Source organism: Malania oleifera, chromosome 10, assembly GCF_029873635.1.
Source record: "Malania oleifera isolate guangnan ecotype guangnan chromosome 10, ASM2987363v1, whole genome shotgun sequence".
NCBI lineage: Eukaryota > Viridiplantae > Streptophyta > Magnoliopsida > Santalales > Ximeniaceae > Malania > Malania oleifera.
The window spans coordinates 39,612,596-39,684,684 of record NC_080426.1 but is presented as its reverse complement, the minus strand read 5'-3'; the positions used below and the strand labels follow the sequence as shown (position 1 = coordinate 39,684,684).

Sequence of the window (72,089 nt, the reverse complement as noted above, 5' to 3'; positions counted from 1 at the left end):
GCAATGCAGAATGACCATACTGTTTTAATTATTTATCCTACATTATAGCTCCAAAAAATCTACATAAAATTTTTCTGGAGATAATGATGAGTCTAGCTTTATATGAAATAATATTATAATTTTTGGACTTATGTGGAGTAAAATATAGAATTAAATTCACAAATAGTACAAAATTATAGTCTGATTTTTTTTTTCTTAAGAGATAGGGTGCACTTTGACAAAAACATCTATTTTAGCTCTAGATATATAAAATTCAAATTGAATGTACTTGAAAATATTTATGAGTTAATTTTTAAATATAAAAAACTTTGTCACATTTGGTTCTTTCAATGAAAATATAGTCATTTTACTATATGGTACTCAAGTTGGTACATTCGCTTTCTAGTTAAGTAATAGCATACTTAGTCCTAAATACCAAAAATGATTTCCATATATAAATATAAAATAAAATAACTATCACACAATAAATATAAAAGAAAATAATTATCACATAATGATTCATGGAGCACAAATTTATATAACACATGCACAAAATAACTATCAGATAATAATTATTGGAGTACAAATTCATATTACACATGCACTAATTTTTATATGTTTTTCATTATTAAAACCAACATGAAACCTAGTGGACTAACATTATGAATCTCCTTTCGTTTTAAGTCCTTTAATTTATGAGCCATCGACTTGATTTCCACTGCTACTTGATATGGTCCTTCCCAATTTGACTTGAGCTTGTTATGTCCTAGTTTTTTTGGGTTTGTGCCTTCCTTAGGACCAAATCTTTGGGCTTGAAGAATCGAGCCATCACTTAAGAGTTACAATACTTAGCCACTTTTTGCTAGTAGGTCACCATCTTGATTTGGGCCAAGTCTTGTTTTTCCTCTATCAAATCTAACTCTGTTCTCAATTCTTCATCATTTTCTTCTACATTGAAATATTGCCTTTGCCATGAAGGGATTTTTATTTCTACTACAATAATTGCTTCTGATCCAAAGGCTAGTAGAAAAGAGGTTTCTCCAATGGTTGTTTTATCTGCAGTGCGATATGCCTGAAGTATTGAAGGAGGCTCCTTTTTCCACCTACCCTTTGTAGACTTGAGACGCATCTTAAGTCAATGCAAGATTGTGCAGCTCATGTTTTCCACCTGCCCAATGCTCTAAGGGTATGTTATTGATGCAAAACACATGGTTATGCCTAAATCAAAGTAGAAAGTTTTGAAGTGATGGTTATCGAATTGCTTCCTATGATCCGCCACAATGTGTGGTATCCCATACTAGCTTATGACCAAGGACTAGAGAAATTTAGTGTATTTCTCTTTGTGATATGGGATAGTGCCTCAACTTCGACCCATTTAGTGATTTGATCTATAGTAAACATTAAAAATTTTCTTAACCTCATGACTTGAGGTAAAGGTAGAGGGCCTAATATATCAATCCCCCATTGAGCAAATAAACATAGGCTAGCCAATGGAGAGAGACCACTAGCTGGTAAATACGGTATGTTGGCACACCTCTAGCATTTTTCACATCACTTTACTAAATCCAAAGCATATATTCTCATGGTGGGTCAATAATACCCCTATTGTATAGCCTTATGACCAAGCGCCTTTCCTCCTAGGTGGTTCTCACACATTCCTTCATGAATCTATTTCAAGATATACTCTGCTTCACTTTTATCCAAACAATGTAGGTATGATGTCAACGCCAAATTGTTTCCAAGGTAAGGGTGTGCATAATTCGGTGAAAATCGAATTAATTGAAATAACTAACCAAATTTGGTCAGTTCGCTTCGGTTAATTTTTAATTTGGTTCGGTTTGGTTTTATAATTTGGTTAATTCGATTATTTATTTTTCAGTCCGATTATGGAGAAAGTGGATTTCGGTTAACCGATTTAACCAAATTATGTAATTAATTAATAATTAAATATAAATTATATAATTTAGGGTTTCCACTTTCCTTCCCCGTTTGCACACAGTTCGCACTTCACACTGCACTTCTCAGTTCCCAGTATGCACTTCCACAGAGCACAGATTGCTTTTGGCCTTTGGGAATTAGGGTTCCCAACTTCGCACTACTCCACTCAGCACCATTCCAGACTTAAAAGTTGAGACTCCTTCGGCTTCCAATGCTTCCAAAGATTGCATTTTGGTATTAGGGTTTCCAAGCTAGCAATGACTCCCTAGAATCCCAACCATCCAGCGACGAGCGATGAAGCCAACGAGCGACCAATGCCCAGCCGTCCATCACTATATCAACTCTTCGACAATCGAGAATTCAAGCCTCCATAATCCAAGCCCTCCACGACTCTACCCTCCAGAGACCAACCATCACTAGCTCCACCCTCGTTGTTGTCGTCGCCTGAGCACCTCTTAGACTCAAAGTCTCATGTAGTCGGGTTTTTAAAAGTCATTAGATTTGAGATTTATGCAATTTATGCATTATGTACAATTAATATTTGTTGCATATGAATAACCTATGAACTGGTAGTTGTGGTTTGTGAATCTTGTGCTAATATTTTGTTTCTAGTTGCTTTAATATTTGTCATCCTGGATTCCTGGTTTGATGATGACATTAAATTCATATCTGAGTGAGGAATTATTTATTTGATGCTACCATTCTCTGCTCAAACACATCACACATGAATCCCCTGTGCATGGTCTTATCTGCATGTTTGTTTGTGTCAAGCTATCAACTATTTTGCAAAAATGGTGTTATAGAAACAGAGTTATTTTCCAAGAACAGCTTTCTAGCATTCAGTATTGAGTTGCAAAAACATAAAAATCTCTTTCCAAGTACATTGATCAATATGACATAAATTTGAAATTGTGAAGAATTGTCTTTTTCATAGATGATAAAATTCATTAACACAACTGATAAAAAAAAACTATTCAATGATCAAAATGGATTACAGGATTATGCAGAAAATTGAATACTAAAGCATTAACTACTACCATACATTTCTAACTTGGATTGTTATAGCTGAAAAGATTGATACTTCCATGCAAGGTGCAATTACACACACACACACACACACACACACACACACACACACACACACACAGAGGTTGCGCACAGGTCAGGCTTATTCTATGTATTAGAGAGATAATACAAAGATAAATTACATCAACATATAAACCTAAACCTAATATTTATGAACAAAGACTAAAATGCCCTTAGTGAAATATATTATCTAACATCCCCCCTCAAACTCACGATGGCGCACCAAGAAGCATCGAGAGTTTGCCAAATAGAAACTAGAAACGACTAATAGTGTGGGACTTTGTGAAGAAGTCAACCAACTGCATGGTAGAGGAAATGAATGGGAGAGAGATGGTACCAAGGCGAATGCGATGACGTGTGAGATGAGAATCAATTTCAATATGCTTAGTGTGATCATGAAAGATAGAGTTATGAACAATCTGAATAGCACTGGTGTTGTCCTAATACATAGGAGTGGGTTCAGTAAGTAAAACACCCATGTCAGCAAGTAAACAATGCAACCAAACTTTTTCAGCAGTAGTTGAAACCATGGCACGATACTCAGCCTCAGTAGAAGAATGAGAAACTATAGATTGCTTCTTCTTTTTATAGGAGATGAGAGAGTCACCAAGAAAAACACAAAAATCAGTTGTGGACTTGCGGTGTATAGGATCTCCAGCCCAATCATCATCATAATAAGAACGAAGTTATAAAGTAGATGCAAAAGGGAGTTATATACTCTGATAAAATGTCCAGCTGATATAGCGTAAGATATGGAGAATGTAGCCCAATGGATTGTAGTGGGGAGGAGACAAACTGACTAATAATATAAACTACATATGTAATATCAGGTCGAGTGATGGAGAGATAAACCAAACTTTCAACAATAGTATAGTTTAAAGTTGGATCCGCCAATGGAACCCCATTAACAGAAGAATAATGAGCATTGAGTTCAAGAGGAGTGGCGACAATTCGAGTATTAGTAAGACAGGCTTATTGAATGAAATCTGCTGCATATTTAGACTGAGAGAGAAGATAACCTTTAGGAGAATAGGCTACCTCAATGCCAAGAAAGTATCACAGGGATCTCAAATCTTTCATTTCAAAGTAGTGGTGAAGCTCTGATTTCAACTATGCAATCCAATCTGTATCACTTCTAGTTAAAATCATATTGTCTACACAAAGGAGAATAATACACCCAACAGAAGTAGAACAAGTAAACAAGGCAAAATCATGATCACTTGAGCGGAAGCCAAAAGAACAAAGCGCGTCAGAGAACTTCTCAAACAAAGCCCTGGGAGCCTGTTTAAGACCATACAAAGCTTTTCTCAGTCTACAAACCTCCCCTGGATGATGAGGAACACAAGGAAGTGGAGACATATAAACTTTCTCTTTGAGATCCCTATTTAGGAAGGCATTCTTGACATCTAACTGTGAGAGGTTCCATTGTTTAATAGAAGCTACTGCAATCAAAGTACGTACATATGTCATCTTAGGAATTGGTGCAAATGTCTCCTCATAATCAAAACCAACTTTTTGAGTAAACCCTTTTGCAACCAACTAGGCTTTATATCTTTAAACACAACCATCAGACTTAGTTTTGATCTTATAGATCCAGCGACATCCCACTATCGTTTTACCAGGAGGAAGAAGTACCAACTCCCATGTGCTGGTCTTATCCAAAGCAGCAAGTTCTTCATTCATAGCATGTTGCAAAAGAAAGTCAAGAGCAGCCTCCTTATGGGAAGTAGGCTCACAATGGGAATGAAAAGAAACTAAAAAAGTAGCAAAACTAGAAGAATAACAAGAATTAGACATAAGAACATATGTATGAAGATGAGAAAGGGGTTTATGAAGTCGCGTTGGATAACGAGAAGATGCAGGGTCCACATGATCAGAAGATGAAGAGGAGTCTGCTAAGGAGGATGGGGAGTTTGTACCTGTAGAAGAAAGTGAAGGACAAGTAGAACAAATGGGAGCAATTGGAGAAGACTATGAATTAATATCACAAGTAAATGGATCAATATTTACAATGTCAGACTCATTTAAGATGATAGAACCTATTGGAATAGAGAATAAAGGAATGTGTTCAAGAAAAGTAACATGACGAGAGACATAAAGCTTTTGTGTTTCTAGATCATAACAATGATATCCTTTTTGTCCATCACCATAACCAAGAAACACACACATAGAGGATCGTGAAGACAACTTAGAATGTTCATTATGAGGACAAAGGACAAAGCATGTGCAACCAAATACTCTCAAATGAAAATACTTTGGAGCATTTCCATACAATTTCTCATAAGGAGAGACACCCAAATTAAGAGCAGTAGGAATTCTGTTAATCAAATATGTTGCAGTAAGAACTGCTTCTCCCCATAAAACTTTGGGAACATTACCAAAAAGGACAAGGGATCGAGTTGTCTCAACAATGTGCCTATGTTTTCTTTCAGTCACACCATTTTTCTCAGGAGTGTCCGTGCATGATGATTGATGTATGGTGCCATCAGAGGTGAGTTGGGTGGAAAGCTCAGTAGAACTATATTCTCCCCCCAAATCACACCTGAAACACTTAATGACAGTTGAATGTTGAGTTTGAACCAAAGCACGAAACATTTTATAGACACTAATGAAATCAGAACATTTCTTTATAAGATATATCCAAGTAAAACGAGTGTAATCATCAATGAAAGAAACATAATAACGGGACCCTCCCTTTGAGACAGTAGGAGCTGGTCCCCAAACATCATAATGAATTAGATCAAAGGGTGTAAGAGACACTGATGTACTTTTATTAAAGGGCAAAGCAGAGAATTTTGCAAGTTTACACCCACTACAATTAGAAATAACATGAGAAGATAAATTTCCTAATACTCCTGTGGAAGCCAAAAATCTCAGTCGAGAACTAGAAACATGTCCAAGGCATGAATGTCATAAATAAAAACTAGAAGAATTTGAACTCAAACAAAAAGAAGATAAATCAACACTAGAATCAGCAAATTATTTTACCCGAAGCTCTTCTAACATGTACAATCCCCCCTTCCTACGGTCTGTCCCAATCAGCTTCTTGGAATGTGGACCCTACACAAAACATGAAGATGGAGTAAAGTAAACACAGTATCCAAAATTACATAGTTGGCTAATAAAAATCAGATTCAATGAAATTTAAGGAATACAGTAAACATCAGAGAAACACAAATAAGATGAAATGATGGAACCAATACCTACCAATGGCGCTAGGGTACCATTGGTAGCCAAAATAGATGAAAGAGTCAAGGTAGATGTTATTAATGTAAACATAAAGATGTCATTTGAAATATGATGAGTAGCACTAGAATCAAATATCCAAGTGGACGGAGATATACTTGAGGTAGATGAGGAGGACAATCTATGGAGGGAGAGACAAATAAGGCATTAGGATTTGATGTAGAAATAAGTTGTTGACTTTTTGAGTTTGATCTCTGTTTTGATTATGACAAACCAAAGTGTTTCATCTATGTGCCAAGTGTATGAACAGGTTCATTTTTCTAAGCACAGATGACAGATGAGAAATGGAAGTAATAAATGTATTTAAAGCTCACACCAACCGGTGTATTCCATGGGAAACAAGCAGCAGAAGACTTGAAGATTTTATTCATTTTTCAAGTTGTAATAGTAATTAGGTTTCCATGTGCATGCATATCATATGATTAAATTGAAGCCCACAAAATGACATTAGATTGGCCTTAGGAACCACGATATTTTCATGAAAAACCTTTTTATTCAAATTTAAACTTATATTGAAAGGTCTAAAATAGTTTTGAAGTTAAAAGAAGACAAAAACCAAATTTTATGAAGGGGTCGGTCGACTGCCAGAGATGAGCAATTCTCTTGATCAATTCATTCTTATCTTAAAATATATTCAACATAACAATTGTGGCATTTTCCCCACATTTATTTTGATACCAAGAACGCCCCATTTGGAGCTTTCTAGAAAAAGTTATCGCCAAAACATTGAAAGGTGTATGTAGTAGAAAAATTCCCTTCATGTTTCTTCCGTCTCATTGATGGGCATTTTTCTCAATACATAACTTCTTATCTTAAAAAGTGTTCAACATGAAAAGTGTGGGATTTTTTCTTAGATTTCCGTTGATACTAACAATGTCTACATTGAACTTATATAAAAAAAAGTTATGGCCAAAACATTGAAGGGTATCCGTGTAGAAAACCTGAGGCCGGTCGACCGAGGCTTCACTCCAGCTGACTGAAGCTCGCGAATTTCAAGCCCCAGTCGACCGAGCTTCACCTCAATCGACCGACCCTCTTGGGAAAGGGTCCCAAAGGTCGAAAACGACTATTTTTCAAAATAAAATAATATTTTAAGGTCTCAACGACCATATAACGGCTATATCTCCTTTTGGCCTATAAATACAAGCCTATTTGACTTGAAAAATGTTAGAGAATCACATTAAAATTAGTTTTAATCCTTATTTTATTCTCTCCCATTTCCATACCCCATTTGTTCTTTAAATTCTCATTTTTCTCCTACTTTTCTTGTGACGACCTGCTTAATTTCCACATCATTTTTTTTTCCTTATAATTTAATTAAATCAATATCACAAAACTCAACAGATCATAATCCCCCTGGACCCGTGGGTACCAGGGATACATCATAAACACATTACAGAAGCCTATGCAGTAGGAAACATAAATCATAAACACCTCATTATGCCATACATCACAATACCAGAGTTTCTACGATCACTGTATATATATACTCAATACGCAACCCAAAAGATGTCTTAGGGCCATTTCCACAAAATACATCTGACTCTATCAAAACACTTACCCTTCTGGAAGGACGGACCAACCGTACTAGATCAGTGGGGCTTTACCCGCTCTCCTATCAAGGGCTCCTAAAATGTTTATAAAATTCGGGTTGAGACACCTCTCAATAAGGGAAATAAACTAATACTAGTGTGTGGCAACATGAGTATTCCGTGCTATATATATACCATACAGAACATATTCAGTAAACTGTTATGTCAAATCTAGGAAAACATATATATCATCAAAACATGGCAAGACATGCTGCATTTTCATAAACATATATCATCTCATATAATAATAATACAAAATAATCCTGGTAGGTTAGCTAACTGTTGTCATATATTACCCCCACATGACTGGGTTGTGTGGCTTGAAGGCGGGACCTGACAATGGTTGGCTGACCACTGCCAAGTCAAAAGTACAGTTTATAAGTCTGATGGGTCTTCCAGACCTGGTCCGTACACTAGGGGCGCTCACACTCTTCTTAAAAACCACATTGACCATCCAATCTCACACCACTCCGTATAGTGGCGTTAACGCAAATATCATGATTGTGATGACCATGGACACATAGCAACGGTACCGTGCAAGTGCTAGCCTAAACCAATTCAACCAGGTTCTAATATCATATAACATATATTGAAATTGTGATACCTGGATATTTCATATCATTAATTATCAAATCAATCATATCATTTTGCATATTTACGTATATCATGAAAATCATCGGCCCGTACGCCGGTATTTCATATTTTACCATAGTTTAGCCTATACGCCAGCAAATCATATCCATAGCACAACCCGTACACTGGCAAATCATTTTCATAGCTCGGCCCGTACGCCAGCAAATCATACACATAGCACAACCCGTACGCTGGCAAATCATTTCGATAGCTCGGCCAATACGCCGGCAAATCATACACATAGCACAGCTCGTACGCTGGCAAACATATATAAAAATTTCGGCCCGTAGGCCGGTTTTTCATTATAAAAATCCGTGTCATAGTCACATTCCCAAAAAACAGTATCTCATAACAATTTCTACTCATGCCACACTAAACAGGTTTTTCATATATTTAACATACCATCATTTTTAGCAGTATTTTTCAAATATAGATCATATATAAATATATTTATTTCCCTAAAATCAAATGCTATAATATTATATATACTTTCCATAAAAATACTAGTTTAGTTTATCCCCTTACCTGTGTCCTGAAAAGCCCCTAAATCAAACGCTTCTACACCCGCAGGGTTCCCCGCTCAACACTCTGAAAATAGAATTTTCCAGAACTAAAGTTCAGTATTTCTACATGTACTACGATTTCTACAACTGTCAAAAATCTAAATATTGAGTAGAAAGCTTTACCCTGGATTTGGGATGGTTTCCAACTCAGCCCCACCTATGATCCGCTCTAGTAGATTTGCAGAGAACTTTCCCAGGAGTGTCGTGGCGGCTTCAGATCCTCAAACCCGCAAAAATCTGGCCCAAAATCGAAGAGAGAAGGGTAGGGAACCGTATGAGGAGAGAGAGAGAGAGAGAGATTCTGCGTAGGAAAATAAGTGAAAAATCACATTTAACCCTATTTATCTTGCCGGATTCGTCGACGAGCCACGACACCTCGTCGACGATTCCTGTAGAAAGTTTGTCGATGAACTTCAATCCTCGTCGACGAATTTTAGGCTTCCAAAAATCCTCTCTCAGTATCTTCTCGTCGACAAGATGAGACTTCGTCGACGAGATCTTGAAAAACCCTCTTCAACGAAACCCCTGTGTTCTTCGACAAGGCCTAGAAAATTTCTCGGGATTATCCAATCCAAAATGAAACGTCGTCAACTGCCTCCTTCTGTTCCTGTTTCCATTTCCCTTTTCTTTTTATTATTTAAATACTATTATTGTCCAGCCCCGAACCCGGAAATGGGACCCAGGGGTGAAAATTATAACCTAACCTGTCCCTATATCATATAAATCATCACAAATACAGTACACTGGATAAGGGTCTGACCCCGTGGGGTTGCCAGGCACCCTAAACATATCCAATCATAATCATATATGCAGCAGAAAAAGTCATTCTATATCAACATATGCAGTACCATACCAGAGTCTATACAAGAGCTGAACATGGCTTTAACAAAACAGACAAACTGGGTGCCCAAATACAACTTAAAATGGCAAACCAATAAAACTACAGTCCTAGCACTTACCCAAGCGCTAACGTAGTACATCGGCCACTACACTCCCTACACCAGGACGCTAGTTCCGATTACTCGAAGGACCTGTAAAAATGTACGTACAGTAGGAGTGAGACACCTCTCAGTAAGGAAGAACACAGGTTATATTGATGTGTGCCATTTGAGTGTTATCATGATACAACATACACGCAGTTAAATGCATTCCAGTACTAATTTACACAGTGCATACAAGCACACATACGAAGGCCATTTATACCCAGCCTCGTCATAATACACACACATGATCAGTAACCCAGTGTCATCACACCCATCTGCCAGAAGTCGGTTCGGCATTGGCCCGTAGCCAACCCGTGAAGCACGGCGCCACCGGCACATGACTAGTCCTCGACTCTTATGGCATCGTACCAGCGCTAACTAGTGGATCCACACCCTTCGGCCTGATCTGCTGGAATAGGCTCACGCCCTCAGATATAGAGCCAGCCACTCTTGCCAACGTGGCTAGCGATACACACGCCCTCGGATATAGAGCTGGCCACTCTCAGTACCTGAAACAATTTCGGAACCGCGTTCCTACTAGTATTTCAACATATCACACACACATGCATGCTCATATAACCAAACAAACCACACTCATTTGGTAATCTAAATCATGGTTTTCCAAACAAATACAGTTTAAACAAAGTCAAGGCACGATCATCCCAATATCACAGTATAAATCACACATATACTCGGTTTTCAACAAAACCCGGGATTCAGCCCGTCGCTCCCTTTTTCCCAAAACTGTAATAATGAAAAACCCATAGTTTTCCCCGTTAGATCCCCCCAAATGAGTAGTCAAAACATACACAGGACTGTGGACCACAGTTCCACTGAGTCTGATTTCAAAAATAACCAATATAAACATAGTTCCCCTTACCTTAACCCCGTAAGCAAATCCTGAACTCCAAGGTCCCTAAACAGCGAATCGAGTTTCAAAACCTACAAATCATAGTACAGAATATACTCACAAGACTGATACCTACAAAACTACTGGATCAGAATTAAAAATCGAGCCTTACCTCGATTTTAAGCCAAAACCCAAAAATCTCCGAAACGAGATTCCGATCTGTAGAAGTTGTAGAGAATCCTTCCACGATCCTCATGGTAGCTTCCGTTTTTCGATTTCGTCAACGATCGGCAAAGAATTCAAGAGAGAAGGAGAGAGTATAGAGAGTTTAGAGAGAGAGAGAGAGAGAGAGAGAGAGAGAGAGAGAGAGAGAGGATTGAGTTTACTTAATGAAGAAGTAATAGAAATTTCCTTTTATAGTCCTTGACCCAAAAATTTCCAATTTTGCCCCTCTTAATATTTAAACCCATTTTTTCACATTTTGGGTTTTTACAATCTCCCCTCCTTACAAAAATTTTGTCCTCGAAATTTGCCATCTTTTATTCCCAGATTCATACATACAATCAAATACATTGACACAACTCAAGAGCGAACTGGCGATCATCACAACACAGACCCATCATACACATACTCTAAGACATAACTCAAGAGCGAACTGGCGATCATCACAGCACAGTCCCATCATGCACATACACATACATACCCTCACTTATAGCGGAGGAATATCGTGGTTACATATACAACAGTCTCAGGAGTTCACAATACGAAACTTCCCGACGACTAACCACCTATCCCAACCCACAATAGGATCATGTACAAGTGCTCAAAATAACTGTGGATACTTCCGGCGTATTTCCGTTTCCAGTTCCCAAGAAGCTTCCTCAACCTCGTGGTTTCACCGCAATACCTTTACTAACGCTATCTCTCTGGTACGAAACTTCTGAACTTTACGGTCCAGAACCTGAACAGGTATCTCCTTATACGCTAAAGTATCCCCAATTTCCAACTCATCATAACTAATCACATGTGAAGGATCCAACACTTACCTCCTCAACATGGAGACGTGAAACACATCATGGACCCTCAAAAGTGCTGGAGGTAATGCAACTCTATAGGCTACCGGACCCACTCGCTCAAGTACTTCGAATGGTCCGATATACCTCGGGCTCAGCTTGCCTTACCTGCCGAATCTCATCACTCCTTTCATCGGAGCAATACGCAGAAATACCTTACCTCCCACTTCAAACTCTAACTCACGGCGGCGAACATCTGCATAACTCTTCTGCCGACTTTGAGCTGATTTAATCCTCTCCCGGATCAAACCCACCTTCTCAGACGCCTGCTGCACAAGTTCAGGTCCTAATACCTGACGTTCACCAACCTCATCCCAACACAAAGGAGATCGACACCTCCGACCATACAAAGCCTCGAACGGTGCCATCTCGATACTAGATTGGAAGTCGTTGTTATAAGAAAACTCCACAAGTGGCATAAACTGTATCCAGCTACCACCGAAGTCTAACACACAAGCTCACAACATATCTTCCAATATCTGTATCGTCCTCTTCGACTGTCCATCAGTCTGGGGGTGGAACGCTGTACTGAAAGTAAGCTTCGTCCCCAATGCCTCCTACAGACTCATCCAGAATCGAGAAGTAAACCTCGGATCTCGATCAGACACAATGGACACCGGTACCCCGTGCATTCTCACAATCTCATGCACATACAAATCTGCTAGCCTACTCAAAGGATAGCTAACCTTCATCGGTATGAAATGAGCAGATTTCGTCAATCTATCTACGATCACCCAGATAGCATTTTGCTCGTGAAGCATTGGTGGCAATCCTGTCACAAAATCCATGGAAATATGCTCCCATTTCCACACTAGAATAGGCAAAGGTTGTAACAGCCCTGCAGGCCTCTGATGTTCAGCTTTCACCTGCTGATACGTCAGACACTGCTCCACGAACTGAGCAATCTGCCTCTTCATACCAGACCACCAAAAGGTCTCACGCAAGTCCCGATACATCTTCGTACTACCAGGATGTACCGTAAACATAGAACGATGCGCCTCCTCTAGAATCGTCCTTCTGATCTCATCATCGTTCAAAACACACAGTCTGGTCCCAAACCTCAGCACACCTCCCTCAGAGATGTTAAACTCTGTAGTTAGTCCCTGTTGTACCTTTTCCATAACCTCTGCCAACTTTGCATCACTAGCCTGTGCAACTTTTATACGCTCAAACAAAATCGGTTGGACCACCAAACCAGCAAGATAAGCCAGATGTTACCCACCACCAACTCTATACCTGAGCTCTCCAAATCCCATCTGATGTGACACTGAGTTACAACCGCAGATACAGTCGTAGGCCTTGACTTTCGACTCAACGCATTAGCTACCACATTAGCCTTCCCCGGGTGATAACTGATCATGCAATCATAGTCTTTAATCAATTCAAGCCACCGCCTCTGCCTCATATTCAACTCCTTTTGTGTGAAGAAATACCTGAGGCTCTTATGGTCAGTGAAGATCTCACACTGCACCCCGTACAAATAGTGTCGCCAAATCTTCAGTGCATACACAACAGCAGCCAACTCCAGATCATGCGTAGGGTAATTCTTCTCATACTCTTTTAGTTTCCGAGAAGCATACGCCACAACCTTACCCTGCTGCATAAGCACACATCCCAAGCCCTTTAGAGATGCGTCACTACAAATCACAAATCCACCATCCCCCGAAGGAATGGTCAATACTGGAGCAGTAACCAAAAAGTACTTCAACTCCTGAAAGCACTGCTCGCAATCACTGGTCCACTCAAATTGCTCTCCCTTCCTGTCAATCGTGTCAGAGGTCCAAAAAATTTAGAGAAACCCTCTACGAACCGACGATAATAACCCGCCAGTCCCAGAAAACTCTGAATTTCCTGCACATTCTTCGGCCTTACCTAGTCGACCACAGCTTCAATCTTGCTAGGATCAACTGATATACCATCCCCAGTAACCACATGGCCTAAGAATGCGATCTGACTCAACCAGAATTCACATTTCTTCAACTTAGCATACAACTTCTTCTCCCGCAGAATCTGTAGCACTAACCTCAAATGTTCCGCGTGCTCTTCTGTACTCCTCGAGTATGCCAGAATGTCATCAATGAATACCACTAGGAATCGATCTAGGTACTCATGGAAAACCCTGTTCATCAGATCCATGAACACCATCGGAGCATTCTTCAACCCAAAAGGCATGACTAAAAACTCGTAGTGGCCATATCTAGTTCGGAAAGCCGTCTTCGCTACATCCTTCGCTCTAACCCTCACCTGAATGTATCCTGACCGCAAATCGATCTTCAAAAAGACCCGCGTCCCCTGCAACTGGTCAAAGAGATCATCTATACGAGGTAAAGGATAACGATTCTTCACAGTTACCTTATTAATCTCACGGTAATCAATGCACATCCGCATCGACCCGTCATTCTTCTTCACAAACAGTATTGGAGCTCCCCAGGGCAAAACACTAGGTCGAATGAATCCCCTGTCCTGTAATTCTTGCAACTGCTCCTTCAACTCTTGAAGTTCTGCTGGAGCCATCCGGTATGGAGCTTAGAGATTGGTGCCTTACCAAGCAGCAACTCTATCGCAAACTCCACCTCACGATCTGGAGGTAAACCGAGTAAATCATCTAGAAACACATCCAGAAATTCGCTAACTACCCGAATATTCTCGAGTCTCAACTCATCTTGCGGCGGTTCCTCCACACAAGCTAAGTACCCCTGACATCCGTCCAAGAGTAGCCTCCTCGCCTGTAATGCTGACAAAATCTGTGGCGCTGAACGCACACATGATCCTACAAACTCATACTCCAGCTCCCCAAGAGGTCTGAAAACTAGTACCTTCCTACGACAGTCGATCACAGCATAACTGGAGAACAACCAATCCATCCCCAGAATGATATCAAACCCCAACATGTCGTATACTACAAGATTCGCCGGTAGTAGCTTTCCCTGAATTTCCACTGGGCAGTCTACCAACATCTTCCTACAAGAAGATACACTCCTAGATGGCGTAGTAACAGATAACACCTTATTCATATCTCAAGTCTCAACCCCACACCATCCTACAAAATTCACAGATACAAAGGAATAGGTTGCACACGAATCAAACAAAACAGAAGCTTTATTCAAAAGCAATAATAAGGTACCTGTCACCATGTTACCTGCATACTCAGCGTCCGCTGGAGTAAGAGAGTATACTCTAGCCAAAGCTGTATTCGTCTAAATGGTTCCCCGAGGTATCTGGTTGCTCCCTCGGTCCCCATTAACTGCAGGCATGTTTTGCCTCGGTGCTCAACAATCACGAGACCTGTGGCCTGGCTGGCCACAATTGTAGCAACTACCCCCAAATGGTCGGCACTCACCCTCGTGTCACCTGTTGCGTCTGGTACAACAACCATCAGTTTGGCTCCCCTGAGAAACCTGGCGCTCGGTATTCTGACGATAACCCGAGCCCTTGCTCCTCTTCTTCCACGATCCCTAACGAGATCCTGTCTGAGAACCAAAAGGTACTGTCCTCTTCCTCGATTCCTGATTCACTAGTCCTCTCGAATACCAGTCTCGATCACTGTGGCCTTATCCACCAATACCGAGAACTCGCGGATCTGAAGCATACTCACCAGTCTACGAATATCCTTCCTCAAACCCTTCTCGAACCTTCGAGTCTTCTCATACTCGCTCGAGATCATACATGGTGCAAAACGGGACAGCTCTATGTATCGAGCTGCATACCCCTGCACCGTCAAACTCCCCTGCGTCAGAGCAGAAAACTCATCTGCCTTCGCATCACGTACTAAAGCCGGGAAGTATCTGTCGAAGAACACCTCCTTGAAATGGCTCCATGTCATCTCCTCAGGACCAGCTCTCTGCCTCTCCAGGAGACTCACCGTAGTCCACCATCAACTCGCCTCCCCAGACAACTGGAAAGTAGCATAGAGGACTCGTTGCCTATCCGTGCAGTGCAGAACTCCTAGAATGCTCTCTGTCTTCTCCTCCAAAGAACGTCAGAGGATGCATGCTTGTGAACCTCTTAATGGTGCACCCCGCAGCAGTAGGAGAGCGCTCTTATCTCCTCACACTCCGCCCGATCTCCTGTAATACCTGCCTCGTCAAACCTTGAGGTACAGAAGGGGACTCATCACTCGAAGTCTCCTCGGAGCCACTTCCCTGATTATTATCCTTGGGCTCCATTCTATAACACAATAGGAATCTATCAGTATCCCTATAACACATATAGTTAACACAATGATCTACACTAATCATGTTAACTACTTCCTACTAGGTCTAGGTATGTTCTATCACACCGACACGAAAGTCATCAATGATCTGCCCTACTTTTACTGGAATCGTCATCCCACGAAAAACACGGAATACCATCGACAATTCCCAGTCTAGCAACCGAACAACCCTTAACCAACTCTACCCATATCCACATCCTACACTCCAGTATGTACTCATAACTAAGCCTAACCAAGTCTACAAGATCTAGTAACCTGGTTAGCTCTGATACCAAGCTGTCACGCCCCCAAACCGAAAATGGGACCCAGGGTGAAAATTGTAACCTAACCTATCCTTGTATCATATATATCATCACAAATACTATACACTGGATGAGGGTCCGACCCCGTGGGGTTCCTAGGCACCCTAAACACATCCAATTATAATTATATACGCAGCGGAAAAAGTCATTCTATATCAACATATGCAGTACCATACCAGAGTCTATACAAAAGCAGAATATGGCTCTAACAAAACAGACAAACTGGGTGCCCAAATACAACTCAAAATGGCAACCCAACAAAACTACAGTCCTAGCACTTACCCAAGCTCTAACGTAGTACACCGGCCACTACGCTCCCTACACCAGGACTCTAGTTCCGGTTACCAGAAGGACCTATAAAAATGTACGTACAGTAGGGGTGAGACACCTCTCAGTAAGGAAAAACACAGGTTATATCGGTGTGTGGCATTTGAGTGTTATCATGATACAACATACACGCAGTTAAATGCATTTCAATACTAATTTACACAGTGCATACACACACACATATGAAGGTCATTTATACGCAGCCCCGTCACAATACACACACATAATCAGTAACCCGGTGTCGTCACACCCATTGGCCTGAAGCCGGTCTGGCATTTCGGTGTTGGCCCGTAGCCAACCCGCGAAGCACAGCGCCACCGGTACATGGCTAGTCCTCGACTCCCATGGCATCGTACCGGCGCTAACTGGTGGATCCACACCCTTCGGCTTGATCTGCTGCAAAATAGACTCACGCCCTCGGATATAGAGCCGACCACTCTTGCCAACGTGGCTGGCGATACACACGCCCTCAGATAGAGAGCCAACCACTCTCAGTACCTGGAACAATTTTGGAACCGCGTTCCTACTAGCATTTCAACATATCACACACACATGCATGCTCATATAACCAAACAAACCACATTCATTTGGTAATCTAAATCATGGTTTTCCAAAAAAAAAACAGTTTAAACAAAGTCAAAGCACAGTCATCCCAATATCATAGTATAAATCACATATATACTCGGTTTTCAACGAAACTCGGGATTCAGCCCGTCGCCCCCTTTTTCCCAAAACTGTAATAATGAAAAATTCATAGTTTTCCCTGTTAGATCCCCCCAAATGAGTTGCCAAAACATACATAGGACCGTGGACCACAGTTCCACCGAGTCCGATTTAAAAAATAACCAATATAAACATAGTTCCCCTTACCTTAACCCCGTAAGCAAATCCCGAACTCCAAGGTCCCTAAACAGCTAACCGAGTTTCAAAACCTACAAATCATAGTACAAAATATACTCACAAGACTGATACCTACAAAACTACTGGATCAGAATTAAAAACTGAGCCTTACCTTGATTTTACCTCGAAATTCGAAAATCTCCGAAACGAGATTCCGATCTGTAGAAGTTGTAGAGAATCCTTCCACGATCCTCATGGTAGCTTCCGTTTTTTGATTCCGTCAACGATCGGAGAAGAATTCTAGAGAGTAGAGAGAGTTTAAAGAGAGAAAGAGAGATAGGATTGAGTTTACTTAATGCAGAAGTAATAGAAATTTCCTTTTATAGCCCTTGACCCAAAAATTTCCAATTTTGCCCCTCTTAATATTTAAACCCATTTTTTCACATTTTGGGTTTTTACAATCTCCCCTCCTTATAAAAATTTCGTCCTCGAAATTTGTCATCTCTTATTCCCAGATTCATACATACAATCAAATACATTGACACAACTCAAGAGCGAACTGGCGATCATCACAGCACAGTCCCATCATACACATACACCTAGACACAACTCAAGAGCGAACTGGCGATCATCACAGCACAGTCCCATCATACACATACACATACATACCCTCACTTATGGCGGAGGAATACAGTGGTTACATATACAACAGTCTCAGGAGTTCACAATACTCACACTCCCGACGACTAACCACCTATCCCAACCCACAGTAGGATCATGTACAAGTGCTCAAAATAACTGTGGATACTTCCGGCATATTTCCGTTTCCAGTTCCCAAGAAGCTTCCTCAATCTCGTGGTTTCACCGCAATACCACTAATGGTATCTCTCTGGAACGAAGCTTCTGAACTTTACGGTCCAGAACCTGAATAGGTATCTCCTCATACGCTAAAGTATCCCCAATTTTCAACTCATCATAACTAATCACATGTGAAGGATCCAACACGTACCTTCTCAACATGGAGACGTGAAACACATTATGGACCCTCGAAAGTGCTAGAGCTAATGCAACTCTGTAGGCTACCGGAGCCACTCGCTCAAGTACTTCGAATGGTCCGTTATACCTCGGGTTTAGCTTGCCTTACCTGCCGAATCTCATCACTCCTTTCATCGGAGCAATACGCAGAAATACCTTACCACCCACTTCAAACTCTACCCTGTGGGGTTCCCAGGCACCCTAAACACATCCAATCATAATCATATACGCAGCGGAAAAAGTCATTCTATATCAACATATGCAGTACCATACCAGAGTCTATACAAGAGCAGAACATGGCTCTAACAAAACAGACAAACTGGGTGCCCAAATACAACTCAAAATGGCAACCCAACAAAACTACAGTCCTAGCACTTACCCAAGCACTAACGTAGTACACCGGCCACTACGCTCCCTACACCAGAACGCTAATTCCGGTTACCCAAAGGACCTGTAAAAATGTACGTACAGTATGGGTGAGACACCTCTCAGTAAGGAAGAACACAGGTTATATCGGTGTGTGGCATTTGAGTGTTATCATGACACAACATACAAGCAGTTGAATGCAATCCAGTACTAATTTACACAGTGCACACACACACGCACACGACGGCCATTTATACGCAACCCCGTAACAATACACACACATGATTAGTAACCCGATGTCGTCACACCCATCGGCTCAAAGCCGGTCCAGCATTCCGGCATTGGCCCATAGCCAACCCGCGAAGCACGGTGCCACCGGCACATGGCTAGTCCTCGACTCCCATGGCATCGTACCGGCGCTAACTGGTGGATCCACACCCTTTGGCCTGATCTGCCGGAATAGGCTCACGCCCTCGGATATAGAGCCGACCACTCTTGCCAACGTGGCTGGCGATACACACGCCCTTGGATATAGAGCCGGCCACTCTCAGTACCTGGAACAATTTCGGAAGCGCGTTCCTACTAGCATTTCAACATATCACACACACATGCATGCTCATATAACCAAATAAACCACACTCATTTGGTAATCTAAATCATGCTTTTCCAAAAAAATACAGTTTAAACAAAGTCAAGGCACGGTCATCCCAATATCACAGTATAAATCACACATATACTCGGTTTTCAACGAAACTCGGGATTCAACCCGTCGCCCCCTTTTTTCCAAAACTGTAATAATGAAAAACTCATAGTTTTTCCCGTTAGATCCCCCCAAATGAGTAGCCAAAACATACACAGGACCGTGGACTACAGTTCCACCGAATCTGATTTAAAAAATAACCAATATAAACATAGTTCCCCTTACCTTAACCCCGTAAGAAAATCCCGAACTCCAAGGTCCCTAAACAGCGAACCGAGTTTCAAAACCTACAAATCATAGTACAGACTATACTCACAAGACTGATACCTACAAAACTACTGGATCAGAATTAAAAACCGAGCCTTACCTCGATTTTACGTCGAAACCCGAAAATCTCCGAAACGAGATTCCGATCCATAGAAGTTGTAGAGAATCCTTCCACGATCCTCGTGGTAACTTCCGTTTTTCGATTCCATCAACGAACGGCGAAGAATTCTAGAGAGAAGGAGAGAGTAGAGAGAGTTTAGAGAGAGAGAGAGATAGGATTGAGTTTACTTAATGAAGAAGTAATAGAAATTTCCTTTTATAGCCCTTGACCCAAAATTTTCCAATTTTTCCCCTCTTAATAATTAAACCCATTTTTTCACATTTTAGGTTTTTACAATTATTCTTCGGGTCGTTACACTTCTTTTATTTGAAAATCATTTTGGGAGAAAATACTCTTGGGGGTTTTTATGTGAAGAAGCTTGGGCATATATCATACATATATATATTGCCTCATGAACATCTTCTTTTATACTTTCAAAGGTAATATTTCTCCTACTCCTTCTTGAAGATCATTTTTGGGAAAAATATTTTTGGGGTTATATTTGGAGAGGCTTGAACTTATATCTTTTATATGTATTGCTTGAAGTCCTATTCTTTTATTGTTTTACAAAGATCAAATTTCTCCCTTACTCTTCTCTTGAAAAATTATTTTTGGAGAAATATATTTGTAATCCAAGTATGGCTTGAGCATATATCTTACATCCATATATACATTGCTTGTGAGCCTACTTGTACTTTTATGTATCAAAGGTCAAAATTCTCCTACACTTTTTATTTGAAAAATATTTTTGAAGAAAATTTTTAAGTAAATCCTTGAGAGCCTTGAGCAACATATTTATTTCATATATTCTTACTTGGAAGGTTTCTCTTATTTGAAGGTCAATCATATTGAGAAAGAAATCCCTAATTTTTCTTATTCTTTGATTTGGAAAATACATTTTAGAGAAAAATTTTGGGGTATTCAAGTAAGATTTGAGCATATTTATTGATAAATATTTACTTGAAAAGCTTCTTAAGAAAGGCTAGAGCATATATTCAAAGTCATATATTTTACTTGGTAGCCTTTTGATTTTAATTTAAAGGTCATTTGAAAATAAGAAATCATTTTCCATACTCTCACCGATTTATTTGAAAAATATTTCGAGAGGATTTTTTATAAACTCTACAGAGCTTCATTTTAACATTATATGAGAGTGCATATAGTATTTCAATGTGTACAACTCTACTTACTTGAGAAGCATTTATTTTGTATGAAAAATATTATTTGCACCGGTTTGACTCAGTCCAGTGATTGAGTTAGGGAGACTCCACCCAGTTTGGCTTAGACTGATAAATTGAGCTGGGGAGACTCTACCCCGTAAGGAGGAATCATTTTGGCTTAGTCTGGTAAATTGAGCTAGGGAGACTCTGCTTGATAAGGAGAAACGATTTGGCTTTTCCCATAAGTGAGCTTGGGAGACTCCGCCCTATAAGGAGAAGTGTAAGCGGCGTCGCTCCACCCGGTTAAGTGAGCACATAGTGGAATCCTTGGGTAGTTGGCCCAAGGTGGGGACGTAGGTGGAATTGGCCGAACCTCGACAATAAATATTATGTCTTCTCTCTCTCTCTCTCTCTCTCTCTCTCTCTCTCTCTCTCTCTCTTGTTTAAATTCTCGCACATTAATTTCCGTAATGTGTATGTTTATATTTATTGTTATAATTATTTGCCTACACATATTCAATTTAAATGAGATATGCTCCACACATATATATTTGTATTCATGACTTAAATCATTTAACATACACGCTTTATTTTAAATGGGATATGATGTGGTGAATCAACGATCTTAATTAGCCAAAAAGTTTTTAAAACCCAATTCACCCCCCTCTTGGAAATACACCATAACTGTCAGAAGCTTCTACAACTACTCTGCAATAAGAGAGAGTGTAGGCACGGTGGGAGACAATTCTTCTAATGATGCAGTGGTTGTGGTATGATAATGCCTAGGCTTCAAAGCCTATTGTTGACCCTTACTTAATAACAATGGACATTGAGCTTTCCAATGACCCTTTTGCTTGCAAAAATTACACTCATCAATGGCAGCTTTCTAACATCGATTTTGATCAGTTGAAGATTGTTTAGATGAGACAGCCAAAATAGTCTGAGTAGGAAATGGGAGAAGACCTTTACCGATATGTGATTTGAGACGCACTTCCCTTGCCATTAGTTCCCTAACAACTAAATCAACAGAGGGAAGAGGCTCCAATGAAGAATAAAACCACGAAGTGCCTCAAATTCATCTCGAAGTGCCATAAAAAACTAAACAAGCCGTTGTTTCTCTCTATAAGTGCAATTAGACTTATTCAAACTAAGATTTGTAGGTTCAGTTAATGCCAATTCATCCCAAAAACTAGTCATAAAAGTGTAAAATTGTTGAATATTTTGATCTCCTTGTCGTGCTGCTCTAATATCCATCTCTAACTGATATTGTTTAGTAAAATTAGATTGCATGTATAATTTTTCTAAATAATCCCAAACTTGCTTAGCTGTAGAAAATTTTGCTAGTTGCATACCAATGGACTGATCCATAGAATTATTAATTCAGATAATAATTTTGGAATTATTCACCTCCCAAATGATTAACAATTCTACATAATTCTTTTTAATTCTTGCTATCAAAGGGCATAGACACATTACCAGAAACATATCCCCATAAATTTTTTCCAATCAAAAAATTCTTCATAACATATGCGCAATATGAATAATTATTTCTATGCAATTTAGCACTAATGGCTTGGATAGAATCATCTCTTTCACCAACCATCTTCAAATGCAAATATTCAAAATCTCTAAACACTATTATCCAAAACAAATCTCAACACAATTTTCAAAATTGGATTTTATTCACCTGAACCAAGGAATGAACCAAGCTGAGCCAAATCTCTTCAGAAATCAAGGGCAAGGAACAGGAAAAATTGAGGGCAGCTAGAGAGCAATGGAGAAATCAAGGACAACCCATCGTGCTGAGATGCAATATTCGGACGTCAAGTCGTGAAGAGCTTTGTCAAGGTTGGCAACGAGAGAGAGAGCTACAGGGAATTGATATTGAGGACCATGAAGGGCTTTAGTAGGGAAGATGTGAGTTGCAGAGATGCAATATTCAGAGAGTGTAGGGACCATGACGATGACGACAACAATTGCGAGAGCTCCAAATGACCACGACGACGGCTTCAATGTGGGGAGGAAGGTTTGGACGACGACAACGTCTGCGAGAGCTCCGAACGACCACCTAGCATTGAATATTCACAAAGAATATCGGCTGCTCTGATACCATGAAAAGATTGATAGTTCCATGCAAGGTGCAATTACAGAGAGAGAGAGAGAGAGAGAGGGGTTGCGCACAGGCCAGCCTTATTCTGTATATCAGAGAGATAATACAAAGATAAATTACATCAACATATAAACCTAAACCTAATCTGTATGAACTAAGACTAAAATGCCCTTAGTAAAATATATTATCTAACAATAGCAATGACTCTTTATGCTACTACTAGTCAAATAGAATTATTATTAGTATTATTATTATTATTTTGCTCATTGATGATCCTACTTACACCAATCCTCGAAGACAAAGATGGCACTTATTTTTTCCATCCTTGCAGCTTTTGATCTTGAAAGGAGAGAAATGGAGGACTCCGGATTGTAGGCATAAACTCTAAATATCTTATTATCAAGAACATGTTAGCACCATGACTATGGAATCACTTTGCAGTGATATAGGCTTGTAAAACCATACCCGATTCACGATCCATAATATATAGCAAATCATTTACTTTTACAAATGCAGGAATGCAAGTGTATGCTGCTGAAAAAGACAATAGATTGGTCTTTAAGCTTACTTCCAAAACTTTTTTCCTAGAGATTGGTCTTCTCTCTCTCTCTCTCTCTCTCTCTCTCTCTCTCTCTCTCTCTCTCTCTCTCTCTCTCTCTCTAGAAATGATTTGCAGAGACATAGCACAATGCATAGGGTCGGGTTTCATTTGGATTTTCACCTTGATTAATAAATCAAGGTTTTTGTATGAATATTCATTCTTATTGAGGTAAACAATCTACTGTGAACTTAAAGGACTTAGTGCAGCTAAGTCAATTTGAATTTGAATTTGTTTTGACCCATTCGAGAGTTCTTATTTATGATTGCACTTTACTCTTTTTTGTCCATATATTAAAGGAAAAATGAGTAATGACTTGCTTATGGAGGTGGAGGTGTTGGAGGATGCAAAAACTACACAAGGGGCTCCCCAAGATCAACCTTCAAATCCAAGCATGACAAATGAGAGGGGTACTAAGCATCCCACTAAATCTAATTAAAAAACAAGGAAGAGAATGAGACCAAGATCTGAAGCGTGGGGTCACTTTACTATATTTGTGACCGAGTCCGGTAAAAATAAGGGTAAGTTTCATTATTGTCATATTGATTATTGTGCTAATCCTAAAATCACATGGTTAGATGTCCAAAAAATCTAAATTTTAAAGAAACAAAACAAACACAACTAAATTATCAACCAGGTTCAAAAAAATGTAAAGAGCTCAGAGGCAACTCTTACAAATTGGAAGTTTGACCAAGAAGCAATTCGAAAGGCATTATCTTATATGGTTATTGTTGATGAATTTCCATTTAAATTTGTAGAGAATATGGGGTTCAAACATCTTATGAAAGTTACATGCCCTCGTTTTCGAATTCCAGCAAGATGGACAATTTCTAGGGATTGTTATGACCTTTAGGTGGAAGAGAGGTTAAAGTTGAAATTTTTTTTGAAAATCTCCTCTCAAAGGGTTAGTTTCACAACTGATACATGGACTTACTTGCAAAAGGTGAATTATATGTGTTTGAATGTACACTTTATAGATGATGACTGGAAATTAAACAAAAAGATCATTAACTTTTGTCTAATTTCTAGTCATAGAAGTGAGGCAATAGGTAGGACCATTTAGAGATATTTTCTTGATTGGGGAGTTGACAATGTGTATACTCTGATAGTAGATAATGCAAGTCAAATGACGGTACAGTTGCCTACATAAAAAGAAAATTTTAAAATTGGAGAAAGGACAATCTAGAGAGTAAATTCATTCACATGAGATGCATTGCACATATAATTAACCTAGTTGTGCAAGATGGTTTGTAAGAAATGAGGGCTTCAGTTGCTCATGTTAGAGATGCAGTCAAATATGTTAGGCATTCACTATCTAGGTTGAAAAATTTCAAGCGTTGTGCGGAAATAAAAAATGTAGAATGCAAAAAGATGTTATGCCTAGATGTTAACACTCGATGGAATTCTACTTATATAATGCTAAACATAGCTCAAAGATATGAAATAACTTATGATAGGTTTAGGGATGAAGATCCTTTTTTTTATAACTAAGCTTGAGGTTAGGGATGGCACACCAAGTAGATTTGATTAGGAAAAAGTAAGAAAGTTTGTGATATTTTTGGCACACTTCTATGACCTCACTGCACGAGTTTCAGGTTCTTTGTATGTTACAAATAATACCTTTTTTTATTAAATTAGTGGGATTTATTGTCTTCTAAAAGAGTAGGAAAATAGTGATGACTTTGAGTTTAATGAGATTAAAGAAAAATACAACAAGTACTAGGGAAACATTGAGAAAATGAATATGTTGGTTTTTATTGCATCCGTTCTTGACCCTAGACATAAGTTGGAATTTGTGCAATATGCTCTTTCTACAATGTATGAAGGTGACAAAGGTTCATTGATGGGGAAAAAGGTTAAGGATTCCACATTTGAATTGTGTGCTAAGTATAAGAGATTGTCACAATTTAAAAATGAAGAAGCAAGCATAAGTGAAACTTCAAGCTCCACTAGTCAAGGAGACGCACAACAAAAGTTCTAAGTTTTGTATCAAAAGTTCAATACTCAAATTAGAGGTGGAGATAATAATTCAAACTTAGATAGGTATTTGGGGGAGGATTGTGAAAAGGAAATGGAGGGCTTTGATATTTTGGAGTGGTGTAAGTTAAATAATCCAAGGTTTCCCGTCCTTTTACATATGACTCATGACATCTTAGCAATGCTGTAACGACTCGGAAAATAATGGTATTTAAATAATAAAGAGAGAGGGAAATGGAAATAGAAATGGAAGGAGGCAGCAGGCTTCATCGACAAACATTGCACTTTGAAGATAATAACCCAAAAAAAATTTCCACAGGGCCTCATCGACGAACACAATGAGTTTGTCGACAAGCGCATAAGGGAAGTTTGTCGACGAGGTGACGTGTCTCGTTGATGAATCTGGTTCTATAAATAGTTAAAACCCAGATTTTAGACGAATTTTCAGCGCAGAAGAGTCCTTCTCTCTCTAAAAATGTCACTCCCTCCTTCTCTCTTTGAGTCCAGCCGTGTTTCACGCCGGATCGACGATCCAAAGCCACCATGACGCTCTTGGCGAAGTTTTCTACAAGTCTGCTGGAGCTGATCGTTGGTGGAGTTAGTTTGGATTTCGTCCCAATCTCAGTATAAGGCATTTTATTCGGTATTTGTCTTTCCCTCAGTTATAAGAAATACTATACACGAAGAAATACTGATGTTTTGTTCTGGGGGATGTGGTTTTCAGGGTGTTGAGTGGAGAACCCTACGGGTATAGGGCAAGAGTACAGTAAAGACTTTTCATAGATAAGGTAAGGGAAATATGCTATGTTATGAATTTTTATAATATTATCAGAAATTTTACACACATGTATATACCAGCTTATTACCCAGTTTTACAGAATATGAATTTTAAATGCTTGTGTGACCTGAGTAGATATTTATGTAATGAAGAACTTATATAATTTTTACAATATATCATACTATACTAATTACACAGATATAAATAGTATATCACAGATATTTATTCAGAATAGTATATTATAATTTTACTCAGATCAATATGTTATAGTTTTATACAAATCAGTATATCACAGATATTTATCTAGAATAGTATATTACAGTTTTACTCAGATCAGTATATATTACAGATTTATATAGAACAATATATATAGTGTTTATAGTATGTCATGTTTCCTATTACCATAACATACAGAGTATACAGACAGGGTATATAGATAGATATACAGAGATAACATCAAGATGCTACAGAAACAGTATACAGAGATTACAGTATTTACAGTACAGAAAGATAGCGTTATGGTAATTTTGGAAACATGATGAAAAGAGTAAAAGAGTATATATGTATATATATATATATATAGTATCAGATCCCTGAGGAAAGATTACATACTGATACAGATAAAGAATACAGAGCACGGTACCATTGTTAGATACAGATAGAGTGCAACAACATATCTCAAATAGTGTGTGGATACCGTCGACCATGCTCAGAGAGTATGCAGCTCCCCAGTTCGCTGGGTGGAGGGAGCCGGTTTGACGAGGTAGCAGTCAATCCTAAGCCTAGGAGTGGATGCAGTTTGGCCAAACTGAGGTAGTGTAGAGTATATTGACTTATCTAGAGGGCCGACCAGATTAAGTCCCGCCTACCGGCCGCACAACCCTGTCATGAGGGGTCAAATCATGACATACAGAGTTTCAGGGATAAAGCACAGTTATGTATATGTATACAGTTTTACAATATATGATGAGTATAGTATGATATTAGCAGTATGAAAAGTAGAAAATACAAATGATACAGATATATTTTAAATTGTGAAAAGAAAGATATGCTTTACAGATTTACTATTGTATTATAGTTCAGTTGTTATTTAAACAGTATTCCTAACTTAGTTGCCACACACTAGTTGTAAGAACCCGAACAGTGATGAGTGGGTTTAAATATTTAAAGATAGGGGCATTTTGGTAAAAGAGCAGGCCTCGTCGATGAAGCCAAATTTCGTTGACAAAGTCTTTGTCCTTCTCGTTGACAAGGAGAAGACGAGGATTTTTGGGAAACCAGGAATATCAGGATTCGTCGACAAGAGGACTATAGGGCCTCATCGATAAGGGCACCATTTCATCGATGAGTTTGCTCAGGTCAAAGGGGCTATAAATAGAATTTTCTCTACTTCACCATTAAGAAACTCAAATTCTCTCTCTCTCTCTCTCTCTCTCTCTCTCTCTCTCTCTCTCTCCCTCTCTCTCTCTCTCTCTCTCCAGAACTCTCCCTACTCTCTATCTCTCTAGATTTGTTCGTTGTTCGTCGCTAGAATCGTGAATCTGAAGTTACCACGAGGATCGTGGAAGGATTCTCTACAAGTTCTACGGATTGGAATCATGTTTCGGAGATTTTCAGGTTTTGGCGTAAATCGAGGTAAGACTCAGTTTTCAATTCTGATCTGGTAGTTGTATAGGAAATAGTCTTGTGAGTATATTCTGTACTATGATTTGTAGGTTTTGGAACTCGGTTCACTGTTTAGAGATCTTGGAGTTTGGGATTTGCTATTTTGGGAAAAGGTAAGGGGAACTATGTTTATATTGGTTATTTTTGAAATCGAACTCGGTAGAGCTATGGTTCACGGTCCTGTATGTGTTTTGGCTACTCATTTGGGGGGCATCTAACGAGAAAAACTATGGATTTTTCATGATTACAGTTTTAGAAAAAAGGGAGCAACGGGGGTGCATCCCTAGTTTTGTTGAAAACCAAACATATATGTTGATTTATACTATGTTATAGGGATGGTCGTGTCTTGACTTGTTTAAACTATATGTGTTTGGAAAATCGTGATTTTAGATTACCAAATTGGTGTGGTTTGTTTGGTTATATGAGCATGTATGTGTTGTATCTTGGTGAAATAGGAGCGAGGTTCCGAATTGTTCCGGGTTTGAAAATCCAACTTTTGCCAAAGAGTACGCAATACCACTAGATTGGCCAGCTTAGGAGTCAAAGGGTGTGCGAACACCATATCTGCACCGATTCAACGCTGATGCTATGGCAGGTTACCGAGGGCACCGGTGTTTGCCGAAGGGTGTGAAATATCACCAGATTGTCGATTTTTACCAAAGGGTGTGAAATACCACCAGACAGTCCAGCTTCGAGCCAAAGGGTGTGACGACACCATATTATATTGCTTGTTTTGTGAAAATACTGGAACTAGTTTTGATTGTTTTGACTATTGAACAATGCATGTTAGTATGTCATGATAACACTCATATGCCACACATCGATATAACATGTGTTCTTCCTTACTGAGAGGTGTCTCACTCCTATTATACGTACATTTTTACAAGTCCTTCGAGTAACCGGAACTAGCGTCCTAGTGTAGGGAGCGTAGTGGTCGGTGTACTATGATTAGCACTTGCGTAAGTGTTAGGACTGTAGTTTTAGTGGGTTTCCATTTTTAGATGTGTTTGGGCACCCGTTTGTACGTTTTGATAGAGCCTGTTCTGATCTTGTATAGACTCTAGTATGGTATTGCATATGTATATATAGAATGACCTTTTTCCGCTGCGTATATGATTGTGTTTGGATGTGTTTAGGGTGCATGGGAACCCCACAAGGGGTCGGACCCTCATCCTTTGTACTATATCTTTGAATGTTTTATCGGATACAGGAACAGGTTAGATTACATTTTTACCCTTGGGTCGCATTTCAGGGTTCGGGGCATGACACTAGTAATAGCATATTTCCACTTACAGAGCGTTGACTCGCCCCATGACTTTAACATTTTTCAGGTGAGCCAGTTGGGCGAGCAGATCAGACTTGCAGATAGAGAGTATATTGATTACCCTGATTTAGAGGGTAAGATTGAGTAGGGTTTGTATTTTGAGACAGGTATTTTGGAGAGAGATGTATTATATAGTTATGGTTTACAAATACAGATTTCTAGTATTATATAATGTGTATAGATGTATGGATTACGTTTCCACTGCATAGGTATGATTTTATATTCAGATTTACCCCGGTGCCTTCCGAGGCTCGAGTTTCATAGTAGGGGGTATCAAGTAGTTCATATATATATAATGACGTAAATTTTGAGGTCGTTGCAAATGCTATCCCTACAGTTGCTTCAAAGTCTGCTTTTAGCACTTGGGAGCGTGTTCTTAATGCCTTTAGGAGTTCTTTGACTCCTAAAAATTGTGCAAGCTCTTTATATGTGCGCAAGATTGAATCTGAGATTCACATAGTCCAATTAAGATTGAAGAAGACTTAGATTACCTTGAAAATCTAAGAAAAAGGTAATATTATATTTATATATTGTCAAAAATTTTCATTTGTTCATTGAATGATTAATTATTATAACTTACAAGTGCTTCTATACAATTTTTTAGAGTTGTCAAAGGTTGCATTGGAGTCCACAATTAGTGAATAAGTCAATCAAAGAAAGACAAAGGATTAGTTTCATATTAAGATTATGCTTAAGAGTTTTGTCATAGAAATTACATGCTATCAATTAACATTTTTGACAATATATAATTTATTATTTTGGCTTATTGTTGAAAACTTGGAATTTTAATGGTTTGTCATTTTCATATATTTACAACACAGGAGCTGAGGAGTAGGAGTTTGCGAGATAAGAAGCCATGAAGTGGTAGCTGATGTATAAAGTCATTTCAATTTTTCTTCCAATTTTTGTTTTAATTTTTTAGAAATAGTTTAGATTTTACGTTTTTTTAAAAAAATAAAAATAAAATTGCATAAACAATTTAAATTTCATGTTTGGTCTGTAATATAATAGTAGGGACTTTGAACTCTCAAGAGTGGAGCACAATATGGACCCTATACCTTTGAGAGTCGAGCACAGTATGGGCTATGGACTTTAGACCCTTGAGAGTCAAGGGAATTTTATGGATTTATGTTGACAATGCTAGAACTAGGAATATGAATTTATTATATAATTTATATTTATATGCTCAAAGTCAAGCAGACGATAAACTAGCAAATCAAAAAAATTTGTTCAAAGTGAATTTGAGTGTTTGATGATGCAGGAGAATTTGAATTTGAGTGAATTTTGGTTTATTTTGTTAAATCCTAAAGACTTAGAATTACATTTTACTAGCTTGAGTGTTTATCATGTTTTAATAATTGATTGATATAATAAAAGTAAAAATGAATTTCATAAAAAGATAACATGGATGTAATACAAATGATTTTTTAAAATTATTAAGTTGAATTTTGAAAGCTTACAAATTATAGAATCATATTTTTTTTTTCATAATTAATTATTATTTGACTTGGTTAAATTAGGTTAACAGAATTAACCGAAAATTCGGTTTGGTTAATTCTGTTAAATTAGGTTAACAGAATTAATATATCAATGCTAGAAGTGGCAAGAATTGAGTCTACGTGGTTAGGAAATTTCTTGGTCATCATCCCTTTCTACATGACATAGTTCCATATCAATGTATTTGCAATGTGATTGTATGCTACGATAGCCTATGCAAAGAATAAAATTTATAGCATTTATGAAAATTTGACATACGCACCTAAAACATGATGTTGTAAAGCAAATATACTTAGTGTAATGAGATTATATCCCTAGATTATGAGAAGTTAACGACGAATTTGGCTAATCCTTTAACTAACTACTGATAGAAAATTAGTGTATGATTTTATGTCTATAACTAAATATAAAAGGTGATGATAATATTACTTATTTCCTATGAGATTGGAGATCCCATGAAGCAAAGGTTCATAGCGCTAGGTTATAACAAATCATAATCAACTTTATGCACAATATCAATTGATTTATTTTATGATCATTTATGTGACAAGAATAGTGTTATACTGTAATATTTATGTGAGGTTAAACTTGTAATGTTCACGAGTTAGACGTTTCTTGTGGGTGGGATTCTTGATTGCAATGTACATTTCACTTATTCATCCATATGAGTGTAGAGTTGGGCAGCTCTTTGTGGTCTTACGCAAAATTATAGAAGCGCTCACGACATCTAAGTGATCAAGTGCGCACATGACCTGTTATTGGCAACACATGTTCAATAGTTCGAGCTGAAAGACTATAATGTAGACAGTAAACCCAATAGCTCACAAGAGGGTAGAAATGTAGTTTAGTGAAATTCAAAATCTTGCTGCTAAATACGACGCATTACTTCTTAATTGGTTGATATTGATGTTTCTTCAGTATTAGCTTAGTCCAAAACTGTGTTAGCTGATTGTAAAGCATGCAGTCATTAGGCAAAGGGGGGAAATTAAGCTCATGCATGCATAGTTTCAGGCCTGGCAAAAATAGGTTGCTATTTTGACTTAGACTTTTGACCATTTCAAATCAAGTGTTGATTTGGATTACCTCTTACCTTGATTTGCTGAAGATATTTTGCAAATGCTCAACAATGTTTTCCTTATTTCATGTATTTAGTTAACTGTTATCTAAATTTTGTTTCTCGATCTACATATATTATTTGAGAACCTAAACAGGAATTAATGAGAGGATCAAAGAAATTAGCATGCAGGTGGGTGAGGGAAGGGGAACAGATGTATAATGAAGAAGGAGAAGCGAGGATGCATGCGTGGCCATCTGTCAATGGGATTGCATGAAAGAGTCGATGTACCCCGCGGTGTCATCAACACAAAACGATACAAATTAGTGTTAGTGTTAGTGTGGAGTGTGAAGAAGCCCCCACTGCATGGTCACTCCTCCCACGTTCCTTTGCCCCCCGCCCCACCCTATTAAATATCAATGTCCTACATGTATAAAACCCTCTTAACCCCTCTCGCCCCTTCTCTCTCTCTCTCTCTCTCCCTCCCTCCCCACTCCACAGCTGAAAGCTGAGAGTGAGAGAGAACTCAGAGAGCCCACAAATTTCTCTCTCTCTCTCTCTCTTCCCACTCCACAGCTGAAGGCTGAGAGTGAGAGAACTCAGAGAGCCCACAAATTTCTCTCTCTCTCTCATTCTCTCTCTGCGTGGGTTTACTGTTGGCCGGTGCCGGTGGGGATGGACATGTACGGAAACCCAGCGCAGGACAGCTTGTTTCGCATTGATGACCTTCTTGATTTCTCCAACGACGAGCTCTTCTCTGCCTCGCCCACCGACTCCGGCTACAACCCTCCGCCGGAGAACTCGTCCGGTAACCGCTCCTCCGCCGCGGTTGTCCACCGCGACTTTACTAATCCCATTTCTTCTACCGACTTCACCACCGACCTTTGTGTTCCTGTAAGCCCCATTTATGTATAAGCGCATTATAAATTAATTATCACCGACTTGAGGATCCTGCTTGTTTTCTTGACTGCCCCCATTTTTCCCCCCTTCTAAATTTTTTGTGAAATTTTTCTGAATTTTATTCTTTATCTTTTTGGTGCGGGTTCTGTGTAGAACGACGACGCCGCGCAGCTCGAGTGGCTCTCGCAGTTTGTGGAGGACTCGTTTACCGATTTCCCGGCGAACGAGTTCGACGGAGCAGCGAACGCCCGGTCGGAAGCGTCATTTCACGGGAGGTCTCGCAGCAAGCGGACCAGACCGGCGTCGGCCAACACCTCCTGGTTTTCCTCTTCCGAATCTGAAAGTAATCCGACAGCCGGGAAAACCACGACGGTGACGACTAGCAGCAGAAACAGTACAAAGAAGAAAGACCCCTCGCAGGATTCGTCGTCGTCGATGGCCGGGGAGCAGTCGTCGCCGGGGAAGATGACGTCTGAGGGAGTGCGCAGGTGCGCGCACTGCGCCTCAGAGAAGACGCCGCAGTGGCGCGCGGGACCACTGGGACCCAAAACGCTGTGCAATGCATGCGGCGTACGGTTCAAGTCGGGCCGACTCGTTCCGGAGTACCGACCCGCGGCGAGTCCGACCTTCGTGTTGACTCAGCACTCGAACTCGCACCGGAAGGTGATGGAGCTGCGGCGGCAGAAGGAGATTCTCCGGCAAGAGCAAGAGCAGAAGCAGCAACAGCAGCTGTACCATCACCACCACCACCACCACCACCATCATCAAGATTTCGAAGTGTGCTGACGGCGGCCCCACGGTTGTCGGCAACCGGCGACGCCGCCTGAATATCGGAGAACAGTACCCACTCGGATTACCACCTTGGCAACAATTAAAGTCTCTTGTAGCTTTCCCTTGGACTGGTTTTTCTCAGTGAAAGTAATTAAATTCTCTTTTCTTTCAGTTTTTAAATTTTCAACCACCTCTGCCACCTTCTTAAAACCCTTTCTTCCGTTCATTCAAGAGAGAGAGAGAGATGGCGTTCCGCGTGATAGGCTGCAGATGAGTCTGAGCGAATATTCTCTAGAGAGAGTGTGAGATCACATGGGAGAGCATAGCACAGCCCACAGGAAGGAAAATGGAAGGGGGGGTCATTTAATTGGACGGTGGTGATTTGGTCTGATGAAGAGGCCAGGCATCGGATTGGCGCTCGATCTGAAAGGGTGAATTGATAAAGAAGCCTGCCTGCGTGGGCGTGGGGCCCTGTGCAGGCTTCTCAATCTGCAGAGAAGCACAGCCATTGGATGGGTGAGATTGATCGGATGGTCTAGGTTGGTGCAAGTGGTGGGGACCACACCCGCCATGCTATATATACATATATCTTATGGTTATGAGTAGGGGGCCTGAGGTTTTGGATGGTGCAACGAGGTAGGGTTTTAGCATTGGAGAGTGTTATGCTTAAATTTTAAGAAGGGTGATGAGCAAAACAACCAAGGGTTGGGAAGAGGGAAGAGGGAGGGTGTTGAATTGAAGGAGAAAATTGAAGTTTATGAATGAATGATTGTTAAAAGATCACATGGGGTGTTCTGAGTATCATATTTTATTCATTTGAGGTTCATGCATGTGCCCTCATTATTATTCTATTCATCCAGAAATTTCTGTTAATTGGGTAGACCCTCCAAAAGCCATTTATTTATTTCACACCTACGCTTTACTACTTATGACCAAAAATTATTATCACGAGCCACTTTCAGAAAGTGAAGTATTTATCTAAAAGCAATCAAGAATTACTAACTGTAAGTAACTTTTTAGATAAATACTTTTTATAAAAATAAAATAAAAATACTCATTTTGTTTTAAAAAAAATATGATTTTAAAAAGCATTTTTCTGGAGTAAATACTTATAAGTGTAAATCAAATACTACTTGATTACACAATACTTATAATGAAAAAAACAATTAATAATACTAACTTTTTTTAAAAAAAAAAATATTTCCAAGGGGCTAAAAGTTTGATTAATGATGAGGTGCTCCCTCTCAATTCTCCCTTGATTCCGCTAGGTTTTTGAAATTCCAAATGCCCCACTAACTTCTTTCCTTTATTCAAAAAATTAAAAGTTATACCTCTCTTTTACAATTAGAAACCTAGAAAAAAAAATGTAATTTTAGGAGCACATGTTATACCAGGAGATTTAGCCACCATTTAATTGGGAGCATTAAATAAATAAGTGTTTATAGGACTTTTAACTTCAAATAAATACTAAAAATTGACATTTGATTTTTACTACAATAAACATTTATTGCACAAAAAACGTTTTTTCTAAAACTACTTTTTTAAAAATTGTTTGATTGAAGATAGCATTTTGACTAAGTGACATTTCATAGATGAGGTCAATTTTGTAAATATAAAAAAAAAATTATAAATTATTTTATAATTTAAAAAAATATATTAAAAATAATATGATAATATTATTAATAATATTATTTTATCATAAATTAATATGATAATCATGTTATAAATATAAATTAAGGATAAGGTTATTATTAATCAAAAAATAATATTGTCTCATTTTTATTTAATAAAAATATTTAAATATTAATTAAAATAATAATTAACATAATTATTAATTAAAAAGTAATCATAAAATTATTTTACTATACATTATACCTATTGATTATTAATAAAAAATAATTAAATTCTTAAATGAATAAAAGAATCATCTACAATATAATTAAATTCTAAAATGAATAAAAGAATCATCTACAAATTTAAATTAATATCAAACAAATTAAAATTTTTAATTTAGTTATTAATACTATTTTTAACATAAATTAATGTGATTTCACATGTTATAAATATACATTAACAGCAGGATTATTGTTAATTAATAAATAATATCATATTGTTTTAATTAATAAATATGTTTATATTTTTAAATTATAAAAATATTAATATTTTTATTCAAAATATATTTAAAAATAGCTATAAATTATTTCACAATGTATTATAACATATTAGTTATTATAAATCAATTCTAGATTGAACAAGAACTTTTAATTAATTTAAATTAACATTAAATAAATTAAGATTTTCTATTTAAAAACTAATATTATTTTTATCTTAATGCAATATATAGCAATGCATTATAAATTCAAATTAATAGCAAGATTATTTTTAATCAAAAAAAATAATCTTATGTTATTTTTTAATAAAACATATCTAAATTTTAATTATAAATAATTAAAATAATTATTAATAAAATTGTTAATAAAAAATATAATTTTTTTAATTTCAAATATATTTAAAAATAATTATATACTACCTTATAATAAAAATAAGTATCTAAATACCACTTATTTTACACACAACCAAGCACCATTTATAACTTTCAGCACTTTTTTATTTCAGCACTTGTGGACATTCCAAAGAATCCCGTAGCTCTTAATTATATCAAATTTATATAATAAACATAAACTATCTACCACTCGCCATGAATTATTGTTGAAACCAACATTAGCTTCTCAATCAAACGACTTAGATATGAATTGTAAATTTTTCATCAAATTCTTCATTTACCATTCACTGCACAACTGGTCCAATTAAGATGAGACTAAGTGAACATTAAATATGGTTGTAGATTTGTAAATCAAGTTTTAAATATAATTGAATCAATTCATTGATGAATTGTTTCTTGTTTGTTAACCAGCCTTTGTTTATGTGAGGGTGCAGAGAGCAGAGAGGTGTGTCGTGAAACATACGAGGCATAGAGGAATTTGCATTTTACAAATAAAAATGACCCAAGTGTCTAATAAAACTCATAGCAAAACAACAATTGAAAGAATTCTAGCTCAATCAAAAGCAATTACCATGAGATTTATCAAACAATTCCTAATCACTAATTTCGAGGCCATTAAGAGCCTAACCCCACTATTCAAAGGGGAACGAAGTCCAAACAAACAGGGTCTCATACCATGCAAGAGTTTAAAATGCACTAGCGGCTCCATCGTGTGTTGTGAATCTTGAAAGGTGAAGCAGAGAGGTCATTCATTGCCCTGGAAAGGTTGTAGCTTCATCTGATTCTGATCTTCGTGTGGTTCAATTCAGGCTGATACAGCCTCGTCCTAATTGCAAATTAATTGAGCTGAGGACTCCACCCAACTTGACAGAAAGGGGGAGCAGGTTATCTTGATTAGGCTCTAATCTTTTATCTGAGTGTTCAATCCCTGGCACCCCTTCCAGCAAGCCCTATGGCTAGGTTTGAACCCAGAAAATATTAGGAATAGGAAAAGAAAATATTAAGTAATCCCCATTTTCATGTTTAGCTATCAAGGAAAATGAGAAAGAAAATAAAAAATATGCCAAATCTATAAATGGTTTAGTTTTTCCTAATTTTTAGTTATATTAAAACAAACTTTCATTTTTTAAAGTATTTTACATTAAAATACAAGGGAAAATAAGTTTCTTCCTTGTTTTACTTTCCTTTCCTTTCCCCAAACAAAATCTTTGATCCAAACGGACATATAAGCTAACCCTCAAGTTTTAATCCCTGAATGCTCCCTACTGAAAAAAACACAGGAAACTGAATCCTGGAAGGAAAAGCGCAGAGTCCATCTACATAAAAAACAATGCCTCATGGGTGAATCCAGAATGTAGCTACAGCCATGGTGAGATTGGCAAGAATTATAGTGTTAGATCTTATGCGACAAAAGAGTCTAGCAGAATCGATAGAAGGTCGACCAAGAGCAGCGTTATTTGTGCCTAACAAGGTGACTGCAAAGAATATGGAGGCTGTTGGTCAGGAAGTGCAAAGAATATTTGTCAGAATGGGGCTTTTGGAAGTGTTGCTATTAAAGACTCTGCAGCATGACTACTTTATATATGCAATATTTATCACATGACCCAACACCTTAATAAAATGGAACTGGTATCATTCCACCAAGAAATTTATGCTTTTAAACGAAAAATGCCTTGAGACAAAATTCAAGTATAAATGCTTTAAATATTGCACTTATTTCATGTGTAAAATATATAGAAGCTATCTCTACACACATTCATCTGGTAATTGAAATCATGGAACAACATTGCATAGTAAAAAAAGGAAAGAGTGAACCAGAGAATCTTTATACAGATATTCCATAATTACTGATTTTTGAGACTTCTTTTGTCAAAGCATTCCTTTCTCGCTTTGCCTCAGAAGCAAGGTTGGAAACCTGCCACCCAGATGGGCAAAGATAATCAATTTTGCCACCCAGGAAAAAACTAACAAAATATGAACAGATGTATTCATTTTGTTCGGCATGCAGTGAGGGCATATAAAATCTACTACTATGATTAGATCTGCTGAATACTGAGTCATCTTAGCTGACACTCTGAAATATGTTTTGAAAGTTCTGGAGCCTATTTACTATATTCTAGAGTAAAATATATATATATATATATATATATATATATATATATAAACAAATAAATACCCAACCCAATGCAACCAATAGCTTCATCTTATCATACACTAGCTGTGCACAATGACATAAATGCATGGTGTAACAACTAGCGATTTATTCTTGCTATTTTCCAAATTATCACTCTAAAGTCTGGCATTATTACTGCCATTACCAAAATATCTAATTATATTATTCATGGTTCACTTATTTAAAATTCGCCACAACTAGCTGTAAAATGCTATATTTTTATATCAATTAAATGTTACACTAAATTTACAGCAAGTACATGTATAGTCTGGGTACACAAGGAAGAAAGAAGACAGAAAAAGAATTAGCAAAACCAGATGCAAAGGGCCTGGACTGAAAGGGTAGAACATATGTTGGCTGTCCAGTCACAAGCTGACAAAACAAAGCATTTTTAATAATGTACTTGGTATGGCCTAGCATCAAACATCCATGCTGTCTGGTGAAAAATCCAACAATTACAAAGACAGAAGGGAGCTGAAGCTGTTATGTCACTTCATCTGATTGGAAATCTAAGGCGACAAATGACCAAATGGAAAAATATAGAAAAAATAAATAAATAAATAAAGCAGATCTGTTTCTCCTTTTCTTTTTCTTTTTAACTTTTATTAGGCTGGACACTCCTGGAAAATATTCGCCTATCTTGGAAACTATTGGACATAGTTATCTGTAACTCAATTCCAGATAAGGATATGCAATTTCTAGGAATTAATTAGTCAAAGATGAAAACTTAGTCCATTTTCATGGAACCCAAACACATTAATTTGAACAAATAAAAATAAAAATACCCTTTCACCATCAGTTACTAAATCCTAAGTACATCAAGTTCAACTCCTCCTTGTGGCTTTTTTCTTTTCCACCCACTCAAATCTCACTTTTTTTTCAGCTAAATTAAAAGAGAAGAAAACAGAGAAAAAGCCATTTACTCAAAAGTTATTAAACCCCAAATCCTCGTCATTAACAGTTTGAAGGTGGTAGGAAGGGATATGATATCCTATCCTGCCACAATCCCATGTTTGATTGCATCATATGATGAAAGAAAATACGTCCCAGCATGTCCCCCATCCCCTTTTTTAATAGATAAAGAAAGAAGATATCAGTGCTTGGGAGATTGATAAAGAAGCTATTTACCTACTAAGAAGAATAATGGAAAAGTTGAGGGACTTGCATATGGTTTTTATTCACTTAGGGGGCATTTGGTATCACTGCCAAAAATTGGAGAAACGAAAACCAAAAATCAGAAACTAAAACTAGAAACCAGCAACCTATTAGGTTAACATTTATAAAACTAATACAAATTAAATACTTAATTAAAAAATACACATTTTCATATTTAAATCAAAATATTTATAAAATATGATTAAAATTATAAAGTTACAAATAATACACATTAAAAAATTTACTATAATAAAAATAAAACTTATTATAATTATTTTACTTAATTGTTCTACTTTCAAAAAAAAATTTTATTGGGCATGACAATTGAAAAATAGTAAAAGAATTTTGAAATTGGCTTTATTATTATTTTTTGGAATTTTTGTATATTTTTATTTTAATTATATTTAAATTCATATGATGATTTAATTTTTTATTTTAATTTAAAAGTGTATAAAATGAATAATTTAATCTAAAAAAACTATTTCTGAATATTGAAATTTATGACGATAGATTGCTAAAACAACTAAAAACCATAAAATCTGGTTTTCAATTTTTTGCCAAACAAAAAACTAACAATAGAAATAAACACGTTTTTATAATTTGCTTTTTCAACGTGGAGAAACAAAAACAGAAAACAGAAAACAGAAATGATACCAAACATGCCCTTAAAGAAAGCATATGATAGAGTACGTAGGAAAGTTCTATGATGGGTCTTACAAAAGAAAGGAGTACGTAGAAAATATACTAATGTCATTAAGGAAATGTACGATTAAGTAACACCTAGTGCTACAACTGCGAAAGGAGAGACTAGAGAACTTTCAATCACAATAAGTGTACATCAAAGTTTTTCTTTGAACCCCTATTTGTATCTAACGCGAGAACCCAAGATGTACGTTGTTTGCAAATGATATTGTTTTGACTGATGAAAGGAAGAGTGGAGTCGAATCTAAGTCAGAACTTTGGAGAACAACTTCAAAGTCTAGACGTTTTAGGATAAATAGAAATAAGACAAAATATATGAAATGAATTTCAACCATGTAAGGAGGAATATTGAAGACAAGATTGAACTTGACAATCAAGAAATTAACAACACTAATAAATTTCGATATCTTGGATCTATTATGCAAGCAAAAGGAGAAATGGGAGAGGATGTAATACGTAGAGTTAGAGCAGATTGGGTAAAATGGAGGAGTGCGTTGGGTGTGCTATGCAATTGTATAATACCACTAAAATTAAAAGGAAATTTTGATAGGACGGCTATGAGACCAACCATGTTGTAGAGTTAGGAATGTTTGGCATCTAAGAAACAACACATTCAAAAAGTAAAAGTGGCCAAAATGTGCATGCTAAGGTGGATGCGTGGTATACCATTAATGGATAAATTGAAGAATGAACATATTCGCAAGTTAGGCATAGCATCAGTAGAAGATATGATAAGTGAGGGGCAACTTAGATGGCTTGAGCATTTGAATCCTAGGCCAAGTAGCACCAGTGAGGAGTGAGCTAGTCATTGTAAATGGTATTAGAAGAAAATGGATAAAACCTAAAATAACTTGGAATGAAGTAGTGAGGAATGATTGAATGTCGCTTAAGTTAGTCAGAAAAAAATGCCCTCAATTACATGAATTAGCAGAAAAGGATTCATGTAACCAACTCCATTCAATGGGAGTTAAAGCTTATTATTGTTGTTACCGGTGCCAACCATATGTATATTAGCCCATTTACCTGACCAGGCAAATAAAATCAAGCAGTCTTTATCTACTATAGCACATATCCATAAACTTTATTTAAAAAAAAAAAAAAAACACAATTCAACTACCTAAGGCTATCCTATTTCCATCGCTCTTCATTCAACAAAGAAGAGAGGAATTAGCCTAAGACTCTTCTTTCTATTTTTACAAGCATTCACACCTATCCAAGCCCAAAGAGGAAGGTGATATATGGTGTCCCAGAAAAAGGAGAGGGAGCAAAAAGTGCCTAAATAATAAGAAATATTGAGCCTACTCCTTAACCCATATACATCATGTTGTGTTTGCACAAAATATGCACTAGCGTAAACTTGAAATGTTCCATCACTTATCCTATATCCCATGCAAAAACAAACATGCTTCAAAACTTTATCCTCATATATATTATATTAGGGGAAAACATATTGACGGAGAACCACCAACATCTTGGCTGTTCATTCAGCATACTTATTTTAGGCTTAGATTTAGGAAATAACGTTTGTATTAAACCCTACATTGTATTGTGTAATTTCCTATTTTTTTGGGGTCTTTATGTAAAATTGTAAACGTGTTTTAGTTGGTTGTAGGTACAAATATTTGTTTGTAACTCATAAGTTGTTTGCAATAGTTAACAATTAGAATCAGATTGCAATACATTACATCACAAATATACCCCAACATTACCCAAATATTACAAACAAGCCCCCAAAATACACATAATATTGTACTAATTACACTAGACACATAATAAACTACAAATTAAACCCAACAATGCTCAATATAATTCTTCTAAAGTAGTCTCCAACATGGATCTTCCCAAAGTCTTGCTTATTGTCCTACATCAATATGACTTGAGCAAGAGAGCTTAGAAAACATGTGTATCTTAGCAATCATCGCCCAAAAAGTTCCTTCTTAGGATTGAGAGTTTCCATGTGAGTATCCATTGTTGAGTTTGCCTATCCATTGTTGAGTTTGCCTACCCACTATTGAGTTTGTCTGTAATAATTTTTCGAATAGGCCAATTGGTAAGAGTCATTTTTTGTGTATATTTGATTACAAACCTTGTGCACCCATTGATCTTGTATGTCACCACAAAATGCTCGTATCTTAGAATGACTTCTTTGTTCATCAAATCCATTAATAGCATGCCAAGGTTAGGCAAAAACTTGCAAAGAGTGATATAAGTTACAAACTTGTTGCAAATGTGCATCGTAGAGCTAGAGACTTTAATGTGGATGATAGTGTCATGGTTTGCATTAAACTTGAACACTAGCCTAGAAACTCATTTAAAAAGCCCCATAAATGTATCAGGCCCTTACTCCATCCTTGAGAAACTTGGTCTTAATGCATACCTTTACTTGATTTTCCTACACATATGACCATTACTCCAGTTTTTAATGTGGAGAATGACACCTTACCAAGGCACCATTGAGCTTCTTGCTTTTTCATCCAATACTTATACAAGATCAGCAATTCCTTAACGTTCTTCCATTTCTCAACTACAAGAGATGGAGGAGTCCATTTTGGAGAATGAGTCCGCGATGTATCCTCAAGTTGGTCTTCGATAGTAGTTGGTCCGAGATTTTCCCATTTAGATGCTACATGGCTTATTAAGGATGTTGTCCATGAGAGTGTCGTATTTGCACTCACATTCTCAAGAATCGACATGGGGTATGATGGAGGACCAAACCTACATCTTTTAGGCTGCCTATTCAACATACTTGTTTTAGGAAAAATTAAGAAATTATGTTTGTGCAGCTCTTCTTTGTACCATGTAATTTCATGTTTTGTTTAGGTTTTATGTAAAGATTTGTATTAGATAGGTGTAGGAATAAATAGTTGAACATTTCTCTCTGTATTGTGTAATTTCCTACTTTGTTGGGGTTTTATGCAAGGATGATACTTGGCTTGTAAGTTGTTTGGGATAGTTATCCATTTGAGTCAAATGTTTGGGATAGTTATCCATTTGAGTCAGATGGCAATATTGTCCCTCCCCAAGGGCTTAGTAGGTTGTTTGGGACAATTATCAATTTGAATCAGATTGCAATATAGCTCCCCCCACCCCCACCCTCTCATGCAACCTTCCCTCTCCTCACCTTCTTCTTCCTCCCTCAATCTTTTTCCTTTTCCTTCTTACCTTCTCTTTTTGTTCTCTTTTGTTCTCTGTCTAGTCTTAATTGTGAGTCATGTCAATTAAGAAAGCATCATCATGCCATTTTTGCTTTTTGAGTCAATAAACAGGCTGCAAGCCCTATCATGTTAGTCCATTCTAATGTTTGGGGTCCTAGTAGAGTTGTGGCCAAGTTAGGTTTCCAGTACTTAGTAACCTTTATGGATGATTATTCAAGGATGACTTGGTTATATTTAATAAAAGATTTTTCTAAGTTATTTCATATTTTTTTGTGTTCTGTTTTGAAATAAAGATTCAATTTGGTTTGCTTGTTCGAATACTTCGAAATGATAAGAGGTAAAAGAATTTTACAATTCACTACTTATATGACTTAGTTTTGCATTGTTCATCAATCATCCTATGCCCACACTCCTCAACAAAATGGTGCACTCGCACCTTACTTTATTCTCTCTACCTCCTCGTATATTTGGTTGTGTCCCCCTTTTTCATCAACTAACTCCTAGGGTGGATAATTTGAATCCTAGTGCTATAAAATGTGCCTTTCTAGGCTACTTATATTCTTAAAAGGGGTATCATTGTTATAGTCTTAGCTACTTATATTCTTTAAAAGGGGTATCATTGTTATAGTCTTAGGCTGCATTGCTTCTTTGTTTCTACAGATGTTATCTTCTTTGAGTCTACGCCTTACTACACCCAGTCCCTGAGTGCCTCTGATTTTAATGAGTGTCCTCCTCTGCTTAATCTTCCAGATTCTAGTTTGCTGCCCATGCCAAATCAACCAATTGTGTCTCAGTCCTCCTCATCATCTTGATCGTCCTAATTTGTAGGTGTATTCACAACAGCAACTCCAAGGAAGAGAGTCCCCCCTAGCTTATACTACCACACCTTTGGTTTCCTTGTCTGATGATCATATTTCCCATGATACTGATCCTCTCATTGCTATCCGAAAAGTAAATGCACATACACCCAACATCCCACTTCCAAGTATGTTTGCTATAGCTTCTTATCGCCCTCCTATTATATTTTTTGTTATTGCTTTATCATCTGCTGCCTTTCCTAAATTTGTTTTGGAAGCCTTAGCCCACTCCGCGTGGAGGAATGCCATGGTTGAAGAGATGAATGCTTTACAAGACAATGGTACTTAGAACTTCGTATCTTTTCCTCTTGACAAGTCTATGGTTGGTTGTTGTTGGGTATACATTGTGAAAGTTAACCCTGATGGTTCTGTGGCTTGTTTGAAGGCACCTCTTGTTGCTAAGGTGTATACTTAGGTGTATGGTTTGTATTATTCTGACAATTTTTCTCCGGTTGCCTAACTTACATCAATAAGTTTGTTGATCTCCTCGGCTACCATTTGTCTCTGGCCTCTGCATCAGGTAGGGGTGAAGAATGCCTTCTTGCATTGTGTTCTTAAGGAGGCGATCTATATGGAGCAACCACCTAGGTTCGTTGCTCAGGGGGAGGCAAGCCTAGTGTGTCGACTCAAGAAGGTATTGTATGGTTTAAAAACGGTCATCCAGAGCATGGTTTGGACAATTCAATGTTTTAGTACTTAAGTTTGGTCTTCGACAGTGTGCAGTGGATCACTTTGTGTTTTATCGTCCTACTTCATCAGGTGGGATCCTCCTTGTGTATGTGGATGATATTGTTATTACAGGTGATGATAATAAGGGTATTCAGAGTCTCAAACTTTTTCTACAGACTAAGCTTCAACCAAAGATTTGGGATCATTGAAATGCTTCTTGGGTATAGAAGTATCTAGATCTTGTATGGGAATTGTTTCGTCACAAAGGAAGTATGTTCTTGATCTATTAGATGAAACTGGATTTTTTGGATCCAAACTAGTTGGTACACCTATGGATCCTAACAGCAAGTTAGCTCCGTATATGGGTGATTTTTTTGCCTAATCTTGGACTATATCGAAAACTTGTTGGAAAGTTGATTTATCAATCACACAGCTGGATATATCTTTTGCAACAAGTGTTGTGAGTCAATTTCTGGATAATCCGAGGATAAGTCGCCGGGATGCAGTAATTCGCATCTTGACCTGTCTCAAAGGTACACCAGGGGGAGGTATTTTATATCGAGGTCAGGGTCACACCTATAATTCAGGGATACACAGATGCAGATTGGGCTGAGTCGCCTTCCAATTGAAGATCCACAACCATTTTCAATATCTTGGCAAGTGATAATTTGGTTTCTTGGAAGAGTAAGAAACAAACTGTGGTGGTCGGCCAAATGCTGAATCAAAGTATAGAGCTATGGCTCACACTACTTGTGAACTTTTTTGGTTGAAGAACATGTTGGAAGAATTGGGTTTTTCACATTCTCAACCTATAGAGTTGATGTGTGATAATCAAGCTGCTCTTCATATTACCTCCAATCCGGTCTTTCATGAGCAAACGAAACACAATGAAGTTAATCGTCATTTTGTTCAACAGGCAAACTCATTGTTATTGTCTGAAATACCACACTGTTTACTTTCCTCTTCAATTTGATTTTTCCCTTTGTCCTATTGTAAGACTAGCAAGAGCAGGGAAGATATATCCATGAGCCATTAAACTTGTAATTTCACATTGTCTATTTTCATTGACATGCAAATATCAATAAGAAATTATTTTAATTTTTCTCAAGGTTTCCAATCCCGATAAAGTTTATAGGAGGAAAATTATACACTTGGAATATGATTCAAGGCTTGGCACCTATTTGCGACAAACTTAATAGAAAATTCAACAATTTCATCCTCTAAAAATCCCTTGCCGTTAATTGAATTCTGAACACTGAATTTTGTTGCCTACTCCTCCAGCTCTTCTACAACTTGAACATTTTGTATAATTACATTTGCTTGCTATTTAAGAATGGCATCATGTGCTCTACAATCCATACAATCAATGTAGCTTTCATTTCCACATTTATAATCCACAACCACAATAAATTCAGGTGCAGTTGCAATTTCCTCTTCTATGATCATATGGTAGTCCATAACAACAACAATTTTCGTTTCATCTTCGCTAGGATTTTTTGAGTTTAAGTTCACTTGCAATTTCCTTTTTTGTGTGATCATGTGTAGTCCATAAGAACAACAAATTCTGTTTCATACCTAATAGACCATTTTGAGACTGGAATTTTACATTATCCTTAATAACTCTTTCGTCTCTTGAGATGGAAGATGATCTCAACATAGCAGTAGGGGAAAAATCTGATATTAACATACTTTTCATTCTAAACCAAAAAGGTTTGAGATTTAGCTGCTTGTATATTCTACCCCATACTCAGTCGCATGGCCAACAAACTTAAAAGATGCAAACCTTTTTCCTTTTTTCTGGTATCCCATTGCATTCAAAATAAAGATCAAGATAAAACAGCCAATCTATGAATTCTCTGTTAGAAAAGTTACCATTCAAACAAGTAATATCCTGAAGATGTGGCATGGAAGCTCATGTTTTATTTCCTAAACTCATATCTTGTCAAGAACTATAAATGATGGCCCCAACTCAAAATTCTTCAAGTTCTAAACAGTATTTCCAGTACCGAATTTCCTTTCCAAAATATATATCACACACTACAAGTTGAAATTCTTAATATCATTGTCAAAATCTCATGAAGGAAACCAATATATTGCAACAAATCTCAAAAGATCATGCCTAATCTCTATATGAGTGTTGGTAGACTTAATTCATCCTCTAGAACATTGAAATTTGCATTGACAGCCCAATTTCTCAAACTAACATCCAAGTGTCTCTCATCTCCACAGGGAAAAAAAAAAAACCTACAAATGCAGCAAATAAAGTCTGAATCCAGTGTTGATGCTGAATTTATTCTCCAACATATGTAACAAGCCCTAGCACTAGAATATCTTCAAGTTAAATTCAAAATAGCTTGCAGAAAATCCAACTCCTGGTGGCTAGATTCAATATTCCTCAGTTCTGAAAGTTGCACCAGGTGACAACAGGCCCAATCCATCACTTCTTAATCAAACAGCTTTAGGTCTAATGAGGAAAACTGATCATGACCGGAATTTCTCACATTTTTGGAAGCTAGATAAGTTACTATATGATGAACCCCAGAGCTACAATGATGACCCAACCATCTACTCACAGGACAGAGTACGAAAGTCCCACAGAAGATGAGGGAATTGATGACAACATCAATCTCTCAGAGAATACCTCTTCCACCATCTCAATGCAAAACCCATAAAATTCAAACGGTAAAGTACCATCTCATTAGAAGGAATTCCACCAAACAAATGGAGGAATAAAATCCTTGAGCTCCATGCTTGGTGCCCGGCAAAATTAATGAAAGAAAGGATTACATTAAACGAAGTCATTCGAAGGGTTGTCTCAAAGTTCGTCGGCAAACTCAAAATTTGGTGGATAAATCTCGGAGATTATCGGCAACTGCAGACATCACAAGTGTCAAATCTTGATGTTTTCATATTCACAATCATTGAGGAATTCTGTGGTGTATGGGTGGACCATGTTACCCAAGTCAGGGAAGAGTATAATGCTGCTCACTTAGACAAAAAGATCTTGAGAGGATTATAATTTCATTTCTAAATGATATTATACTCTTTGCAGACAAGATGACATCAACCTCAAGCAAGCTTACCTCGACAGCCTACCTGATCCATTAGGAGAAGAAGTTCTCTGAAAACTTCAAATGAGTGGAAAAATACTCGAGAACACTTCTCTTGGAAAGCTCTACGAAAGTGCTCTTATGAACCTGGATGCACTCTGCAGAAAGTATGACATGTATTGAAGAGTCCAGAAAGCAGACATGAAGATAACCAAAGAGTGTAACTAGCAAAGGTCTTCAGGTGATGGTCTTCTGTGTGGAGGTAGAATGGTAGATCGAAGGTCGGTGAATCAATTGGTGATGATGGTGTGTCAAGAAAACAATGGCAAATGTGGGATCTTGAAGGGTGGTTGGCTGGGAAATTTTCAATCACTGTATGGGGTTTTCCAGTGACTAGACAGCGAGGAAATTCAGGTGATGACTTTTGGATGGTATCTGCCTTCAATGGTGGTGGAGGTGACGTGAAATGATGCCTGGAAAATGGAGTTTAAAACTCAAGGGCATGACTGTAATTTTCAAAAAGGTTGCAAAGCAACAATGCACCAGTTTCTGGGATATTCCTACAATTTCTGACCTTGATTTGTGGGACCTGTAATGCAAAATACCTACAGCAATAAAAATTGAATCACAATAGCTGTAAATTGTTATGGGACAGGGACTAAAATTTTCTGACGATTCTTGATAACAGAGGAAGATTGTAAACCAAATTGCTCTAATACCAAGTTGATGTGGGACAATGGAAATTCAGACTCAGAGAGAGAATTTGGAGAGAGATGCAGAAAGAAGAAGAGAAGAATGGGGAAGAAGAGGAGCCAAAGACAATAACAGAAAGAATAAGAAAGCAGAACAAGAATAGAAGCATAAAAGAGTTATAGAAGAACAGAGAAGAAACAAAAGGAGAAGAAAGAAGGGTGGGTGAAGAAGGAGAAGAAAGGAGAGAATTCTGGAAGAGAGAGAGAGAGAGAGAGAGAGAGAGAGAGAGAGAGAGAGAGAGGGAAAACCAGTGAAAATCAGTTTCAAATTGATAACTGTCCACTATACAATATAATCAAGTACTTGTACATCCAATAAAACAACTGAAACAAATAGTTATAGAATAACAATAAATAAAACAACTAATTACAAAAATACCCTAACTAAAATGAATAATTGCAAAATAACCCCCAAGTACTTAAAATACACATAATAACCCAAAATTAACGAAAAAAAAATTCTAAAACATCAAGATTTTCTAATATAAAACAAAACCTGTAATTTTTTAATCTTCAAACAAACATGATCATTAAGAACTATCCTTAAGCGATCCTCCATCAATTGGTTTAATCTCTTTCAATTGCTCCCCTACCGATGCATTTTTACATCCCACAGCTTCAGCAGATCGCTTAGCCCCGTTCATCTTCGGCACAAGAGATTTTAACTTCATGAGCTAAGACCTTCAGGCCTCACTCGAAAAATTGGGGGGGTGACTACAGATAGAATGAGAATGGATGATATATGGAGGAAATATGAAATAGGATGAAGGCAGGGAAGAAGCAGAATTAAAGAGATAGAATTGTGGAGAAACATAGAATGAAGGACAGAAAAAAAGGACAAAGATAGAAGTTAGGGATGGAACACAGGTGAAAGTTCAGAAGGGGAGAGGGGCAGAAAGAGCAACTCAAATCAGGAACTACACATTTCAACTTCTCCAATGAAGGATGACCAAGGTGCAACAATGAATTTGGAGAGGTGTGGCAGCAACAGTGCAGGTGGTAGAAGGAGACAGTGACTAAAAGTCATAAAGTCCACTAGTTTCACACCCTCCGTCAATCGTATTCCTCGTCTTCAAATCCTGAATAACCACAGAATCAAGGAAGAATGCTACTAAACAGTTCATGGATTTAGTATCTTGCTAATGGACGTAAGCGTAAGATTGAAATGGGACTTGGGAATATACAAAACCAAAGGAAGAGAAATAGAAGAAATAGGATTTACAGTTCCAATTCCCTTGACGGCAGTGGTGGATCCATCAGCTAGAGTAAGACAAGGTAAATTTGCAGGATGCTTAGAAGTAGAGAAGAAATTAGGTATGCATGTGATATGACCAGTGCCAACTGAGTCTACAACCCAAGGACTAGGACGAGAAGTACAGGACGACAGGCATGCTATGGGATTATATGTTTGGGCAAGAGATGCAACGGGAAGAGAAGCTTGTTGTGATGCTTGATACTACTGGAACTTGGAATACTCTTCCTCTAATATAGATATAGTACGTTGCCCCCCAACTTGGCTCCAAAGGTGTGGAGTTGGTGGTGTCTGCATTGGCTGCCCCCCAAAGGTGTGGAGTCAGTGGTGGCTGCATTGGTAACATGTGAAGGTCTACCAAGGAGATTCCAACATTGCTCAATAGTATGATTACCACATCCACAATGAGTGCACATGTGCAGAGTGCCTCTACCTCGTCCATCTCTACCACCATGACTGCTTGAACCACCTTGAAAACTTCTGTGGTTGTTTGGTAAAGAACTAGAATCACCATGTGGAAAACGCTGTCCTCTCAGAGCCAGATGCAAGAGCAGGAGGATGTGTGACAAAGGAATCACAAAGGAGGTGAGAATAAACATCGGCAAATGAGGGCAACTCTGCACTACTAACTATCTGGGACAGGACAGCCTCAAACTCGGGTCACAAGCTAGCTAGAACCCAAAGAACTGTCATCTGCTCTTTCTACTTCTACATCTCACAAATATCAGCAGTTATAGGTTGCACAACATTTAGCTTCTCATGAATACGTTTCATCTCTCCAAAATAATCTGCAATACTCTTGTCTCTTTGTTGTAACTAAAAGTACTCCTGGGATAAATCATACATACGTGTAATGTTACTAGAGTATAGAAGCTTGGGATAATCCCAAATCTCCTTGCACGTATCTAGATGCATGCACATCCGTGCAATCAGGGGCTCCATTGAATTCCACAAGAGGGAAACAGTCAAAGCATCTTCTTGAATCCACACATTTTCTCTTCTCATCAAAAGGATCAAATTGGAGCAAGTGGTCAAATTTTCCTAGTCCTGCTAAATAAACTTGAACAGCCTTACACCACTCAACATAATCCTTTACATCCAACTTTTGAGTTGTTATCCATGGCAATGATGAAGGAACCATATTTTCGGGATTCATAGACTCCATCCTAACACTCACAAACCAGCAGTCCCACCAATATCAAACAAGGAGAATAATCAAAACTAATTAGGACAACCACAAATGATGTGAAGCACTGAAACAACCATGGACGAGCTGAACCACTTACCAACTTATATACACTGCCACAGCCTCACAACTCAACTTACAAACACTGCCACTGCTCCAAGAACTCACAAAAGAGCGTTTGTAAACACCGAAAAACGATTAATGGATTACTACGAGAGCATGGTTGAAAAAGGTTGGATCTTTGAGCAATAAACATGGCCAACAACTTGATAATATGGTGTAGGGAAGAAATCAGATCATAGTGAAGGAAAAAATCAGAAAAAGGTGCACTGAATCTCTCTAATGAGCCGGTGCATGGGGTCAGCACTGCCAGCAGTCTGCCAGCACATGGGGGTGTGTGAGGCACTTTCCAGAAATGGAGTTTTGTAGGGTTAGGCTTCGGAGCATTCTGTTTTAGCCTATATGGTTGATTTTGTGAAATAGTGAAGTGTGGAGGTGGATATGAGAAGGGCAGCAACGGAAAGGTGTTTTTCAACAACGGCTAAAGTGTGATAGGGTTTAGGTTGGACCACGCTCTGATACCATGTTCAGATTTTGATTAAATAAATGACCTAACTTGAAAATAGGTCTCTCCCTCTATGTATAATACAAATCAAATATATTCTAATAACCATAATACCCTTACTAACTCTCACTAATTAACATACTAACACACTTAATAAAAATACTAAAAGACTAAAATAACCTTTAACAATAACCAACACCCTACTCTGTTCTAATTTATTTAGGGTATCAAAGCCAAAGATTCATGCCTTCCAACTATTAGAATAAATGAATCTGAAGACAGGACACAAAAATTAAAATTGAGAAAACTTATCTGTTGAGGCATGAATAATACTACCCTTAGGGAAGATTTTCACCCCTCCAATATAGAGCAAAAGGCTTATTGGTGTCCACCCCCAGGATACAACTGCCCTTGCAATTGGTGTAAACTCACCAATCGGGAAACAAGAACAACACAGCTTAGTTAACCCAGACACAAATGATCACATGAAACAAACTGCCGATCGGACCAATAATAAAAGAATTTTTAGATAGAAAATCTCTACCTCAAGATATATACATGGTCTTAAATTTCCACGAAATTGATGAAATTTCTGGTTTCCATCACCCACGAAATCGAAATGGCAGTCGATTTCCATCTTACAAAATTTAGGTTGAAATTTCTACTAATCATCCGAAATTTATTGAAATCTTGAAACATTAGCAAAAGTTGTCGAAATTTTAACTATAGAATGAAATTTCCTCGAAATTCAAATGAGAGATTTAGGAGTGAAGCGAAATTTCTCTCTTAATTTAATTTACCTTTTTATTGAAACAAAACATTATTACAAGGGCTTTTGAAATTATATGAAAAAATAAGCTTATAACAACATTTTATTTAACCATTCATGTCTAAATTATCATTATTTGTTTTTTACAATAATTAATATTTAAATGATTTATAAATTTCATTTGTATTAACTGAATATGTTTAATGCACATTATCTTACAAATATGTTTGATACATATAGTATATTATAACTTTTCCACCTCATACGCAACATAGATATATTCAACTTGTAATATATTAGTCCTAAAACTTACATTATTACGTCTATTAACCATTTCTAAAGTTTCATAAAAGAATTCTATGCTTTAATATTGATTTCTGTTATTTTTTCAAATCAAAATTTCCATACTTTTGGAGCTTTCAAAATTTGAGTTGAAATTGAAATTTAAGATCTTGGATATATATATATATATAAAAACAATTAATTTTACAACGATCACAAAAAGGTTCAAAAAAAGGTCAAAAAGAGTTTAATAACAGCGGTCACAAAAAGGTCATAACCATTTTTATAATTGTTAATAAAATATTTAAACGACCGTTGAGGACAGTAGGGTTTTGAAATACCTTTACACAAAATACTGACACCAACTCATCCACTACAACTTCTGGTAACGCAATCTCTTCCCAACTTTCCGACATTTATCAGAAAATATTTCTTCCCAGGCCATGGGTTTCAATCACCCACTCCCACTTAAATTTGATCAAAACAACTTTTTACCATGGAAGACTCAAATTTGCCCAATCCTTCATGGTCACAATCTAATGGGCGAGTTGAAGGTACTCTTCCATGTCCACAACAACATGTTTCTACCACGGATGCATATTCCACTAGCACTAGGCAGCTTAATCAGAACTTGTTTTCTGATAACGCCAAGACTGACAACTGTTAAGATGTCTATTGTCCTTCCTCATGTGTTATTGGCCAAGTTGCAGGATGCACATCCTTCTCTGTTGGTAGCAGCTACACTATCAATTTGCTTCATTCAAAGGCTCATGTCCTCCGATTGAAATTTAAATTGCATCTGAAAATCAAACTGCAATGCATGATTATTTGCAGCTTATGAAGAAGAATATTGCAGAAATTTATCCGTACGAGGGTGTCTCTTATATTAATTTAACAACCATCCCATTGAACTGCAAATATCGCATTGAGCATGAGATGAGACTGCTCAATCCTTCGATAAACATTGACTCTAGAGGCCAAAATTGGCTCACCATCCTTTCAATCCCAAGGTTGCAAATTCAAATGCTACAGCGCGTCATAGGAAAAATATTGGGAGAAAGAGGCGTCATCAAGAACAAATTTGTGACACTATACTCCAATAATGGGAATCCCAGCTCATTAACTCCAGTGATCATCAAAATAGAGGCAAGCTTCTGTGTTGTCATATTTCCCTGAAGTGCTGGCAAGAGACAGCAAAGTGATATCATGCTTACATCTCTGAGATGCCTTCTCCTGTTAATGCCATGCTTGCAACTAATTCCACAATCTCTGGTCCAAGTTGGTAAAGAGACTCTGGTACCACTCATCATACTATTTTGGACTTGAACAGCATCTATCTGCTTTCAGACTACCACAGTGGTGACCAAGAGCTGGTTGGCAAAATGCTAAGAATTTATCCATATCCCACGTGCATCCGTCTTCTATATCATCTTCTCATCCTCTTCAACTTCACAATATTTTACATGTTCCTATTTCATTAAGAATTTTCCTAGTGTTCCTAAACTTATTAAATATGATTGCATTTCCTCTGAATCTACTTCAAGGGACAATTGATCAAAAGGCATTACAGCATAAACCTCATACCATCCGCTTGTTTTTCCAGCTTCAATTGAACTTCATTTGATTCTGATTCCAGTTGTTTTAAAAAACACAAAAAAATCAGAAATAGATATTATTAGAGAAAAACTGGGCATCAAGAAGATGCTATTCAATTACAGTGAAAACAAATGGAAAGAAACAGAACACCGGTCACTGAAGTACATCTAGAAAATCAAGAATAACAGAAAAATCTCTCAGGCATCCCATTATGCCAACTAGAGATCATAGATATCCAGTTTTCCATGACAGCCTGGAAATAGGAGACCATCCCATCAAAAGCCCTTCTGTTCCTTTATTTCCAAACCACCCAAAAAATAGCAAGACGGATACAAGAAAGAGCTCTCATTTTGAACTTGTTGGATTGGATCCCTTTCCAAGCCCAAATCTCACCCTCAACCAAAGCTGCAGTGACCCATTTCTGTTTGACCATGGAAATGGCCAAGCTCCAGAGATTCCTGGTCCAGTGGCAGTGAAGAAGGATGTGGTCCACTGAATCCGCTTCCTCTAAGGCAATATAACACCCATTGACAATAGAGAAACCCTTTCTTTGAAGGTTATCAAGGGTGAGGATCTTCCCCAGAGCAGCCTCCCAGGTGAAAAAAGCAACCTCCGATGGGCTGCTGTTTTCCAAATGAGCTTCCAAGGAAAATAACCAATGCGCTCCACCAGGCAGCTAAGGTGATTATAATAAGACTTGACTATGAAAATTTCCTCCTTGCCCAGGTCATTTGGGCTTAGTGGAGGAGGCCTGGCTCTGAACATTGTAAAGGATGCTATAAAAATTTATAAGAGTATCAATCTCCCAATCAAAAATAAATAAATAGATAAAGAAGACATCAAGCCATTTTTCTTGCATTTTGATTGTGGAAGCAGAATGTATGAAGTGTGAAATGAGTGAAAAAAGGACTGTTATGCTGGCACAACACTGCATTGATAGATTTCTAAGTGCTGGTGCAGGAAACTTTAAAAATGATCTAGGATAGGATTAATGTTGGAAATATTATAGAAGGAGAAATATTTACTAATGAAATTAATATCAAATAAAAATACAAATACTTATCAGAAGCTAAGGTGTGGAAGGACCACTATCCTTAAAGCCGATTTCATGCCTACAAAGAACACTTCTCGGTGCATATAGTCACTGCACACACGACCTCCAGGATTACTCAGCTGGCTTGGTTTTGTGTGCACTCACAAACACCAGAGCGATATGAGATCTAATGTCATTTAATTACCCAACAAAATATAAAACTTAAGAGAGAATAGAAGATAGAGTTGTTTTGAAGAAGAAAAGCATATCTTGAAATGAAGCTGAATCACAGTTTATATAAGTAAAATTAAGTATAACTTCCAGCATCATAGTTAAAAGTAGTAGTTAACATTTTAAAAACGTTAAAACTAATAAATTAAATTTAACATATACTTAATTAAAATAAAAACCAACGACTGTTATATAATATTTATTAAATAGATATTTTTTTAATTTGAAACCTAAAACATAAATATCAAAAATCCCCTACATGGTTCAAATTAAAAAAACGAAGGAAGATAAAAACCAATGTTGGGTAACTATGAGATGTAATGCATTAGGTGACAATACCTTTCGGTTTGAATTGCACTTGAAGAAAATACATCATGAGTTACAAGAACTTGGTGAATATTAAATTCTTGAACCAAATTCTTTTAGCGTAACACTATAAACATATCACTCACATAACATCTCTAGACACAAAACTCCTATGGGTTGGTACAAATAGGTCATGCACCGTACCTAGATATTCATAAGTACTCTAGAAAGTTTTAGCCCAGTAAACTTTCATAGGAAGCGGCCCCACTTCCAAACTCACATAGGTAAATCCATCAAGTGTGTCACTACAATTAAAAGCACACCACCTAGCAAAGGATATGGATTTATTAAGAGATAAACTCAACCTCACTATCGTTACAGTTGCATCATTCAAAAGACCATAGGGATGATCAAAACAAATAATTGTGCACATCACACTACTCAATGACTTGTTATTACCCATTTAACCTAAATCATGGGATCTCCAATCCATAAGTTGGGTTAACATCATTAGTAGTTTATGTTAAGGGCTTAAGACACATCTCCCTCGATGTTTATTTTCTATTAGCCTTTTAGCTACTAGTCCTTTAGTTAAGGAAATCATTAATCAACAACTATTTCTCAATTCTCATGTTTTGATCATATTGATGCTAGGTACCCTCACATTTTTGTGATCACACTAATAATAGCCCAATTTGACTATTCAATTAGTTCGGGTTAGTCCACAAATATACTACTCAAGTGTTAATGAAGGCTGGGTCTAAACATGAGTTAATGATGACTTCGTGACCACAATAAGGAAGTTGGAGATCATTTAATAGAGTTCAACAAGGTAGTTGAGGCAATTTTTGCACTGGAATCAATTTATGGGACAACCTTTGACTCTCTTTCAGGGTCCATCTTTGCTGCAAATTCCTCCATTCTTTCTCAAGTTCTCAATCCACAACCATTTGTTGTGCAGTTCATATGACGACACAGACTCAGAATCATCATCATTGCAGCCTTAAGGGTGCTCCATCAGTCTCCACTATCTTCTTCCCTTTAAGCTTTGCTTTGCTCGCCCATCTCCATCTTAAACCTGATTTGCATGTAAACCTCCGATAATCAGTTCAAAGTCTGGTCCTACATGAACAAATCCTCCTCCTACAAAAAACCCCACCCCCTTGTTCTAGTCTCAGCTTCTATTGAATACTAGATGCTAAAAAGGCCTTAAACTATCTTGTTTGGATGGGCATTTTGATTAGGTTGGAAGGCTCCCAAATCAATGCTTCTTTATAGATTAGATGGGCTCTCACTCAAGCCCCCTCAATATTTGCATTGGATCGGACCTACCTTTAATCTTCCTTAGAATCTATCCTAAAAATGGGTTGCAAAATTGAGCCGTTATGTTCTTGGGCCTAGAATTTGGCAAATTCAGCCCACTCGAACTAGTCAAATATTTGAATTTTGAAATTTTACCCAAAATAGGTAAAAACTTTCCATACCTACTCTGTCTGAGTTCGCCATCACCAATTCTTTCCACCAAAATGAATCTCTTCAACACATTGGCTCTCAAAGGAACAAGGGAAACATGATTTGGTGCCCTAAATGTCTTCACCCAAGGGTTAGGGATTTCGGTGAAGAGGAAATATCGCAACTCCTTCAACAACCACCGCCATTCGTTAGATCAATTCTTAGTCGGTTAGTCCTTTTAATCACCCTCCAATAGCTCCCTCTTTCTTCAAAGAAGAACAATTTTCTATTGAACATTACACCGTTCAAGGTCTCAATATTCATGAAACACTCCTCCGATTCTCTTATCGGGGTGGTTCTCCTAATCGCTAGTCCACCTCTGGATTTTTGTATACCTTGGTAACAACTTGATTAGTAGACACTCTGATGTAGGACAAGAAGCAAGACCTTAGGAAGATCCATGTTGGTGACAACTAAAGAAGAATTGTATTGATAATTGTTGGGTTTAGTTAGTAGTTTATTATATATTTAGTATTAATTAGTATAGGATTATGTGTATTTGAGGGTTGTTTGTAATATTTGTGTGATGTAAGTAATTCATGTTGCTTTAGGGATATATGTGTAATTTCATATAGAAGCTGTCTTGTAAATAGTGTGTGAAAGCCATGTTGTAGACAGTTATTTGTTGATGAATCTGAATTGGAAGTGAACGTGAGTTCCACCATGGTATCTCCTCTCTCCTCCCTTCCCCTTCCTTCCTCTTCTATTTCTTCTAAATTCTCCCATGGCTGCAGAACCTTGATGCTGCCCCTGCATCATTTGGTATTAGAGCCCAACCACAATCTCCATTCTTCCATTTCAACTCCCCCATCATCCCTTTCTCCCTTCTCTTCTGCCCCATTCTTATCCCTCTTTTCTTCTTCATTCCTTCTTTCCTCTGATTTGTAACATCTCAGTCCATATCTGCTGCTTCTTCGTCTTTCTTCTCTTCTTGTTCTCTAGCTTTCAGTCCACCCATTCTCCCTCACTCTTCTCCTCTTCTCTTCTTCTGCCTTTTCCTCTTCTTTCTTTTCTCTGTTCTGTTCTCTCTCTCTCTATTATGTATTAATCCTCCCTTCTTCTCTGTTATGTCTTTCTCCTTTCTTCTTATTCTTCATCTTCCAATCTCTCCATTAATCTCTCCTTCCCCAATACTCTCTCATCTCATCATTTCTGTTCCGAAGTTTCAGTTTAAAAAAATAAATAAAACTGAAAAATGGTTCAGCGGTTTCTGAACTTTTTCAGAAATTCCAGTCATGTCCCATTTTTCAAACCCTAATTTCCAGCCTAGATTCTACAACACCACCCACATTACCAAAAACAGAACCCCCTGAAACCCTCCCCCTCCAATTCTCATCACTGTCCAACCACCACAAGACACCCCAAGCACCGGAAAAAACTTCTCCACCCGTCAGCACTTTGAAAACCCTAATCTCCTGTGCTTTCTCATCACACCACCAACACCACTATACTCCCCATCCCTTGATCTCCCTTCACCCCAAAACTCACTGCTGGTGCAAGGAGATATTCTGTTGTGGACACAATATTTTGCAAGAAAACGCAATAATTTGGAACGAAACCCTGAAATTGTCGCTGCCAAGTGCCAAAATCAAAAAGGTTTTGTTGCTGTAATTTGTGAGTCCTTTTTGTGAATTTGTTTCATTTCAGGAGGACAATCAATATCGAGATGAATTAAAGATAGTTTTTGAGAAATTGGGAGTAAGGTTCGTGCGAAATTGTGTTAAAGGGTTGTGAAATATAGCTGCAGCATGTATATGCATAAAATCAGCAGCATGGTGACAAATTATAGGAAAAAGGAATGCCATCTACCAAACTTTGGGCGCAATTTCAAGCTTTTCAACACCTTTATCAAATGCAGAGAAAAGGTTTGCAAAATCATCATTGATGGAAGATGTCCAATGAATGTGGTTTTTCCATAAATGGAGTCACTTGAATGCAACTTTATCCGGAACCTCACCCAGAGCCTCATGTAGTACCTTGGGTTGATAACTCTACTATACATGTTTGCAAGAGATGTCTGGTTCAAATCCAAATGGGTGCAAATTTTGGCTAACGTTTGGTGTGATATCCTACCTATGAAGATTGACCATGCACTCCTTGGTTCTCCTTGGTTGGATGATTTGGGTGTGACTCAAGGGCTTGAGAAAAGATGTCTTTCACTATAATGGGAAGAAAATCGTTTTGAAGTCTGCTCTATCATTTAACCAAGGCAAAGAATCACTCACATTTACTCAACTTGAAAACAGTACAAGCAAGGAAATGCATATTTGAAGACACCCAAAGTCTTTCAAACATTCCTATCGTTGAGTTTGTCATCCCTAATATGTTTACTAATGCTAATGTGTCCAAGTTTGCTTCTCCCTTTTGATCCTCCAAGATTTCAAAATTTGAGGCCAAATTTTTTCCAACTCCAATGATGCAGGGGCAGCAACAAGGTTCTGCAGCCATGGGAGAATTTAGAAGAAATAGAAGTGAGGAAGGAAGAGGAAGGGAGGAGAGAGGAGATATTAAAGGGGAACTAATGTTCACTTCCGATTCAAATTCATCAACAACTAACTGTCTACAACATGGCTTTCACACACTATTTATAAGAAAGCCTCTACACATGAAATTACACGCAGCACATATACCCCTAAAACAACATGAATTACAAACAAACGCCAACATTACACAGATATTACAAACAACCCCCAAATACACATAATCCTATACTAATTCATACCGAACACATAATAAATTACCAACTAAAACCAACAATTGTCAATCCAATTCTTCTTAAGTAGTCTCCAATATAGATCTTCCTAAGGTCTTGCTTCTTCTCCTACATCACACTCGGTCAAGCACTAAGGCCAAATATCAGGCTCTTTCCATTGCAGCTGTTTTTTGAAATGGTGTCCAAGGCCTATTGGACACCCTACTAATCTCTACCTTTCTCCACTTAAATACCAAGGTATTATCTCAAATGGAAAGTCGTAGCCCCGAAGACTCGAACCTTGACATTTTAACCAGGAGAGCCTCGAGTTAACCACTTGAGCCACCTTTCAGGAACCAAGATTTCCGTTGCTATTGTTGAACTTGTTTAGTTGTAGCAACTGCTTCGGAAGATTCATTTTCCATGATTCCACCTCAACTATGGTGTGACAATGTTGGAACAACTTTTCTTGTTGCAAACCTGGCCCTTCATGCCCATACCAAACATATAGAGATTGATTTTCATTTTATTTGGTAAAAAGTTGCTTGCAAAGAACTTGAAATCAATGTTTTTCCCTCTATTAATCAACTCCCAAATATAATAACTAAGGGATTATCTTCCTCATGGTTTGCTTTGTTGCAGTTCACACTTTGGGTTCATCCTTCTCCATGAGCTTGTGTGGGGTGGGATATTGGAAGTTACCTATGTGAGGGTTAGTGCATGCATGGCATGCTGATGCGTATGGCTTGTTAAGGACTTTCCCTACTTCTCGTAGGATCCTGTTTGTGTGTGGAAGTGGTCTCCCCATTTCATGTGGGATTCTATCACCTCGTGGTTTATCTCCTCAACATTTTAATTGTGTGTATGTTCAAATTCATTGCTATCCTTACCCATGGTAAACACATCTCTAGTAGAGGTATATACATTATGATAATACAACCTTCAAGTGTGGAACAATAACCAACACCATACTCTATTCGAATTAGTTTTATTGGAAACACAACATCAAAAAATATTTACAATCTCTCATACGGAATACTGCATGTTAATAAACAAAGAACTTACCTGTGATCGGAATCGTAATGCTTCTCTACGAGGAAGCTCCCCAAGGATATCTTTCAGCCCTGAGGCAGTACAACTAATTTTAAGACAACAACCTCAAATTTTTCATACCAGACATTCAACTTTCTCAAAATAATCAATTAAGATAGAGACAAAATGCATATACCAGCGGCTTGTCTCTCAATTTTGTATGCAGAGCGAACAACACCTTGAATCTGATTTCCTGCTTGTCTGCAATCAAATTGTGGAAAAATAAAATGAACATGACAGTCATCTGAAAAACAAGTAATGGGATGAATATGCTGCCATCCATCAATACTCAATAGACCCAAACCTAAGTTTTGTCCTGCCCCGCTTCATCTCCTCTTCTGCTTGCAATGCTCTCTTCTGAAAATTAAAATACAATTATGTATATATGAGCTGCATCATAAGGTATTGTTCTTTGGAAAATTGAAAATATTGCTTTCATTAAAAACCAAGCTGACAGTTTACAACTTTAAAGCTAATGTTTGCTCAATTAGGCAAAACTCGATGCCACAGTGCAACTATACATTTGCATGCCATCATGTGTGCACATGGAGAAACTATGAACACAGTCTCAAATGAATAACCTTCCAGTTAATAGTATTAGCTCATATTATCCAATTCATGAAGCAGAAGTGACTCATAATGTATTCCTATTTATTGAATTACTAAAATGCCAAAACTCATAACTGCAATCCTCTGTCAGTTACTCTTGGATTAGAAGTGTTTTCACAATTTAATTTACTCAATTTTTAATTCCTTGAAGTAGCAAAGTCTTGAAATGTTGCAGGGTGTGATGCATGAAGTCTAACTGCCATATAATTTAGTTTTCATCAACAGAAGGATCAAGAGTCTACAGGATTTTAGTTTGGGAAAAAAGATCCTTCAGCCATAATGTTTTGAACTATGTAAGCTTGGTCGATAATCTATATTTATGATGGGTGGTGTTATTTTGCTTCTAGTTTCTTTGTACATTTGAAGATGCCTTGCTGGGTATCCTTTTTCCTGATGGAACATTCTCCCTAAGCTTATCAAAAAAATAATCAACAGGAATTTCTACTGTGTCACAAATCTCCTTCTTTATTAATCATTTTTTTTTTATCTTTCCACTTTTCCTAGACTAAAATCCCCCTCACAATATTGTTGGTCTCGCTGTCCAAATCTTATAATAAATTTCCAACATTTATTCTAATTTTTTAATTTACTATAAACTATATTCCATATTTCTAACATTTTTATCTTACTTAATTTTCAACGAACAAAGTTGTTCCTCCTCATTTGGTAAAAAAGAAAAAATTCCCAACCCATGCGCCACAAAAGCAAGCTGCTAGCATGAGCTTGTATTGGATGGTAGAGAGAAAGCTGTTTGACCTAAGACAATGTCAATGTCATCGCCTCCAAGAAAGAATCTCTCTCTCTCTCTTTGCATGTTTGCTCGCTGTCTGGGCGAGCATGTGGGTGGGGGTGTATGAGCGTGTGGGTTTAAGAGGGGTAAGAGAGCTCTAGTCAGTCCCCAGAACCACAGGAAACCATTATTATTTAAAACTGACATTAAAAAATTAATAATAATTACCTCCAACTTCTCACTTTCGGTTTTCAGAAGATCAATTGATTTCCTCAATTCCTTTACTTTGGCATCAGCTCTGTTTAGCAAGGACTGCATCCAGAAATGAAGGCTGAAGTCAATATTGTCTATCATCAAATTCCATGGTAGATGCATGCTTGACAGCATGATCCCTCTTGGATTGTCAAAATGTAAACACGATGGACTAAAGAGTTGATAAGTACACAGCATAATAACATGTAATGTAGATCCTCATATTAGGTCAATAAAAAAAATACCCAAATTCTTCTATAAATAGTGCATACAATTGCAGTAGCTCACAAGGAAGGATACAATAAAATATTTGTATATAACTAAATGTACCATGTCTGCAATCTCCTTAAGAGCCTATAAATATAATGTTTCCAATTCAGCGCATAATCGTATATAAGATATCAATCATTATAAAATAAAGTTTTTCAATAGATTAGATAATGGAATGGTGAGAAAATTTTAGTCCAATCAAGTACATGCACTACGTCATAGTTGTCAAATCAAGATTTAAATTGAAAATCAAAATCCCAATTTGAGAATTCAATTAAGAATCAAATCAATTGTGAGATTTTGTACAAATTTCCAAACTCAATTCCAAATTTCCAATTGACATTCATATATGTAAAAAAAAAAATGAATTTTTTTTTAAAGTGGATTTATATTATAACTTTAGTACCAAAGCATTATCTATATCATATAAAATATGGGAAAAATTGAACTCTATGGCGTTAAAAATCATACTTATGTGTAATTGTGTATGTATGTTTTCTCTAGGAACTAAAAAGCAAGAATATTAATCCAAAAAAACAAACCCTCAAACAGAACTGATAAAAACTCAACCAAAAAAAAAAAGTGAAAAACTAATAAAACTAACTTTAGAATGTTGAGAACTCCTCGAAAACTCAAAACCAACCCAGCCAATCAGTACTATGGCAGAACACCTTCTCTTCTCAATGACAGAACAATGCTATGATCCAGGACTGGAGAAACAAAGCCCCCAAAAATTCAAATTTGTTTTAAATCCTTGAAGAGAAGTATAAACATTGTGATTTTCTTTCGTCTTTCATGACAAAACAGTCAGAGATAGAAATGCCCTTGTGAAAAAAGAGGGGGAAAAAGCAGTAAAAAAAATGTTTCTTTTTTATATGTTACCCAACTGCTACAAATCAATTGAATGGGTCAACTCATATTAATTCAATGGTGATTCGCATCATCGCATGTGAATTAATCGATTTAGGTATGATTCAAGTAGCTCCTCAATTCTCCCATGGGAGTCAACTTGTTCTGGCATTGAGTTGATTCAAATCATAAATTTTGCAATTCTAACAACTATGTGCTACGGAAGCTAAAAATACATCAGTTAGAATTTATATAACCTTTAGATGTTATTCAAATACAAATTAACATCTGTGAACTTTTCATTTGTGCCTTGATAAGATTTTCCTTCTGAAGAAAATCCTATTAAATTGTAACTTTTTATATTTATTATCTACAAATATTTTATTTAAATTACATTTTCCATTATGCTTTTATTTCCATCTACATTAAAACAGATATACATCTATTTCAACTTAATTTGTCTGGCAGTGATTATGGTTGCAGTTTAAGAATATCCCCTTAAAATTTGAAGTAAAAGATTAATTAAAGATTGATAAGATTGGACAATTGCTTATGCCTAGCCATTCAAATATTTGGTTGCTTATTTTTTCACATGATGTTATTATAATATCCAAAGGATGAAACAAGAATTATGATCTCCAAAAAATAGGTACTGATCTTAGTTTTGTATCAAATGATTGCTACCTTCTAATATGCATGTCACCCTAACAAACATTCATCTAATCCAAGGTAACAGGACGGCATGTGAACAGTATGATCCAATCCATATTCTCAGTGCTTTAATATAACCATTGTGTAAGAACTGTCAACCAAAAAATGAGATGACGATGCATATTTCTTATGAAATTCCAACTTGCAACCTGCAAAGCACACTCATGCACTCACAGCATCAAACCTAGGACAAATGTTTTATCTGCACCTAGAATAACACGACTAGAAGCTTGGGAAGGGGAGCAATCAACTACACAAAGCAGTGACCCCTAGTGTGCAGTAAGAACACACCAGCAGGAAGACAAAGAAATTAATAACTTCTATTTTACTTTTCGAACAATGATATCCTCAACAAACTTTCAAGCACCAAACTGCCCAAGCAAAATATATACATACATACATACATACATATATATATATATATATATATTTAAATAACTCAATTCCTTTTCTCCAAACATTCTGAGATAACAAATGAGGGGATATTTATAAACAGTGAGATATAATGACTTTCAATCAATATTGCTGATTCAATACTCATTCAGTATTTTCAACCAAAATTGCACTTTTTTGGCAAAGAAACATGTACATACACATGAGAAATGGCAATGGCTAACATTTCAGACTATAACTTTTAATAGATTTACACTGAAACAACTCATGTTCACACAGAACACCAAAAATAAATCAACCTTATTCTTTTCTCTGCTGCATAGACTATACATAGAATATGAAACACGGCTTCACGAAAGAAATGCACCAGTGCTGTAAGAAACTTAAATCTGCAGCTTCTATGTTGTTAAGAAGCCTACCTCTTCACTTACAAATAGGTGCAATGTTTTATGGTAGAGGAAACGCCTTGGTCCTGCAAGCAACAGACGAGTTATGTGCAAGAACAATTAATCATATTTTAATAAGACATCAACCCAATTCATTGTGGAACACTTTTATCAGGACATGTGTATTTTTAGATGACTTGAAAAATTACAGATATGCAAGGATATCAAATTTTAAAATACAGCCTGCAGGGTTAAAGATTAATCATGACAATGTGCAGAACCAAGAGTGTAAAATCAAATCTTGAAGACTATTAAAACAAATTCTTTCAGTTACTAAAAATAACATTGATGACATAACTGGAGTCATCTATAACTAAAAAATCAAACTCGAGACATCTCTATGCATTTTGGACAGAAACCAAAACAATTGCGACACACACACACAAGTATTTAATTAAATATGTTATAGAACCATACTTTTCAGCCCCAGAAGTCCTAAGCCAACAGCAGTAGCACATGTCACCGTGGGATAAGAAGCCGCAATAAGAATACCCTCTGTGTCAGAAACATCAAATTAAACCAATTAAAAACACAATAAACAAATGAATATAAAAAATAACCTTCTTAAATTGAGATATAAGCTACAATAACAAAATGCAAGCAAGGTATACCTTTAATCTTCCCAAAAAAGACATCTTCATACGCATGATACTCTGTGTTTACCTCTTTCAGCGACTCCTACATTCAAAATTGTTAACTTCAAATGTATGAAAATCTATGCCTAATAATGGACAAGAAAACAATTCAAGCCCCTGACTCGTTGGGTTGCTGAGAAAATGTAGGTAAATAATATATTCCTATACTCCACGAGTCAAAAACATCCACTTCCAACTATTTCGTTTATATGAAGCAATTTTCCCTCTTCTAGAAACCATAATCACACAAACATAAGATTAAAACTTCTATCTTCTTCCTTTTTCCACTTTTTTTTTCTCGGGTTGCTGAGAAGAAAGGTAGAAAGCCAAAAATCAAGCTTCGAACGGTACTGTTATTGTTTGGCACCTCAGAAAACCTAAAAGACTCAACACGGCAAGCCTGACATTAACACAGCCGTAGGGCACAGAACACAAGATTCACAATTCATTTTTCCTTTTTCCTTTTCCCGTTCCTTTCTTGTATTTGCCTACATTTTCCCGGTAATAAGACGGAGACTGAAGAGGAATTGAGAGCCTGAATATTTACGATTGTTTGCTGGAGGTGAGCAGACGAAGTGGATCGAATTTGAGAGAGGCGAGATCTGGAGGCATCGATGAATGAATCAACAGAGTCTTCAGCAATTTTGTACGCGAGCTGAGCTTGTTGGACAGCGTGCTCGATCCAAGGAACGCCGCCTTCAAAGGTTTTCGGCGCCCCGTACTCGCTCTGCCTCGGGTTTGGGTTCCCTTCCGAGTCTGCAACTGTGGCCATCGTTGAGAAGCTGCGATGCCAGAAAATTTTTCTGAAGGCGACGGTCGGAGCGCATCGAGTGTTCACTGTTCAGCACCGAAAGCCGTTGTCGGGTCGGTTTTAGTTGTGGATGCCCATCCTAAATGGGCCTGGGCTGATCCATTGTGAGAATTCGGCCGTGGGCGCGCATTGCGGATGGAGAAAGTTTCAACTTTCAACTCAACCTCGCGAAATGTTGTCGTTTTTGTTGTCTTTTTTTTTGTTTTGTTCGATTAAAAGCCCGCACAAATAGTTCGGCTACCATTTTATTTATATATATATATATATATATATATATGCACATTTTATCATTTTTAAAATATTCAATATAATATATACAATACAATACAATTTTTCTTAACTAAAATTATAGAATTAATTTTAATAATATTATTCAAAAATATAGAAATATATATGTCGTGTCGCATTTCTATTTATATATACTATGTATAATAAAATTAGAATCAGTGATTGTTTTCTCACCTACCTTCCACCAAAAGGTTCCAATATCAAAATATTATAATTATATATAAATATATATTTATATATAAATACATAAATGTATGTAATTTAATAAGTGTTCAACTTTCCATATATTATAAAATAAAGTATTTAAATTTTACTCAAATTTCACATTTTAAATTCTCATTCTATATTATTATGGTTTATATCTGTATTTTATTTTTTTTAATTAATTTTATATTTAAATGATCCACCACAAATATATTTATATCATATGTACATGTCCATGATATTTTTAAAGTTTTATGTACATGCAATTTTTATAAATATTATATTATTATATCAATATTTGTCAACTATGTTAAACAAATAACATAAAATAATGTTTTAGATCATGATATTATTGTTAAAATTAATTATTGAAATGCATATGTACACTCGTCATGAAGCGCTTTCATGAACCTTTTTCATCCTTCTAAAATTAAAAACACAATAAGAAAAGTAAGATTAAAGTCCAAAACAAGTTTGGAATTAGGTCTCAAAATAGGTTATTAGTATTACAATTAACATTTAGATGATGTTTCACCCAAACCAATGCATAATTCATTTATTTTGAACTAAACTTGACCAAGAAACCTACACTTCGATTGCAAGCAAGAAATTTTATAAACTCAATCTATAGTGAGATGAGTGATACCTTGACATCTTCAATAAAAGCGAAAGTGGAATGGCTATTAAGCCATGGATTCAAAGCGCATCAAACACATAAAATAAAATCGTGAAATGTCATTTTAAAAAATAAAATTGAGATCTCTTGAATTAAAACAAATAAATCTCATCAAAATTGGTTGAAATTGTTGTGCATTACATTATTAACTATTGCCCTTATTTTTTTGGTGGCGGGAGGAATCGGATTTTTTTTCCCTTGAATTGCTTTTGAAAAATTCAAACACAATTCAAAATATTAGTTGTCACTAACATTTAAATTTTTTATTTTGGATTAAATTAATTTGAACACTAAGTATGTTGAGAATTCCACTTGTGAGCTTGTCTCACATTGGAAAATTAGAGTGGATGATGGGTGCTTATATACATGGTTGGACCTAAGTTCCAATAGGCTTAAGCTTTTGGGTCAAGTTGGTATTCACCCATGTGAATCAAACACACCCATGGGCTCCCCCGGTCCTAACAAGTGATATCAGAGCCGATGATTCGTAACTCTGGGTGAGCAACATCATAAAAAGTCGAGACGGGAAGCTAATTCTCCTAACGTGCTAACAGCCGGAGGACCAAGTATGTGCAATAAGGATCATCTAGGTTGGGGATGGATCCGAATAGGGTCAAGACGTGAGAGGTAGCTAGGAGATTGTTGTGTAGTTGGAGTTAGGAGACGCAAGTTGGAGACACGATAGCTGGAGCCAGGAGATGCAAGCTGGAGACGCGTCTGCAGCTATAATCCGCAGCCATTTATTATAGATAAATGTAATTCCTCAATTTTTATTTATTGTGATTTACTCCAACTATTTATAAATAGAGGAGCTGTTGAGAGGTAGATACAGAACAGAGAGGAAGAAGAGAGTGTAGAGGAGTGAGGAAAAGAGAAGAGAGTTGCGTCTGAGAGATAGTAATTTCAGTTGTATAGTGAATTGTGGTGTGCTCCATGGACATAGGTCGATCTTGACCGAACCACGTAAATTTCTGATGTCTTCCAATTTCTGGTGCTTGTTTATTGCTCATAGGATCCTAACAAGTGGTATTAGAGTCGACGGTTCGTAACTTTGGGTAAGCGACATCATAAAAAGTCGAGAGAGGAAACTAATTCTCCTAATGTGCTAACAATTGGAGGGCCAAGTGTCTGGCCGAGGCCAATAAGGATCATCTGGGTCAGGGATGGATCCAAATAGGGTCAAGACATGAGAGGTAAGATTGGTTTAAAGGCACGTGGAATGCAATCTGACGCACGTAAGGCGCCAGTGGTAAGACTCATTTGAGCAACTGTTGGAGAATTGGGCTTGCTCCCATAAGGGAGACGGTTTTCGTTCAAGGGGGAGTAGTTGGAACTCATAAGTGAAGGGAGAGATTGTTGAGAATTCCACTTGTGAGCTTGTCCCACATTGAAAAATTAGAGTAGATGATGGGTGCTTATTTACATGGTTTGGCCCAAAACCCAATAGGCTTAAGCTTTTGGGTCAAGTTGGTGTTCACCCATGTGTATCAAAGCCAACCATGGGCTCCTCTAGTCCTAACAAAGTAGATCCTATGTAAAAAAAAAAAAAAAAAAAAAACATACATTATTTCAATGATTCTTAGCACAATATAGAGCATTGCTAGCTCACCATATAAATAATTTGTCAATTTGACTACTCTCAAAATGTAAGGTACATTTGGTAGTGTTGTTGATTTTCTATTTTTTTGTTTTCTTCAAATGGAAAAACAAATTATATTGGTTGATCATCTGTAGAAATTCCAATGAAAAACATTTTTCTATTTTTTTTTTAAATGTGAAAATCATTTTTCATAATTTATAGCCATTTCACAAATGGGATAGATAGACATTTTCTACAAATTACTTACATATTGCAGGGTTAATTCCCCAAGTCTCAACTTTGTTATTTTGCATCCCCATTTCTCCCATTTTTAGGGCTGTAAACGAGTGAGTTTTACCATGTTCAATCTTGTTTATTAAATTTTCAATTGAACTTGAACTCGAACATAACCCAAATCAAACTTAAAAATGTTTTTTCTGCTCTCACAAAGTCAAATTTTCAAGATACTCATAAACAATTTAATTCTTTTGGATCCTCTAATGATGTTAGGATTTTGTTAAATAAAAAGCTTTGAGAGCTTGTTTTAGTGTTTCTTTGCCCCCACCAATCCAGACTATTGGCTTTAGACATTGCCCTATAGCTAAATTCAAGTTATGCAATTGGGGTGAAATAAGCCTATAGTCAAAATTCTTACTTAAATTATGGCAAGTATGATTCAACCTTTTTAAATGAGGCCTTAAACAAGTCTAAACCAAGCCTAGGAAATGAGTCCAATGAGGCCTATAATCGAGCCAATTACAAGCCTAGCCAAGATTGTTTATATTAAAGTTTTTAGTTTGCTTAGTAAATGATCCCAATACTGGGATTGAAAATCGCTCACTTATATCATAAAACCTGAACAAACTCCTACCAAATCAAACTCTGAAAGAGCAACTTGGTTTGTCTTACCCAATTTATTTAAAAACATGTAAGGCATGGGATCTCCAATGCTCCCTGACTCTTGCTACCTCTAGTTTTACTCCTCTCTCTCTCTCTCTCTCTCTCTCTCTCTCTCTCTCTCTCTCTCTCTCTCTCTCTCTCTCCCCTACCCCCCCCCCCCCTTTTCTCCTTTGTTTGAACATACTTTATTTTTCCATTTTTGATGCTTCACTTTGCTAAGGGTAAGTCTAAATTAAGGATTTTGTACATTCCAAAAAAAAAAAAAAAAGGAAATTAACAAAGAAAATTAATTTTTTTTTTCCTTGTATTTTTTCTCTTTATCAAATACTATTCAAAATATAATTTTATTTTAATATAATTAAAAATAAAGAAAAAACATTTTATTAAATTTTCTCTTTGTATAACCCCATGATAGCCATTACCATCATCTGCTTTGTTGGCCTTTTGAGTCCAATCTCTATTTTGATGCTAACGAAATACTACTATCTTATGTGTGTGTTTAGTATGTGAACAGACTTAAATTTCAACACACATAAGGAAATGGAAAATGGAAGTCAGAATAGAACTTAAAAGCTCACATCATCTAGTGTATTCCAGTAAGGCAGTAGAGCGAAGATGAAAAATAAGACTTATGCTTTTAATTTGTAATGCATTTTGTTTTATATTTGGCCTATAATAATGCTTGGCATGCATGATGTGAATGATAAGCTCAGATGACCATAGATTGACCGTAGGGAATCAAACAAAGGTTATAGACTGACCCTAGGACACAATACCCTTAATATAAAATACTATAACTTATTCACAAGGGTTTCAAAAAGAATTTAGGGTCAAAATTGGGGCAAGAATGACTTCGGTCGACCGACGCTAGGTTTTTGGGCTTAATTAAAAGCCTTAGTCGACCGACCATCGCAAGGTCATTTGACATTGGTCAACCGAACTGAGAAAGTTGACCAAAGTCAAAGATTTGGTCGACCGAACCCTTGGCAGTATAAATGCCTCGGTTGACCGAACCGACTAGAAGTCAACATATTGACTTCGCTCGGTCGACCGTTTTGAAATGAATGTGTCATCCATGATCGATCGAATTGACACGTGCCTAACGTCCAACTACTTGGTTGACCGAACCATTAGTTCAAAACTACCTTGGTCGACCAAATGTCAGAAAATGGTCAATCGAACTTGTTTGGTCGACTGAACCTACAAAGAGTTTGAAAGTCACCTTGAGACGGTCGACCATAGCTCTAATTCATAATTGTCATGGTCGACCAAACCTA

The 72,089-nt window shown here is 37.2% G+C and overlaps 2 protein-coding genes across 2 annotated transcripts; one reads left to right on the top strand and one right to left on the bottom strand.

Moving 5' to 3' along the window:
* The first annotated feature begins 32,537 nt into the window (after positions 1-32,537).
* LOC131166964 (GATA transcription factor 4) lies at positions 32,538-34,107 on the top strand. Its single transcript, XM_058125660.1, has 2 exons — positions 32,538-33,150; positions 33,310-34,107. Exons 1-2 carry the CDS (start codon positions 32,932-32,934, stop codon positions 33,940-33,942), a joined length of 852 nt encoding a protein of 283 aa, XP_057981643.1. The 5' UTR covers positions 32,538-32,931; the 3' UTR covers positions 33,943-34,107.
* Positions 34,108-38,114: 4,007 nt separating this feature from the next.
* LOC131166963 (RGS1-HXK1-interacting protein 1) lies at positions 38,115-67,321 on the bottom strand. The gene is made up of 9 exons (XM_058125659.1): positions 66,902-67,321; positions 66,331-66,397; positions 66,137-66,214; positions 65,693-65,745; positions 63,027-63,110; positions 61,764-61,816; positions 61,596-61,660; positions 61,433-61,491; positions 38,115-38,345 (listed from the first exon to the last, which is right to left on the bottom strand). The coding sequence occupies exons 1-9, from the start codon at positions 67,124-67,126 to the stop codon at positions 38,256-38,258; spliced, it is 774 nt and encodes a 257-aa protein (XP_057981642.1). The 5' UTR covers positions 67,127-67,321; the 3' UTR covers positions 38,115-38,255.
* Positions 67,322-72,089: the final 4,768 nt, after the last annotated feature.

Coding starts and splice junctions, on each gene's coding strand:
- LOC131166964 (XM_058125660.1), top strand. CDS start 32,932: ATGGACATGTACGGAAACCCAGCGCAGGACAGCTTGTTTCGCATTGAT. Junction 33,151..33,309: donor CCACCGACCTTTGTGTTCCT/GTAAGCCCCATT, acceptor GGTTCTGTGTAG/AACGACGACGCCGCGCAGCT.
- LOC131166963 (XM_058125659.1), bottom strand. CDS start 67,126: ATGGCCACAGTTGCAGACTCGGAAGGGAACCCAAACCCGAGGCAGAGC. Junction 63,111..65,692: donor ACCTATTTGTAAGTGAAGAG/GTAGGCTTCTTA, acceptor TTCTGGATGCAG/TCCTTGCTAAACAGAGCTGA. Junction 61,492..61,595: donor AATTGAGAGACAAGCCGCTG/GTATATGCATTT, acceptor GTACTGCCTCAG/GGCTGAAAGATATCCTTGGG.